The sequence below is a fragment of the Sesamum indicum genome, linkage group LG9 (genome assembly GCF_026168435.1).
Source record: "Sesamum indicum cultivar Baizhima isolate 11 linkage group LG9, ASM2616843v1, whole genome shotgun sequence".
Lineage (NCBI taxonomy): Eukaryota > Viridiplantae > Streptophyta > Magnoliopsida > Lamiales > Pedaliaceae > Sesamum > Sesamum indicum.
In genome coordinates, this window is record NC_142665.1 from 8,423,123 (window position 1) to 8,495,211 (window position 72,089).

Genomic DNA, 72,089 nt, shown 5'->3' on the forward strand with positions numbered 1-72,089 from the left:
TAATTATGACAAATTCACAAAATCACATGAAATATGACAAATACTGCCACATCAGACGGATTCTTGAAACCTCATCCTTAACTACTCCGTTCCATATCTTTTTTCCATCACATATTCTATTTCCTCTTTAATTTCTTCTATGTTCTTTTTTTTTGGTTTTCTATTTTCGTTATCGTCTAATTTCTCAAATGTGGTAATTTATGATTTATCATAATATAATACAAGAAAAATACATGAAATAACCGAATAAAATTACATTGCTTTTTCAAGAAAGCAAAATAAAATATAAAACCTAATATTGTATTAAAAGAAATTAAACACACACGCATCAAGTGTGCTCAGATCGCTACTTCCATATACACCTAGTTTACATAATGGCAAAAAAAGAGTAGACCTCAGAACACACTTCTCTATACAGCAACAAACCACTATTTCCAATCATCAGCACCTAGTTAACAACACTTCTCTACAAACACCCCAAAACCCTCCCACACTCTTGATGGCTTCAATATCTGCAGAAAGGTTAGCATTTCTTCCACTATATCCTCGCACTACTATTATCTAGGCTCAACAATGCTTAGGCCTTTCAGATTCTCTGTTCAGTAAGTTAAATGAAACTCATACAAGGTACAAACAGGTAATCACTAATCAGAGTAGAGAAGTGCAATTAGCTACTCTCTACCTACCTAATAACAATGGTTACAAAGAGTCTCACCGTACTGGTCGACCGTTGATCGCCCCACGCCCTTCAGCATTTGGAAAGAGAAATTGAGGAATGCAGAGATCTTCCACCACAAGAGCTTTATACCTTCACAAGAAACCTCACCAAATGCAATCTGCAGACCTCAGTTGAGAGACTGTCTGGATGAAGAACTTCACTGCCTTCGCAGGAAAAAGTACAGTTGCAGAGGAAATACATAAATTGAATAACATGTTTATTTTTTAAATGGACCTAGGTAGTTACTAATCATATATTTGAATTACTCATTATGCGGCTCATGATCCTTAGGATAAGTGGAAGCATACTACAAATCTACACCTACAAAGATTGCTCTAACATTTAAGTATACAAAATCTGCAACCAATTGCTGGGTCACTAAGCCGTCACGGGTGTAAGTAGTCGCAATACGCTCCCTTTTTGCAATGACCACTTTCAAAGAATTTACATACTCGTTGCCCTTTCAGGAGAGGCCTGGAATATCCACCACCATATGGTTGCCGACCCCATGGAGGCCTGCCCCTCCCAAATCCTGAGTCACTACCTTGATAACCCCGCTCTCTAGGGCTAGTAAACCTTTCACCACCGTATTTGCGTTGGCCATCCCATGGTAGACTCCCATTTATCGAGCTGCAATTTATGTTGGGGTTTACCCAGGCTGTCCCAGGGTTTGAGCCCCAACTGAGGTTTGCCATTCCCTGAGTAGGTCCTCCCAAGACAAGATTTACATTACCCTGAACCGTCACAAGATTAATGTTACCATGCACATTTCCCCAGCCAGGGTCCATAATATCTGACCCAATGGTGGGAGCCATTGTTGTCCCAACCATTTCTTGACTTGTGTTTGGTGCAGCAGGATGAATTTCTGAACCAGCATCCCCCGAATAAACAGGTGCATTAGTTTCTCCCTCACTACTTGCAGATGAATGTACACTTGACCTCCTAAAAGAATCAAAAGCATCAATTGGCAATGGCTCAACGGGTTTACACGGCACTGAGGACTGGGAAGTCAATCGCATCTCCCCAGTGGAGCTCAAGGCATCACTTTTTCGAATATCATGCGTGGCGCTGAAATCCTCAATTGTACTAAAGCAATCATCTTTACAATCCTCCATCAACTCCCTAGCAAACTTCATGGCCGAAGTAGGTGATGGCAAGGCCCCTCGCGATTCCATTGCATCAACTTCGGCCAACAAGTCTGATACTGATTCCTCGCCCAAAGCATCAAACTCAATTGGCTCATTTAAAATTGCCAGCCAATTTGGTATATTTGATGCAGGATGGCTTGGAGAAGCATGAGTAAGGTTGTGACTATCTGAAATTGAAGTAGCAGCGTTCCCAGTTGAAACTTCAGTAGGCTTGGATGAAGATGCAGAGACAAGACCAGAATCCCATTCCTGGACAGATGGTCTTACAGGTGTAGGGGAATATCCACACCATTCATCAGCTACTTCAGGAATTTGCACGCCACCCACCACTAGACTAGAAGCAGTGCTCCAGCTTGGTCCAGAATTTTGCATAGGAAAATTTGTTACCCCAGATTGCTTGGTCTCAGTTGCCTGACCTCCTTGGTCTTCATTGTTAGATCTTGGAGTAGGACTCAGCAGCTCCAGAAAACCAACAGAGTTTTGAACATCCAAAGAGACAGACTGCTGATTTTCAGCAGTACCTGGGGTAGGACTAGGAAGATCCAAGACATCTACTTTCACAGCTAGGTTACTTGAATCAAATGACTTTGATACAGGTGCAGGAACAGACCCAGATTCCATATCATTTGAGCTCAAATTAACATTTAATAATCTCAGTTTGTCTTCAGAAGATAGGCATACTGGGTCCTCATTGTTAGGTTGATTTGGAAGTTCAGGTTCACTGGTCATCCGGCTTGTAGTCAGCCCACTTGAACTCTTTTCTCCATCTTGTGAAGCATGGTTGACCTCCTCGCTCTCTTGGCCACGATCAGGCTGCGGAAGATGCGTATCTGAGCTTGATGAAGGGAGCAGATTACGTGCTTGGACATTGTCAGCACTAGAATTATTATCCTTAAGCAAATCCCAGCAGCGTGGCCTCGAGGAGCCAGACTCATCTGCCCTCACCAGTCCAGTATTATTGTCAGACCAGGCTGCCTCTGTTTGTTTACTATCTCTTTCTGTCCTGCTCGTACTCGCACTAGACCCATGTTCCTGTGATCCTGAAGAAGGTTTATATGACAAATCTGATGTTCTATGGAATAGCCCATTCAGAGCATCAATAAGAAGTAATGAGTCATATTGCTCATGATTTGTCCATATCCTCATATCAGGTGGAAAAAGTCCAGTCGTACTCCATTTCCGCAGCTGCATCATGGAAAATGGTCCTTGAATCTTACCATTAGGATCACGATAGTGCCACAATTTCTCAGTTTCAATATTATTAGACAGTAGTGAGTTTCCCACGCAGGCAGTTGCAGTTGCAGTTGCAGTTGCAGTCTCTAGTCCAGACCTTTGCATGACTTGATCATTCCTTCCACCAATTGCTAACTTAGTGCTGTTGGCTTGATTCATGTGCTTGTCAGAACTATTTGATCCACTAGCATCTGATTTCTCTATCAATCTACTGTGCATCTGGATATATTTCTCTTCTTTACCTGAGGAAAATAATAATACAAATATCGGTCATAAAAAATTGCCATGAAATCAATCTTCCACTGACCTATCTACTCTATTTGCTTTCCAGAATGTCACCTTTTTTATTAGGAGAGAGAGGCTTTCTTCCCTTCCTGGGAAATCCTGAGTAGCTTGGCCTCACATAATCTGCTGCATAATAAATGCAAATAATTAAAAAGCCTAACTAATGAAGGTCTTAGCAAATGTAGAAAGACATTTAGGGGACAGCAACGTCCCATGACAGAGGTACCTTTAGTACTGTTCTCACAACTTCTGGCATCTTCTTCTGATTCATAATCTGGACTCATTTTTGGATCAGCATGTACCTCTGGCACTTCAGAAAGTCTGCGCTGGCGCTCCTCAGGTGATTTTAGCAGCTGTAGTTTGTCTACATATTCTCTAAGCGTGAAAAGTGTCAAGGACATCCAAAAAATACATGTAAAGTCTAATCTCATACTATCACACCATGTGGGTTGGAGAGATGCATATTGTTTGAAAATATACGAGAGCCAGAGTAATAAAAAGCTAAAAATGACAAAGGTAGTGCCTATTGAATCATCCACGTTCAACTCAATATGTAACCCCATGGGGTTTTTTTTTCCCTTGACATTTTTCATACAAACTGTCAGACAACCTTCACCACATGTTGGAAACTACAATATAAAATAGTGAAGATAGAATGTCATGTAACGGTTCAAGAGGGCTCCAAAATGGACTTTGGCTCGTGGCACATTGTACAGATGAACATGGAAAATGAATAGTAACTTCCATTGGCACTCCTTGTTCAATTCGACTTCAACAGACCAAAATATCAATTACAACCTTCTCTTAAATTGATGAATAGGTAATCATGTCAGCAAGTCTTGAAGTCATAGGGAATATGTTCTATGTGGTGTACATTTTGAGAAAAATGAGGCTAATAAGCAAGTTCAACTTTGAATCCAGAAAATGAATGTTTAGGTACAGGAAATTGACTTTTTGTTCATCCAGGTAAAGGCAGTATGTTTCCTTTTGTAAACTCAGGGCATCAAATATTTCCATGTGTTCAACAAACGAGATAGTTACAACATAAAGGATATTCTTTCTTACGCCCCTTCTCGCTAGCTCGATCTCGAAGATGATTCAGCCGCAATATCTCTGCCTCCAGCCACTGTACTTAGAATAACAGACATCAAACTCAGAACTATAAAAGTCACATCTATGAGACTTCAGAGTTGAAAAATAATTTATCTTTTCTCTTGCTTCTGTAGGGGCCTGCAGAACTGCCATCTTGAAAAAAAATCCGAGGCCGGTGCCTAATACTAAATTTAATTCATGCACGAGACCTAACAACTTACATCATTGATCCTGACTGGTTGGAGTGCCATAGCTTTCTTTTGTACCTCGCCCTGTAACCAAGCGCAAACAAGTCATACAATGATATCTTAGTTCTCAAATTTGAAACAATGCACAAAAAGGACGTACAACAGTGAACTGTTTCACAAGTCCGCATCTAATGCTTTGACGTAACCGTCTGCATTCATCCTGAATTCAAAATAAACTATTAGACGACCACATGGAGTATTCAAAGAAATAGATAAAGATGTGCATCAGTTGTGCAATCAAATTGAGCTAGCATTGCATAGTGGATTTGTTTTCTAGTACATGTGTCCTCATGACCAATTCAATAAAAGACTGCATATTGGCATTTTATATCATAATATTATGATGGCAAACTCAATTTCACCTGTCATATATTCACACCTAATACCTATATAATATTAAGCAAATTATACAAAAAATTACTTGACTGTGAATTTTGAACACATGATCTTGATAATGCAATTACCTTTTGCAGCACAAGAATTACATTATTTCTCAAGCAAGATATTCATCTCAGTCTTAAGCTCAACAGCAAGGAAATATTGGTATAAGGCAACAAGTTGTGCTCAAAAAATGAAAAAGTTGTGCAATACTAAAGATCAAATAAATACATCCTTTGGTTGAGAGAACAGCACAAAATGTCATGCATTACAAATAATAATCAAAGGATAAAGGCAATAAGAATTTCTTTCAGAGTTTAGAAAAAGGAGAAGCAAGTTTCTACTACTACAACTACTACTTAGGGTTACATACTAGTTTTGCTTACATATTAAATAACATCACATGACAGTAAAGTTACTTTCTATTAAAGTCAACCAAAAGCCACACATATAAGTTAAGAATCTGATGAATTCTTGTCTCTAGTTACCTCAGTAAACTCTTGATTTGAAATGGCATCAATTGATACAACCTCTGTCTTGTCTAAATTTAAAACTTCAAGCATGACATCTGCTGTCCGGTCACCAATTTTATAGGGCTCAGCCACCTTACTAATCCCTGAATAACAGATACAAATATGAAGGGATTAAGGACATTAATGAACTAATGATCTGGCATCAGAGGTTAAAGCTACATATGAAGGAACAGAAGGAAGAAGCTAAAGCATGACATTTGACAAATGTATGCACTATACCTACAACTTGAACAAGCCGGTAAACATCTGGCTTCTGATCGATATTTGATATTCTAATTCTCACAATCGACCCAATGACCTTATCATTGAAGTTCTTATCCTCAACAAGATGCTCCATCAGGTTTCGTCGCAAATAGATCAAATTAATGTTATGGACATCAATTGCAGCATATTCATTTAAATCATTCTGGGGTGCTGCTTTCTCCTCACTCTTTTTACGCGCTTTTCGCTTTCTACTGTTACTTGGCATCGGTGAATCATAAATATTTCCATCAACATCCATGTCACTTGCAACAGAACCAACAAATCCAGCTGGAATAAAAGAATTATTCTGAGAATCCTCCTTTATGAGAAAGTGATACTCGAGAAGCTTTAACATTTCAATATGACCCACACGTGGTTTTCCAAATAAATTTTTCAGCCTTGGATCACATATGATTTGACTCTTCCTACGAGGATCCCGAAGGTTGTTTCTCTTTATATATTCAAGCAAAAGTGTTTGGACATCAAATTGAGATATAGCAGATGTATCACCATGCTTCATGTGTGCAACAAACTCCAAGAGGTCTTTAGATGCCCATTCAGTAATACAGTCAACTGATGGCTTGTCTGACTCTTCGCTATTTGTAGTTTTGCAGATGCATGGCTTCTCGCTATCTTTGACAATGTTGGAATAGTCTTGCTTTTTCTCAGTGCTTGGCTTGTAAGTGGCTTCCTTAATGCCTTGCTCATCAGTGGCTTTGTTAATACTTGACTCATCAGTGACTTCATCCATGTTCTGTTTTACTGTGTCTAGGCTATGACTTGGCCCATTTTCCACCTTGTCCCTATTTAGTTTTGCCCCATGGTTATCAATGCTTGATACTGCTGTTGCCAACCCATCACTCTGCGGCAAATTAATCTCTATATGTGGCTTATTCAACTCCAAATGTTCGGTACTCTTGTATGAAATAGAAACCTTTCCATCAACTGCAGTATGAAGCACGTCACTTAACTGGGGCTTGCAGGCTACAGCAGCCACTTCTTTCCAGGGCTTTTTAGCTTGAGTGAGCTCAGTCAGAGTCAATGATAACTTCTCTTTCAAGTATACCCAGTACACCTTGAAGAGATACTCCCAGCTACTTTTGTCATCAAAATCCACTTGGACCTGTATAAATAATCCCAGACTGTCGGCATAAATTACAATCTTTACATAATATCCAAAGGCAACAAAGTGAGATTTCAAGCCAGACTACAATTTCCATCCACATTCTAATTACAACAAGGAAGACTTACTGTGATTTAAAAATGATACCAAGGACTTCCAACTCAAAGGGTTTGATATTATTCATTTTAACAAGAGACCTGGTCCTAAAGGTCAGAACCTTCATGATAAATGTCTGTTTTCTTGTTCTCTGTTCACATCATTTGCAGGAATCAAACTATGCTTCAAATATGGGGAAATGCAAACCAACCGCAGCAACATAAAATATGGCTAGCCTACTGCATAGTAATGAGAAGAGAATTCCATTACTCTCAGAGAAGCTTCTCTCTGATGTTTGGATGAAGCCAGATGATACGAAGGCTAGGAAGAAAGAAGACAGATTTAGACAACAAATATTTGATAAGCATGCCCAAAAAAGACTGGGCAGTGAAAGACGTATGCTCCTTTCTCCTTTACATGTTTAGATGTTTACCAATAGAGTGGGTCCCATTATAATTTCCATGAGAAGAACTTAAAAAAAATAAATGGCATTTAATGCAAATCCAGCAAAATATTGAAGTCACAAACTCAATTTGAACCACATTCAACTGAGATATATATTCTTTTTTTTTATTTCTTTTCCATACAAATAGCATACTTTAACTACAAGACCAGATTTTCATTACCACTGCACAAGAATTTCCTACAAGCAAAGTCATCAGCTAAGGCCCCAGATTATATCAACAATCAAAATATATCCTTCAAGTGTGTCAATCAATGGTGATCTGATGCATCCATTTTAATTTTGCTAGAACTTTCAACATGATAGCTCGGTTCAAAAGGCTACAGAATTTACTCAACCAAGCCTCTTAATGTGCATGTCAAGACATATGCATCAAACTGTGGACAAGTCAAGGACAAATGGATCATTGTTATTGGTTTAAAGCAAAGACTCCTCACTAGCTTTTACTCTCACCACCAAAATTGTAAAAAAGAATTAGTAAGTTATTTGTTTATCTAGGATGAATGCAAATAATGACCAATTAGATGCCCACATCATCCAAAACTATAGTTGGAGATGATTTCGCTTCATATTCAACATTCAACTCTGGAAACAAACTACAACTTCACACTTAACCAACTTTGCTGGTTAATCCGCCATTTGATCCTAAACAGAAAAGTAAATTCAATATCCAAACTTTGAACGAGTTTAACTTTCTTGAAAGCTACTTATAGCTTTGGAGTAGTTAACATGCAAATGCCGAAACACAGAAAAGAAAAAACAATGGAAGTCTTCATAAATGCTAATTTCCTGATTGACCAGATCTTCAACTGCAAAACTTAATGCCATAGAAGAGTTGAATTCAAGAAACATCGCATATGAACAAAAACCAGTCGCTTCCTAATAAAGGATTAAAGAAAAATCTTTATAAGCACTATAAATGAATGGTTAAATGTTGCCTGACAGCAAGTTAAACACGACAACAGCCAGATAGTTTTAGAAAGCAATTGTTTCAATTCAGTAACATGTCAAGAAACAAATTTTCATACCGACTCGTTGTTTGCTTTGTCCTTATTTTCAATCAGCATGATAGTTTTCATGCACGTCGAGCAAAAACCTTTGTTTCCTCTAACGCACAAGTAATCTGCATCTTTTGTGCATCCCTTGCACAGTGAGTAGGTGCAAGTGTAGCACATATAATGAGAAGCTTTCCGACATACACTACATATGTGCCAACCTGAAATCAATAGCAGCAAGAAGTAACATAAATAGGCAGCATGCTAGCACAGCATCAGGTAACTGCTCAACATAAATGTACTACTTCAGTCTCTATGAGGGCAACATTTATGAAATGAAAAAACCGCATGCATGGCTACGAGGCTAAATGACAGAAGAGAATGAGCCGAAAATAGGGGGGGAGAGAATGCCATGTTGGCAAAGCAATCAAACAGAAAAGGTTATCACTGCAATAAATGCATATTTGGCAAGACATTAACAAAACTCAAAGCCTTATGCATGTGACATAAATTAATTAACATCTAAAACATCTCTACTAGATTTGTTCCACAAGAATAGTTCGCAAATCATGGAATAGCTCCAAATATCTGATACTCAATTCCCACCATAAACTAAGAAACAACCAGGAAGAGACTTATATTAAACCAAGAAAGGGAAATTACAAATTTTGATATCTTACAAATGGAAAGGGAAACTTACCGCAAGTCCACTTTGCTTTTGATTTGAAAAATGCTTCATCCCGCTTAATACACGCCGGATGGTAAGCCTTTGGACAGCCCCTAAGAATTTGTGAGAGAAATTCAATACACTACCAAAGAAACTACGAAGATAAATTCTAAAAAGACTTCCTTCAACACCATCATAGACGACACCGAAGTAAAAATATACGTAAAGAGAAGGAACAAAAAGAACTCGTAACAAATTAAATCCTGATCAAACTTGAAAATTGAAGCCGCCCACAAGAACCAAACTCACTTGCGATCGCAAAGTACAAGAGAACCCCCATCGAAGCAAATGAAGCAGACATCCTCCTCCTCATCCTCCTGTTTTTTCCGCTTCGGTGGCGGAGGCTTCGCCGCTATCTGCCCCTTTGGCGGCCGTCCTCTCTTCCGCCTCTCTCCGGCGCCGATCACATGGCCCACCGCCAGAAATGCCGGATTCTGAGCTGGAGGAGGCGTATCCACCACTGCAGACGGCCGAGCATCTCCAGAAACCTCTCCAGTCAGCTGTAACCCACTGATTTCTCCCCGAACCACCGGTGAAGACTCGGAACCCTCCAAACCTACCTCCGCTGCAGTAGAAGCAACAGGCTCATCATCATCAAAGCCTTGAGTCTGAGCTACAGCAGCCAACAACGTCTCAATATTCTCCATGAAAAACCTAAACAAACCCTAAATCCTTAATTCCTCCAGCAAAGAATCCGGCCCAGCTCAAACCCCACAATCACTGATCACGCACCATATTCCAGCAAATTCAGACACATAATTCCAAAAAAGTAACAATAATAAAATAAAAAGAAATGGTGAGATAGAAGAATATAGACGCTGGAGCGCGTAGGATTGGCTGAATGGGGTGAAGAGGTGGGTTTGGGAGGGTGAATTTAGTCTCTTTCTTCTAGCAGTAATGGTAAAATAAACCTTTTATTCTGATTATCTTTCGGCAAGAAGTGGAATTTGCATGTAACCCCACCATCCCCACCTCACCCCCTCACCAAGTGTTTGATGTTATTACATGTGGATCAGTAGCGGGAGTCAAAGACTGAAAGCGCGGCCGCAGGTCATGGAAATGGGGCCGGAAAGAATTGGAAAACACGTGAATGGGGTCAAATATTTGTGCATTACCCTCTTTTCTTTCCTTCACCTCATCTTGTCTTCATAACCTCTAGCGTTGAAAGTCCCAAATTTTGTTAACAACATAGCTTTATTTGGTTTCATTTTCAAAGTATTTTCTAATTTTTGGAACTGAGTTTTTAATATGTTTGGTTTTGCATATTCTATCATTATACGATGAATAAAAATAAATTGAATGAACACTGAGTTATGTTTTTACCACAAATTAGATAAATATTAAATAAATTGAGGAGGTTCTTTTAAATTGTACCATCAAGACCTAAAGTTCGATGTCGTTCAGATCAAATAAGTATCATACTCAGTTGAAAATCAACTATATCGTGAATCCATTCAAAATAGTACAAACCACCAATTATGAAAACTTGATGTCATTCAAATAATTAGGTGTCGATGTATTTTAATAAGTCGCTAAATCATACGTATCAATATCATTATAGCATTTAGATATTTTAGTTTGAGCATATATAAACTCTAGGGCTGCATCAAATTTTCATAAATTGCACCCCTTATTTCACAATATATGTCGTTCTTTTTAATTTTTTATATAAGTTCAATTGTTGATTTGAATAAAAGTCGTCAGAGTGTTTCGATCGTAAAATATTTTGATTATCACAACAACGTGTTATATTGTTGGTTAACACATCTCATTACTTGAGCAATATGCAGATAAATTAAATAAGGTTCACATTTAGACGTTCTCTAAAAGTACGAAATTAAACTTTCTTCCAAAAAAGTAACAAAAATTACCCTGACCCTCCTTCAAAAATTTACTGTTTATACGTGACATCCTCATTATAATTTGGACAAAAAATACTAATGTTAGCCAAAAATAGACTATGTAACTTTTAAAGTTTACTCTGCGTTTAACGTTCTCAGGTGATTCTGTACTTTAATAGTGTTAACATCACTCCATAATTATATATATTATGCATCTCTCTTTATAAGTACAAAAATATACATAGGAATGTTAAATAGGGGCAAAATTGTTAATTTATGTATTTATTTATTTTTTTGCTTATGTCAGATTTTGTGTCTAAACCCTGATGTAAAAGTATTTGGAGTAAATGGAGAATTTTCAGAAATGACATAAGTGTAATTTCAAAACCTTGCATTTCCAGAGAGGGTCTAAATGTAAAAATAAAATGAACTCTACTACAAGGGGAAAAGTATTATTTTAGTCCGCCAAATATGTCTAATTTTAATTTTAGTCCGATAATTATGTCCATTTTTGTTTAGGTCCAGTAATTTACGAAATTGCTTACTTTTAGTCCTTTGACAGTTTTTCAGACAATTTTACCCATATGAGTGTATATGGACTAAAACTGCCTTTCAAATATTACATAGGAGTAAAATTGTTCGAAAATCTACCAGAGGACTAAAAGTAAGCAATTTCGTAAGTTACTGGATCTAACAAAAATAGACATAGTTATCGGACTAAAATTAAAATTAGGCATATTTAGCGGACTAAAATAATACTTTTTTCCTACTACAAGTGAAAGAAATTCTTAAACACGATATTATAATAAAAGTATTCCATCATGACTTTAATTTTGAAGATAATGCTTTTTTGGACAAACAAATTCCACTTTAAATAAAAGAGTTTCAATTTCAAAGGTTAAGAAAATAAGGAGTGATGGATTCGGTATTAGGGTTTGGCCAATTAGTGTATATGAAAAGGACATGATGATGACTTAAGTCCTTATTACCTTTCACCATTTCTTATTTTGGATTTCTGGTTTTCTTTCATCTCTTTTTGAACTGTGAATTATATCATATATATATATATATTTGAGTATATATTTAAAAATATTTCATAAATAAAAAAATATTTTTAGTTTAGTGATGGGAAGGATAAGAAAATGTGGGTGCGCTGATGGAGTACATAGAGATACACGCACTGTGGGTGCGCAAATGGTTCGAAATGTGCAGTAGAGGATTCTTAGCGTAGAATTACCTACTGCTATTAGCACTTGTGCGCTTTATCGCTTATGGCAGATTTCTTGGCCTGTCGAGGAAACCGCTTAGATTAAGCAAGATGTATTATACTATTATATTTTTTTTACTTAATGAAATTTACCTTTACCGAAAAAAAAGATAAGAAAATGTGATGAATGGTCAAAACATAGATTATCAACATAAAATATTTTTTGCGCTTTAATAATTAAATAGAAAAAAATATTTGTTTATATCCCTAAACACACATTTTGTGTATATTTATAATTTATATAATAATAAATAATTGGAAGTGAATTAATGAATCGCAATTGTTGACTTGAATGTTGCCTAAATTTAATGCCATGTAGAAAGTGTGTCGGCCCCGAACATCACATCCATAACCATGAAAAATTATTGTACGCTTACCTAATGTCTTTAATTCAATAAATATTTGGGAAAAGTATTATTTTAGTTCGTTAAATATGTCTACTTTTAATTTTAATCCGATAACTATATCTATTTTTGTTTAGGTCCAGTAACTTACGAAATTGCTTACTTTTAGTCCTATGGCAGATTTTCGAACAATTTTACCTCTATGCAACTTTTGAAAGGCAGTTTTAGTTCATATGCACTCATAGGGGTAAAATTGTCCGAAAATTTGTCAGAGAACTAAAAGTAAGCAATTTTGTAAGTTACTGGACCTAAACAAAAATGGACATAATTATCGAATTAAAATTAGAATTAGGCATACTTAGCGGACTAAAATAATATTTTTTTTTTCCTAAATATTTTACTTAGTTATGTCACATACTAACAAATGATTTTCTTACATAAGTATATTCGAGTAAATCAAATCATCTGTCACAAAAATAAATTAAATTAAATTAAATATTGATACTGCCATTTAGAGTTTTATAGAAATATAAATTGTGGGCATAAGAGAAAAAAAAATTGAAAAACAGATTTTGGTTCGGAATGAAAAGAATAAAATTTGAATAAAGGAGAAGAAAAAATAGAAAGAAGAAGATTGAGAGGAAGAGAAATGCAAATAAAATAAATTATTATTATTATTTTTTAAATATCGAGTACTCAATGAGTAGTTCTGGTAGGGGTACTACTCGAAACCCGATCCGATTTTTACAAATTGGGTGTCAGATAATTTTTTTTTGAAAAATATACGATAAAAAGAAAAAAACGAAAGTTGAACCCAATCGGGTCGTGACCCGAATACCCTATCCAATCGCCCACCCCTATTGACATTTTCTCTAATACAATTTTATCAACTTAAACATCAGAGAACATAACCAGATATTTTCGTTGTGGTTTTTACTATTTGTTATTATTATTATTATTCATCAAAGCCCTTACCAATTATTATTAATTTATAAAATTTCCAAACTTACTTAAGTTTATAATTTTTTTTATTTGGATTAGACTTTTGTTTGTAGACTTCTGAAATTCGAACAGATATCACTACTACTACTCTTTTTGTATATAAGTTTTAAAAAATAAATAAATGAATGAATATATTTTTTTATGAAATTCAACTTATTACATATTTCTCTTGTAATTAGTGATATTAATAATTAATAGTGTAATTGAAATGTTGTAGCACCCCCTAACGCTACTAGGGCTATATCTTCCCTAAATATTTTACTTAAAGTAATCCCTGTGCTCATATATATAAATTTGCACATAATCAACTAATCAATTCGCATACGTAATCCCAACATGTCATACCAGGTATTATCAACCTACAACATTATATATGCATACATATCAAACACCACAAGGTGATTTATCACAAGTAATCCGTACGCTTATATACTCTCTGTACAAATAAAATGTGATTTGTACTCTAACTGACTAAGAGGAGAAAACTGCATACTGGCCCGACCTGCTTGAGTATAGCGCGCATACCTATTCTTCAACAGTCAGACACCTCAAAATCTACTCTTGAAATAAAACGTTAGCAGAGGGATGAGCCTGCCACTCAGAAAGTAAATAACTAGTTCTATCTATATATGCATATCAAACACAGCCCAAACAAGATAAACAAGCAACACGCATGGAATACAATCAATTTAATTCCAACATAATCAGTTTTATTACACCACATGACTATCTCATAATAAGACAATCAATCAAACTCCATTTTTCCTAGTTTGCTTACCAAAAGGTGATATTGTGTTTTTTCCCATCAACTCAATCTCACCGTTATATAAATTCAAGTGAATCCCCTTGATAGCTGGCTCATCAATCTCATTTCGCACATAGCTCTTTCATGTCGCACATAGCTCTTTCATATCGCATATAGCACTTTCATTTCGCACATAACTCTTTCATTTCACACATAACTCTTTTATTTCGCACATAACACTTTCATTTCGCACATAGCTCTTTCATTTCGCACATAGCTCTTTTCATATCATGTTTTCGCCTTATAGGCTTTTCAACATATCAAGGGGTATTCACACCACAATTATATTCAATTTCCACCGCTCCCTCATTTCCACATATCACCATTCTTATAAGCAACTAGTATCGTAAAACAATATATCGACATATTCTCATTCCAAACATCCACAATACATCAAACAACAAACATAATATTTCAACGCATTTTCTCATTCCACGTACACAATACCGTCAATCAAATCAAATCATCCATCACTCATTTACTTCAAATAAATCAATGTCAGCATGAACCACAAATTTATATAACAGTAAAATCATAAATAAAGGAGACATATATAGATAATACTAATTATTTACTTACCTCGACCTTACAACGCTTATCTATCCAATAGGTAGTGGTTCGATCTTTTTACTCTACACCCGTATCCTATAATGAGTTATACCACATACAGTTAATAAATCGAGAATATCGTAATTTTTTTTTAAATATAATATTGAATATCATTTGATTTCTAATAATTTTTTAATATTTCATTTCTATCGAAATACAAATATTCGTTTTTCCTCTTTATTAACATACCATTTATTAAATATAATTTTCAAAATATTTCTATGAATTTTCTATTAATTTCTCGCTATTATACTCTTTAATTGAACAATAATACATATAATTGCATATTTGGTTAACAATTATGATAGAATTGTATAAATTAGCTATAGTAATATTCGAATCTAATAAATTTAATAATCTAATTGACCAATAATATCATTTTTATATCCAATTCAATATTTAATTCGATACTATTTTAAATAATCAAACTCGTAAAATACTCCGATTAAATAGTACATCGCTTAGTATAAACAATATTTAATAAATGAACTAATTAAATAATATAATTATATAAATTAATAAAAATTAAAATTACAATTTTCGTACCTCGATTTCTTTTTCTTTTTCCGCCGAAGGATTGCAATTTCCCCTATTTTGTTTGTGTATGTGTTGTGTTGTGTAAATGCTGGTGGGCCAACCCTCACTTCTTTCTTTCTCTCTTATATATATATATGTATATAATATATATATGCCATTTACTAATATGTATATATATATATCATTTACATATATATTATTTACATTTATATATATATATATCATATTATTATTATTTTACTTATTTAATTAGACTTTTCTCAAAATACCCATCACGTCCCTTTTAAATTTTCTTAATTAATATAAGTTGTCCCCAAATATTATAACGAACTCCAATTTAATTCGTTCAAATTTTATTATATTCCAATTATGATCTATAATTTATTTACCAATTAACTAAGTTTCATAAAAAATTATCAATTAATCTCTCAATTAGATATTATAATATTTGGGGCGTCACAAATGTACCATTAAATTATATTTTTCATCACATTAAAGCGGAATTTATTCAGAGGTCACATAATTGAATATGAGATAATTAATTTAAAATAAAAGATAAGTCAAGATTCTCACATTAAGCTCGACTTGTCTATGGATTGGATAATAATTTATATGAGAATTGATTTTGAAATAACTAATTTAGAAAAAAAACTAATTATAAAATTTGAATTTACAAGTTTATAATTGATTATACAAATTGTATATAGGAGCTAAATTGCAAAAATAAACTTATTCTTTTGGATAATGAAAAAAATAAAAAAAAATACTTAATAGACAAAATGAGTAATTAAATAAAAAATAGGGATAATTACACTCCCCTCTCCTAAAATTTGGTGTGATTATGTATAAACTTCTTTACATTTAGCACCTCGAGGTTTGGTTCCGTCTAAAAAATAAGTCCCCCATTATTCAAAGTTCATTGAATTTGCTGAAATTAACAAAAAAACTGAATGAAAATTGATATTTACACTCAATCTTACACTCGATTGACTCATCACTGATTTATTGCAAGTCAAATAATTTTTTCGGGCTATATACCCTTATAACGGTGAAAATATCCTCTTCAAATACATTAATGCATAAAAGCGTATGAGGTAATCTGATCGTAAAAAAATTTATATGACCTGCAATAAGTCAATAATAAGTTAATTATGAGTTAATATAGGCTTTTTTTCTAATTTATTTATTAATCTCAGTAAATTCGGTAAATTTTGACTAATGAAGGGACTCATTTGTTAGACAAAAGCAAACCTCATGAGTGCTAGATGTTATTATCCAAACCACAAGGGGTCGTCTATGTATAATTACATCAAACTTTAGAAAAGGGGAGTATAATTATCCCTAAAAATAACTACAATGGGAACAACAAATTATAACTTTTTGTTGTAACATAGTTTTGACGATATCGACCGTTTAAAATGTATTTACCTCTTAACTATCTTTTTTACTATAATGATAAATAAAATTAGACAAAATCTCACTTTTGATCCCCACTAAATAGAGCTATTATCACTTTTGACCCTTAGCTTTATGGACTCAACACTTTTAGTCCCAAAACTTAAATTTTTAACAACCTTGGTCCTGTTTCGTTTTTGACGAAAATGACACGTGATTAGATTCGTGTCATTAGTCACAATCATAGTGTGGAAAAAGGCCCTTCAGCTGTTTATGCAGCTTCTTGGAGGAAAAAAATGGCTCCAACTTTCCTTCTAGCCTATTTGTACGTGTAAAAAACCCATAACATTCTTCTCCCTATTGATAACAAAATATTACATTCTTCTCCCTAATGGCTCCATCATATTTTTTAATCACTTTCTATAATGATCAGGTTTTTTTTTTGCTTTTGTTAGTGACTGTTATGCCCTTACTATATATTTTTTCTTATTTTAATGACCATTGAATTTTTTTTAAATGAATAGAAGCTCTAGATCTGAACAATTTATCATAGCCATTGATCTTAAAAAATTAAAGGGTTAGATTTAACAAATTTATAATTATAAAAATATTAAACTATTATTTTATTATAAATTAATAAAATATTAAACCCTAAGTTACCCCCAGCTGCCTACCCCCTTCCCACCCCTTTGTTGCCTACTGTGCCTCCTCCCCCCCCCCTCCCTCCCGCCACCACTAACGATGGTACTGTCGCCCAGACCAACGAATCAGGACGCGACATTCCCGTTGCGTAGAGCTGTTTTTTGAGACGGCGCCCTAAACTAGAGCTATTATGGGCCACAACGACTCTGCACCCAGATTGGAGGGCGATGATCGGGCGACGACAACGACCGTTTTTCCCAATTTTGAAAAAATAATTTTTTTAATTAAAATAATTAAAATTAAATTAAGAAAAATTAAGTTTTTGAAAAAGTTTTAAGAGTCTTTTTAATAAAAATAAGAAAATTGATTTAAAACTTAAAAGCATAAAATAAAATTGATTTAGGGTTTTGATTTGGGGAAACATGGAGGAAAACGGGGTCAAGTGATTTTTCTTTCTTTTTCTTTTTTTTTTTGGTCTGCAAATGAATTCAAAGAGCTAGTATAACCCTACCCCTTCATTTAGCTGTTGACTAACGCCACATATCTAATCACGTGTTGTTTCTGTCAAAAGTTAATGAAATAGGACCAAAACTGTTAAAAAAGTGTTAAATCCGTAAAGTTCGGGATCAAAAGTGATAATAACCCTATCCAGTGGGACCAAAAATAAGATTTTGCCATAAAATTACATAACTCATCTTGAATCACTGAGCAATATATCAATTAATTAAAGATAATTTACATAAATTATGTCAATATTTCTAATGAATATATAAGTAATTTTTAAAAAATAAAATTAATTTATATAAATAAATCATAGGCCACGAGAGACATTTAAATTTAATTATCGCTACATACTAAAATACGTTTCATGTGGTTGGCCCCACACTAAACAAACAAACCAAAAATATTAGACTTTTGGTTTAACGCTTAGGGTAGTAGTGGGGTTGATTCAGTTGAATTTGAAAAGAAGAATTTAACGAGTGTTGTCCTTTGATACTAAAAACATGCATAATGTTTGGATTCATTTTCGAAGTGTTTTTTTGTGTTTTGTGGAGATAGAGAGAGAAAAATAAAGATAAATAAGTATGTGTCAGAGATAATATGTATGTTTGGATTTGTTTTTGGAGATAATTTAAAATAAATATTGTATGTTTAATGTTGTGTTTTGGATGACAAAAATTACTGTTCATTGTCAAATCATATCTTTTTTATATATATTTATGTATATGTGTGTATATATATGTATGTATTTATACAAAAACAGTTAAAAACACCCAAATAAGGTGTTTTTGTATGATGACAAACATTGAATATGTTTTGACTTATCCCGAAAATAATTTGAAAATAAAAACAAACATAGTGATGTTTTTGCACCAGTTTATTTCAAATCATTCTTTTTCTTATTACCCAAATAAATTATTTAAAATTTCTATGTTTAGAACCTGGGTTTATAGGTTCGGCAAACGACAATTTATTTGAATTTGATTTGTTATATATGTAATTTTATAAATATTGTATTTTAAATATATAATATAATATTATCTTTATATTTCAAAAAATCAATATGACATGAAAACGAATCATATCATATCTTATGTATAGCTAAAGATATAGGCATGAATGAAGTCTACAGAAATGATTTGAAAAGTGTGTTTTTAATAAACCTGAACCGTAAATTTCCATTAAAAATGAATTTTTTGAATAAAATCCGACTGAACAAACAAGCTTTGTTGAGATTGTGTAAAATTAGAACTTAACTTTTCGAAATAAAACCAAACGGGAATTTTTAGATTTTCTTTTATTTTTGGTTTTTCTTTTTTAGGGGTTGGTTGTTATCAACTCATCTCATGAAATGACGTCATGAGATGCTAAAAACGTGTTTTACGACGGCTTATCTGTCTCACGCATGCGTTTTTGTGTTATCCAAATAAATTATTTAAAATTTCACGACATAGGGTTAGGATGAACTTTTGAATTTTCTCTTTTCTTTTGTGTTTTTTGATAGATTTGTGAAAGTTGCTTAGTGGGCCTAAGTTAAATGGGCCAACAAAATGAAATACTGAAAAGAAAGAATTATTCTTATTGGGCTTTATCGTTATGGGCTGCCCAACGGAAAGAAAAGTTTAAAAAGAAAGATTTTCCGTTGCCGGGACTCGAACCCGGGTCTCTCGGGTGAGAGCCGAGTATCCTAACCATCTAGACTACAACGGATTTGTTAATCGCTCTTGATTATATATCAAAATCGTGTTATCCCACATATATATATATATATATTTTTATCATTTCTACTGATTTTTAATTTCAGTTTAAATTATTTTATTAAATATTTTTTAAAAAAATAGTACAAATAATTAAAAAAATATATGGGATCATATTATTTGTCCATATAAACATTACTTTGATAATCTCTTTACCTTTTGATAACTACATAAACAGTCCCTACGGGCATTTCTTGAAAAATTATATTAAATTTAGACCAGGTCAAAAGAATATTTTTGAATTTTTGTCGATTTTTTTCATCAGAAAAAACAATTAGAGGTGATTTCTGTAATTTTTCAAAAAGTATGAGTTGTTTGTGTAAAAGAGCAATAGGGGAAGAAGTGTAAATGTAATCTTGGTAATCAGGTTTGATCTTATATTTAGTAAATTGCGATCAACCACAATAACAACAATAAAAATGAATTAGTATCGTTTATATCATTATATAATTGAAGGTCACCTTTTCAATGTTTTCAATATATATTTTTTTGAAACACACAAACTTAGTGAGTTGAGCAAATGTAAACTGTTTAGAACCCCATGCACTGTTCTTCTAATCCAATTTGTCAGTGAGAAGCTTTACAATCCGCCATAGATAACTTGGAGGCACTCAAAGGTAATCCCAAATATTTGATGAAGTTGCCCTTTAGGAAACCCTACAATTTCCTGTACAACAATAACAACAAGATGAGAAGCGTACTTGTACAATGTAAAGAATCAAGAACAGAGCACAAGAAAATCAATCTTCATTATTGTGTAAAATCCTGAGGAAGAAGAAGTACAATAGTCTTCTTTTATATTTAGGAGAAAAGCAGTTAACTCTACTTCAACTAAGCTAACGGCTAACACCTAACTAAACTAATTACAAGTTGATATTGACTAACAAAGTCGCATTACATAAAACGTGTAGCCAAAAATCGTGAGCACTGAGCACTAATAAAAACATTAGTGCATTTTCCTAAATAGCAACTCTCTTTTATATTTGTCCAGCTCTGTTCATCACCGTCTTCATTCTCTAGCTTTCTGTCTTCAATGTCTGTGCATGCAATCTGTCTTCAACCCCCTCTCAAGGTGGACTTAGGATGAAGTCAATCAAGCGCAGCTTACTAAGAAAGGAGTGAAAGAGAGGTCCTGTTAAGGATTTTGTAGAGATGTCAACCAATTGGTCCTTTGAATGGATATGAGAAGGTGCCAAGAAGCCTGACTTGTAATGATTACGAATACGGTGGCAATCAATTTCAAGGTGCTTGGTCTGTTCGTGGAAAACAAGGTTACTGATGATTGTAATGTAGCTCTATTATCGCAGAGGAATGGAATAGGCCTAGGGATGCTGACACCAGCTCACAAGTTGTGGATCCCATAGCCCTGTATTCTGCTTCAGCTGTGGAACGGGACAATGTATTTTGCTTCTTCATTTTCCATGAGATTAAAGCAGGCCCCAAGTAAATGCAGTATCCAGTCAAGGATCTCCTACTATCTGGGAAAGAAGCCCAGTCAGCATCACAATATGCTATGAGGCTGAATTGTGCATGGGAAGGAAGAAAAAGTCCTTATGTGAAGACCCCTTAAGATACTTTGCCAGGTGGACCGCTGTATCCCAATGTTCCTTACATGGTGTTTGAATGAACTGGCTCAACAGCTGTGTGGCATGGGATATATCTAGTCTTGTAAAGCTCAGATAAAGAAGCCTGCCCACTACTTCTGTAAGTGGCTAGATGAGGGAGGACATGTTCTGAAGATGCTGCAAGTTTAATTCTAGCTGGAAGTGGGGTGTTTGTGGTTTTCGCCTCAGTCAGCTTCAAGTCAGTGAGGATGTCTTGGATATACTTGCTTTGTGTAAGCAATGTACCTTCTGGAGCTCTGGCAACTTCCAAACCTAAGAAGTATTTGGCCAGCCCAAGGTTCTTGATGGTAAATAATTTGTCTAAGTAATGCTTAACCTCTGCAATTTGAGAAGCTGATGTACCTGCAATCAAAATGTCATCAACATATACCAATAAGGCAATGAAACCTATAGGGGAGGATTTGGTAAACAGGCAATAGTCATTCTTGGATTGTTGGAATCCAAAAGATTCCATCTTTGAGGTGAATTGACAATTCTACTGACGTGATGCTTGCTTAAGTCCATATAAGGACTTCTTAAGCTTGCAAACATGTACTCGAGGGACTGAATATCCATCTGGGAAGTCATGTAAATCTCCTCATCTAAGAAGCCGTTCAAGAAGGCATTTTTGACATCTAATTGATGCAATTCCCATCCTGCAGAAGCAACAACAACAAGAAGAGCTCTGACTGTGACTACTTTAGCAACAAGTGAAAAATTTTCAAAAAAATCTACCTCTTCTATTTGGTTGTAGCCTTTGGCAACCAATCTGGCTTTGTGCCTATCTAGTGTTCCATCTGGTTTATATTTGAGTTTGTATATCCATCTATATCCAATGGCTCGTTTATCATGAGGCAGGGGTGTTACATCCCAAGTTCGATTATTTTCTAAGGTTGTGATTTCAGATTGCATAGCCTGTATCCATTCTGACTGAGTTTCTGCTTGATGATAGGTTTGTGGTTCCTGCAAGGTGGAGATAGAGGCAACAAAAACAACATTTGCAGCAGATATAGTAGAGACAATAGGCAAAGTGTGAATGTCAGAGTACTTACATACAAAATCATTCATCCAAGAAGGTCTGGATGTATGTCTAGTAGACCTTCTAAGTGTTGGAGCCATAGGATCTGGAGTATCAAGATTTTCTTCCTCATTATTAGATGATAAGTATCTACAGGAAATTCATCATCTAGGGCGTTCAAGGGCAAAGGAACTGTACATGTAATAGGATCAGTTTGTTCACCTTTCTAAGAAAATATGTTCTCATGAAATATAACATCTCTACTTATCTATGTAGTTTTCTTTTCAATGTCAAATAATTTATAACTTTTTTGTCCATGCACATAGCCAAGAAAAATGCATTTTGATGTCCTTAGATCAAACTTAGATTTGAAAGGTAATGTATTAGTAGCAAAACAAAGACAACCAGGCACTTTCATGTGGTGATAATTAACAGGTTTATTATACAATTTTTTATAAGGAGTATTCCAATCAAGAGTTGTAGTGGGAAGTCTATTTATAATGTAAGTGAGTGTAAGGATAGCCTCAGTCCAAAACATCTTTAGAAGTGATGATTGGAACATAAGTGCTCTTGCAACTTGCAAGAGATGCTTATGTTTTCTCTCAACCACCCCATTTTGTTGGGGGGTATAACACATGTTTTATGGTCTATAATGACTTCATTTCTCAGAAAATCTTGGCATTCCTTAGTCAAGAACTCACCCCCATTATCAGTTCTTACAGTTTTAATTCTTCTACTAAACTGAGTATTGATCATTTTGTGAAATGATATAAGCAAAGTTATTGTATTAGTTTTCTGTTTCATGAGGAATTTCTAGGTGCACCTGCTATAATCATCCACTAGTGTCATCATATAAGTACAATGTGGTAATGATTGTTGATTGTAAGGTCCCCAAATGTCTATGTGCACAAGATCAAAAACTTCTTCAGAAACAGATTCACTCAATGCAAAGAGGAGCCTTTGTTGTTTAGCTAATGGACAAATATCACAATTACTCATCTTATTTTGATTCCCCTTTAATAAATGAATATGTGAAAGTACATTTTGAGATGTGTGGCCTAATCTTTTGTGCCACACATTCAAATAAAAAACAACAAAATGATAGAAATTGTGATCAAAGTGGCTCTCATAATGTTTCATTGTTTCTATCTTGAAGGATGCCTCATAAAAAATGTATAACATTCCTATCACTTTTCCTACAGCCAGAATTTCTTTAGTCTTGTGGTCCTACAATACACAACAAGAGTGAGAAAATAGAAAAGAAATAGAAGAGGTGGTACACAATCTATTAACAGATAATAAATTGTACTTAAGCTCAGGCACATGAAGCACATCTGTGAGTTTAATCTTATTAGGTAATATGATATTTTCAATCCTTTCTTAACAGGCTATCTTGAACCATCTGCTAAGTGGATGTAAGACTTTGTTATAGTTTTGGTAAGGGATTCAAAGAGATTGCTGTTTCTACACATATGTGCAGATGTACCACTGTCAACAATCCAAGAATTCACATCTAACTCATTGCATGGTTTATTTGGCAAGGATTTACCTGAGAATTGATCAAAGTTAGCTTGTGTATTGATTTGTTTATGACCATTCTCTGTCATCAATTTCTGTAACTCAGCTTCAATTAATTCTGATATCAACTTTTTGTTTATTGGATCTTCTACTCCAGCAGCCACATGATTCTCAACTTTTGCAGTGTTGAATGCTTAGATGCTGTTGGTTTGTCCCCTTTTATTTTCAATCAAAGTCTAGTACCATTCAGGATAGCCATGAATTTCAAAGCAAGTGTTCTTCAAATGTCCTATCTTTCCACACTCCTCATAGATCATACTTTGCTTTTTTGCCTGCGTTTTCTTTTTTTGTATAAATCTTGGAATAAAACCAGTGTTTCTTCTACTTTCCTTAGCTTGCATTTCTACATTTTGTACTGCACTGGAAATTTCAGAATTGATTTCTCTTTGATTTTCAACCTTTAAGGCCATGGAATACGCTTTATTAACACTCGGCAAAGGCTCCATTAACAAGATTTGATTCTTAACATGATCAAAACTGTCATGCAAACCCATCAAGCATTGCATGAGTTGATTTGAGAGATTTATTTTTGCAAAAAATCTAGGAAGCCTTACACTCATATTGTGGCATTGGCTTGAGACAAGTGAACTCGTCCCATAGTTTGTTCAGTTATGCATAATATGCAGAGACAAACAGATTACCTTGGGAAACAGAAGCAATCTCCCTTTGAATTTTGATAAATCATTGGCACATTACTCTCACCAAAATGTGCTTCTAATTCAATCCATAATTCTCTTGCTGAATTGATGTACATAAAACTTTCGACAATCTCTTTAGAGATGGAATTTAATTTCCAAGAATTAACCATAGAGTCATTTTTTACCCACTTTTCATACTCCTCTGAATCTTCTTGTGGTTTTGGGCTTTTCCATTGATGAAGTCAAGTTTCATCTTCGCTCCCAAGGCTATTCGTATAGATCTACTCCAAGAAAGATAATTCTTTCCATTTAGAAGTGAAGAAACTAAACACATTCCTGGATTTTATTATATTTGTAGCTTCATGATGTCTAGATCTTCAGCCATTCTTTTTTGTTTGTTCATCTTGCTTTCAGATTCAACCATAGTTCTGATTTTGTTGTTGGTACGTAAGGTTAAAGGAAAATCAAGAAAGCTAAAGAACCATTAGAAATAGCTCTGGTACCATGTAAAGAATCAAGAACAGAGCACAAGAAAGTCAATCTTCATTACTGTGTAAAATCCTGTGTAAAATCCTGTGCAATAGTTTTCTTTTATATTTGGGAGAAAAGCAGTTAACTCTAGTTCAACTATGCTAACGGCTAAAACCTAACTAAACTAATTACAAATTGCTATTGACTAATAAAGTCACATTATATAAAACGTGTAGCCAAAAATTGAGAGCACTAATTAAAACGTTAGTGCATTTTCCTAAATAGCAACTCTCTTTTATATTTGTCCAACTCTGTTCATCACCGTCTTCATTCTCTAGCTTTCTTTCTTCACTGTCTGTGCATCCAATCTTTCTTCATACACAAAAATGTTACTCTTAGCTTGATTAGCCTGCAACCCAAAATGGGACAAAAACACCTCAATGAAGCCTTACAGAAGAGCAAAAGATCATCAGTAAAACTCTACACGAATATCTCAACCTCCTTACACCTCTAATGGTACTGAAATTCTAGTGTTGGGAAGATGTGTTGTTTCGCTGTTGCATGCTAAATTTGCATACCTAGCATAAATAAGTAGAGGGAATAGGATCCTCTTGCTTAATCCTAGGGGTGTCAAGGTGGATTTTTTTTTAATTAAACCATCAGGAGGTGGGGGAACTTTACGGGGTCCCGTCCCTTCTTTATTAAAATTAAAAAGTGCCCAAAATTTACAACGGATAGTACTAAGTCCCTAGTATCATCTGAAAAGCCATAAATTAGGAGTATTACTCCCTTACAATGATATTCAACAAAATCATAAATAAGGAGTAATACTCAAAATCATAAATATGGGTTAAGATCATAGGATCAATCCAATATAACTAGTTTTGGATTGGGTTGGATTACTTATCTGTACTATTATAAAAGAAAACCTTTTGTTTACCAAATTTTGAATACCCAAATTTACCTTTAAACTCATTTCTTTACTTTATAATAAATTTGGTCAAAGTAGTAATTTTAAAGTTTTTTTTAATAATCTCATAGTTTTATAAAAAAAGAATTCCTCACCCACTACCCCCTGTTTTTCTCTCCCAACAAACTTCTCCATGTTTGTTTTTCATACAAACTTTTATATTTTAATAAACTTATAATTACAATATATTTTTTCTCTATCATCTCACCCCACATTTTCTTTTTCTCAGACTTTTTTTTTTCTTATTACAAATTTCTTTTTCTTCTCCATCTCACATCAAATTTTTTTTTGTATGCTCGCGGGGATTGCATGCAACAACGACTAGTACATCACAAAAAAATGGGGGTCTTGTAACGGCTTGTTTGGAACAACCAACAATTAGGATGTTATGCGTCATGTCAGGGTTGATAACAATTTAAATTATTTGTGACAGCCGAAACTGTTTAGGAAGCCGTTATAATATTAATGTATCCATAAAGCTTTTACAAGATGATGGTCGTTACAACGTGTAACGACTTTTGTAATTGTTTCTTAAGTTAGGGACGACCATCGTTTTGTATAATGCTAGCCGTTACTGATATTGTACAAAAATCGCTACAAATTTATAAACATGGAAAACATTACAAATTAAACCCGTTATATATATTTGTTTGTTACTTTTTCATTAGGTTTTTGTCATGGCCGGCAAAATTTGTAACGGCTCGTGGGAAAAATGTTAAGCGATTTCAAGGACTGTGTAAAAAATCGGGAGAAAGTGTATGTTAAAAATGTGTTACAAGCACCGTGTGAATATGGACGACTTCGTTTACCAGATAGTATTACAAAAGTTGTTCCAAATGCGGACATTATAACAACTATATTTTTCGTTCTAAAGAACATTACAATAACCAGTACAAAATAGCTTATATATGTGTGTTGTAAGTTGTTTTCATTTCATTTTATTTATTATAGAATTGCTTATTAACCATACATACTATCAAGATCTCTCTGATTTTTGTACATATACACTTGATTAGATAGATTATTGCTTAATTTTGAACCGACAACAGCTGATCTCTTAAGTTGGTTGACCAGGTAACTACGACTAATTTAACTCTTTTGTTAATTAAATTGTAGTTTACTTATTTAGTTTTATGATTTTTTGATCTTATATGTTATGTATTCTTAGTTAGTATAATGTAATACTTATAAATTTTTAGGTCGAATTATATAATTATATATATACATGTGAATATGCAGTGATATATCATTATCTTACGACAACTAAGGAGATTAATGTATGATAAGAACCTCTCGGGAAGGAGTGGTCTTACACCAGAGTTTGAAGATGGGGTTAAGACTTTCATAAAATGGGCCAAGTGTCAGCATGGACATATGGATGGAGACAAAATCAAGTGTCCCTTTCGGAAGTGCAAAAACACAAAGTTCAGAATACCCGATGATGTCAGTTATCACTTGTGTATGTGAGGGTTTATGCCGTAATATTATAATTGGACTTCACATGGCGATGAGAGAGTGCAGGAGTACTTTGATGCTGTGACTGCCCCTCTAGTGCAGGAGGAGCAAACCCCAGCTGCTCAAGAGGAGGGTAATTATTCATACTAAGGTGATGAACAACAGATTGATTGGGCGCAGAGGATGGTTTTTGATGCAGTCGGGCCGGGTTTATTTTTCTTCTTACTACATGGTGTGCCTGATGATGGTATGAGGTCCTGTCCTATTGACGCCGGTCCTAGTTTATATTATTACGGTGGTGACCCCTATGATTATGTCTCGGAGTTGGTAGACCAGCTTTACGATGTAGTGCATGCTGTCGACCAACCATTCTGGAATGGTTGCACCCAATCAATTGACATCTGTTGCTGAGTTGGTGAATATCAAGGCAGACAATCATATTTTTGAGCCATCATATGATCGAATATCCTAGTGGGATAGTAAAATATTGCCTCAATCACACCCTACCAAGAGATTACTACAGTACAGAAAAGTTGATAAAGGATTTGGGTTTACCCATTGAGAAGATTGATACGTGTAAGAATGATTGCATGCTATACTGGAAGGACGATGTTTATTTGGAATACTGCAAGTTTGTGGAGATGCTAGGTACAAGCCGATGCGGGAGCGAGACCCCGCTGCAAGAAGTTCCCGTATGTCGTTCTCAAGTACCTATCGCTTACTTTCCGTCCGCAGAGGTTGTATGCTACGGGAGCAATTGCGGAGCACATGATGTGGCATGCCACATATCAGATGGAAGAGGGCTCAATATGCCATCCTTTCGATGCAAAGGCTCGGAAGCATTTTGACCTAATGTATCCTGATTTTGCAGAAGAGCTGCGTAATGTTCGGCTGAGCCTTTGCACAGATGGTTTTGCCACATGGGCAATACGGTCATACTTATTCATGTTGGCCTGTTATCATCACACCGTACAATCTCCCTTCGTGCATGTGCATGAGTTCTGAAGCGTTTGATCGATATGTACTTGGAACCATTGATCGAAGAGTTGTTGCAATTGTGGCATGTGGGTGTTCGAACATACGACAATACCACGGACAAGGCATTCAATATACAGACGGCGTTGATGTGGACTGTGAATGATCTACCAGCCTATGGGATAGCATCTGGGTGGAGTACCACCGGTATTATAGGGTGTCCAGTTTGTATAGATGATACACGGGCATTCCATCTGCAGCACAGTAGGAAAGTATGCTACTTTCACTGTCACGGGCAATTTCTCTTTGAGGACCATCCTTATCAAAGGAACAAGAAAGCCTTCACAAAGAATCGTGTGGAATATAAGGTTGCACGTTCGAGGCTGACAGGAGAGCAGATCTGCGATTGGGTTGCATACATCAGTCCTATAGTTGAAATACCATTGACACTCCTTTTCGGCTATAGTAGCGACTACAAGTGAATGAAGAAAAGCATCTTCTCGGATCTGATCTGACAATATATTAGGCAACGTATCTGATCTGACACAACCTTGATGTCATGCACATCGAGAAAAATATGTTTGACAATATATTCAACACCGTGAGAACATGATGGAGGAGGATACGTGAATAGATTCTTAGTCATAAGTTTACCCATGGCTACGCGTCTAACATTAGTTGTTGCGTCAACATGATGGAGTTGAAGATGCACGGCGTGAAGAGTCATGACTGTCACGTATTCATGCAGAAATTGATTTCGGTTGCTTTTCGTGAGATACTTCCTGAGCATGTACGAAGCACATTAATGGAGGTGAGTCTTTTATCCAGAGCATTTGCTCGACCACGTTCAATGTCACCAAGCTACATGAGTTGGAACACAGTGTTGTCGTCATCATGTGCAACCTTGAAAAGATACTTCCTCCATCTATCTTCCACTCAACGGAGCACGTTATTGTTCACCTGCCATACAAAGCTCGCGTAGGGTGGCAGTGCAATACAGGTGGATGTACCCCTCTGAAAGGTTTCTGCTTGACTTAAAGAAAAAGGTGAAGAAAAAAACACATGTTGAGGCATATGTAGCATCCCTTACTCACTACATTCAATTATCACTATTTCACTCTTTTCTTAATTATAACTCATTCTATAAGCAATCTCTTTTCAACCCGTAAAATAAATTTTATTTTATTAAAATAGTATATAAATATCACAAGAGATAATAGGTATCGCCAAAAATTTATATTTATTCTCACTAGATGTCTTCATATACAAAACCTCAAAGGAAAACAACGTAACAACTAGCTGTACAAAATTTTAAACACAAACCCGGCAAAAGACTAGTATATTTAATAACCACATAGCCAAAAGTCCGGCTCACCCACCTAATCGAAATAATGACATGGCTCAAAGTCCAATATGGCTAGTCAATGTGACCCATCCCGTAAAAGTACGTGGCAAGGAATGAGCTGCCTACTCAGTAAGTATAGCTAACCATTCTATATATATACACACATAAGAAGCTAGTTACGTACAATGCAATCACATCAACTAACAAATATTCGTCATATAGCAACAACAAATGTAAGGAATAATACATACCCACAACTATAAATCAGCCACTACATAGTATTTGATGTTAGCGTTTATTTCTAAGGGCCTTACTTACTCTAATTGGAGTACATCAATTAATGATTCTGCCGCCCATCACCATCTCAATTAATGTCATATTATATACAATACAAGATACCCGTTGTATGTGATATCCCCATATTATCTATCCCGATTTGTAGTAATATCAACATAAGACATCACAACAAACATGGCATTCCCACACCATTCCATTGTGTAGCTAACACCATAAGATATTCCCCGCTACCCGGAATATCCCGGTATCCTACGCGCCATGGTACCTAGCTTAACTCATTTATTTTTCATATCACATCATCATCAATCACATATGTTTGTCTTTCTCTCTTTTTCAACTTTCTATTCTCTCTCTCCTCAACTTCAATTTATTTTGGCTTTAAAGCAATTTTGGTCCCGTAGCCTTAGGGATTTCTCGATTTGGTCCTTTAATTTTTTTTGATTTCCCATTTTGGTCTTGTATCTTTCAAACCTGTTCTGTTTTAGTCCTTCAGCCATATTAGTGACCATTTTGCCCTTCTGTAGAAAATTGAATATAGTCCATACACATGCCCTAGTTTGGCCCATCATGCTTTCGAAATAAAATTAAGTCCCCATAAATTCATACCTTGGTCTGACCGCCTTCTTCTGGGTATTTCAAGACCTCAATTTTACAGACTTCTTCCAACCACACAACCACAGCTGATGGTTCGCAGGTACTTGGCTCCTTCAATTTCGTTTCTTACCTTAGGGCATAGAAGGTATTTCAAAACGGAGACTAAATAATATTTTGGATGAACAAGTGACAGAAACATTTCTTTATTGAAGAAATATATAGAATATTGCATAGATATTATTCCTCCATTGGAGGAGACAACTGTATAGCCTCTCATATAATGGAGGACTTGACTTGTTGGGGAAACCCCCATAAACTAAGAAAATCGAAAATACAAAGACACAGAATTTGGAAGATTATGCTTTGAAGAGTTGGAGAAGTTTTTCTGATGTTCCCCATCTGCTTCATTGCACCCTTATTTATAGGCGTCCGCGGTCTTCAATTTGGACTCTAAACTTATTTTTGATGACGTCATTGCGTTCGTCATCGCCACGTCTTTTCCAGCTGTTGGTCATAATGGCTTGTCAGCCATGTGATTGGTACCTGGTCTTCCTACTTTGCTGTCTGTTGGCCTTTGTCTTTTTCTACCTATAGTTCTATCCTTGATTTTTTTACATTCTTTAATTTTTACTTCTTTTTTGTAAAAAATTTTTCTTTTTCCCTTGTCCTGGTTTAGTTCGGGTTTATTTTGTGTGACCCGAATTGTTGTCCCGAACAGGGATTTCTCTTGTTTTTCACAGCAAGGGCATAAATGGTTATGCCATTGCCCAACATGCAACATGTTGCACGTCTTCATCTTTGTGGCTTCGGCCGCTAGTAGCTTATTCTCCCATATTAGCATCTTTTTCTTCTCAAATAAGCTTTTCGCAAACTCAGTCCTTTTTTCCGTTATTGAATTTAATAGGAACGACATATTCACTTTGTTGGAGAAAATTTTGAATGGATAATTGACCTTGTCCATCTCAATAAGACAGACCCATAATCCCAAGCTCTTCTAGTAGAGATACTATCTTCACTGATGGCTGATACCAAGGGAGCTTCTCCTGAGGCAGCTTTGATTTTATCGAAAGCTACCGTGTCTGGCCTCTACAACTTCATAAAATGAAATGCTAGATGAGACCCCTTTCCTGCCATTTCTGGAGCAACTTGATATGAATTTTATCTCCAGAACATCGCCTATTTTTAGGTGGGGGTTGTTTTACCACGAATCAAAAACCGCCCCACTAATCCACTCTTGAAGTTTTGAAATTTCTAGAAAGCTCGGCGACATAGTATGAACTGAATCTAGAGCTCCAAAATCATACCATTTCTGATATCTTCTGGTTTAGACCCTTCTAACATCCAGACCCTGTTATATTTTTCGGATGTTTCGATAATGGTCTTACTTGGGTTCACTCATTTGTGGGAAATTAGTTTTTCCCACATGCGCTGATAGTCCTGTCAAGCTGAAGAAGATATCAATTGGTTAATATTAACCATAGAAGCGCCTCTCATTAGCCTAAGTCTAACCTTAGAAGGGTTGACTTGAACCTACAGGAGTTTGCACTTCCTGAGACTCAATTATTGCCGTTTCACCAGAGTCTGGTGATGGCCTTGTGCAATCAGTACTCGAATCCGACGCTACAGGTCTAGAACCCTATACTCTAAAAGCATGTTTAAGGTCATGCTCTCTCAACTCGTGAGTCATCCCTGAAGGTGATGGCTTCCGAATTGATTCTTGTAAGTTGTTCCATAGCGAGGTCGATGCTAATAAAAACTCCTTATTGCGACATGGACTGTGTCTAGATCAGCTTTTTGAATTTGTCCGGCAACTTGGGCATTCATTGCTAGCTGCCCGAACTTCCTATCAAGCTCCTCGAGTTTTCTCAGAGGTGCCTGAGTCTCAACATGATGGAGTTTACTTCAGATGTCTCCATCTCTCGTCAGGAAATCTGCAAGAACATTTTCATGAGATTTTATAAAGATAATATTTTAACAATAATTGGCATTCAACTTGCCATCTGATAATACGAGATTTCTCTATCTTTCATTCTAATTTATTTTTTAAGAAAGTCTTAACATTGGTATTATCAATCTTTAAAGTAAATTCTTTAGCAAGTAAAACTAAAGGCCATTCTTAAAAGCCTTCTAAACCGCAAAGAATTCTTTTTCGTTAATGTGCCAAACTTTGGCTTGTTGTTCTGATAAAAATCCTCCTGTATATCTACAAGGTTATTCCCCTGTAGCTGTCTTCTTCATGAGCACTGCTGTCCATTTATAGTCATTGGCGTCTGTGTAGACTACCAATTCATCCTCATCCTGTGGTATAGCAAGCTTTGGCAGGTTACTGCAAACCTGTTTCAGCTCACGAACTCTTTTTATGTGGATTTCTTTCCATTTCCCCTTTGAACTTTCTGTTTCTTTCGGAAGTGGTCAGAAATCCTTCCTATATCTTGCAAGATCCTTAATAAAGATACCTGCAAAATTAACAACTCCCAAGAAGCTCTGCAGATGCTTCTTGTCCTTGAGTATATCCGAAAAATTGCGAACTTTCTCCATAATATGGTCCTGTAACTCAATTCCTATTTCGTCAATAAGAATTCCTAGAAATTCAATTTTATTGACAGCAATAGTAGCTTTCTTTTCAAAAAGTACTAAACCTTCTTTATGGCATGCATCAGAAAATATTTCAAGATGTTTAATATATTTCTTCATATTTTTAGATACAATCAGTATGTCGTCAATATAGACAAACATGAATTTAAGATAATCTTTAGAAAGATTATCCATTTTTTTATAAATATCTGGGGTGCATTAGCTAAACCCATTGAACGCACATTCCAGATATATTGTCTCTGTGGCGTGGAGAATGCATCAATTTTTTTTATTCACTCTCCATCTTATCTGATAAAAATCGAATTTGCAATCGAATTTAGAAAACACTTTTGCTCCTTTTGTAATCAATTAAGTGTTCTCTACTAGGAATGTAATAACTCTTACACTCTAATATTTTATTTATACCTTGATAGTTAATTACCAACCTGGGTTTACTTCTCCTTATCTCACTATGGTTTCTAATCAGAAATCCAGGGTTGCTGTAGGTACAGATTTCAGGTTTGATGAGTCCAAGACTGATATGCTCTTTGATGATCATCTGCATATCTTTCTTATTAACCTCCATGTTCATCTGAATATGTTTGTATCGAACATACTCGTACTTGCATTCTTCCTTGACCTTCAGAGTAGCTTCGATCTTGTTCCTATCCCACCATGCTAGAGGGTTTTCATTGAAGTTCCTCTGGATGAGCCTTTTGACATTCTTAAGAGAAAACCTGTTTTTCTCGCTGATATCTAGCGATTTAATTTCCAGTAGTGCTTCCCTAAGGTTCTTAATTTCCTCCTCGAATTTCTTATAGAAACTATCGCTATCTATGATTCCTTGTTTCTTGAGAGACAAAAGAACCTTACCAAATTTCCTCTTATCGTGCATTTTTTAATGAGTTAATATGGCATCAAAATCACCACATTTGCTGCGAAAATTTATAGGTATTATCCTATTAAATGCCTTTTCTCTTTGCAACACCTATATCTCACTACCATAGTTCATAGTAAAGATTAATAGATTTCTTTAATTATCCTGCATATATCTTGCAAATGTTTGAATGAAATTGTTACCTAGCAAGATATCGGCACTTGTATCATGAAAGTAAATAGGAGGTGTTTTTACCCTAAACCAGGGTGATCCAAATGCTCCTCCAATCATGATTTTGGTTTCTCATATTCCCTTATTGAGTATTAGAATTTTCTGTGAAAAATCTCTTCCTGCAATAACGGGTAAGGTTTTCCTTGTTTCCTTAAGGAAAACTCCAGGTTTTGACGTGCAAATCCCTGATCCTGAATCAATATAAGCTGCAAGATATTCTGTCTTATATTGATCATACAACATACCAACAAATATGTATATAGAAAAGGGACTTGTCGTTCGATCCTTATGGTAACACCATCAAGACTGAATTCCATGCCTTTACCTTTTCTTCCCCATGGTTTATGATTTTTGAGGAAGCTTAACCCCAAAGTTTTTACTCCCATTTTCTCGTCTTGCAACACCTGCAACTAGAATTTCATGGTGCTAGTTCTAACATGCCTTCATATCTACCAACAATAGGTTGCTGCAAATGATATAAGTCATCATAAGGGAAAAAATTATGTATCTTAGTGATGTCAAATATAACCTGTATTTCTTTTCATCCTTCAGGGCATCTAAGTTTTACGTTATCTACCCTAATCTCTTGAGGAGTTAAAGTTTTTAATAACTCTTTCTCTTTTCCTTTGTAGCCTGTAATCCTATCTTCCGAAAAAGACATCCTGCTATTAAACTCAGTTTTAAAGCTAAGTGTTTTATCTAAAACTGGGTGATCTTTTAAGATGATATCAACACCACCTATTCTAGGTATCCTTATTGGATCTGGTGTCATTACTTTAGCAAATTTCTTGAAAATTCTATGAATCTCAATATACTCTTTCCTAAGAAATAAATCTGAATAATACGTATTGGAAAGGGCATATGCAATTCTATAAGTTATAGAATATGGTCTATTACCTTCTTTCATTAGTTCTTTTCTTTTAAAATCTTGATGAAGGGTTAAGACTCTACTAAAATCTTAGTCTTCTAGGTTGTATGCAATTCTAGGATGAATGTCGAACATTAATTTTCCTGCATACAAATTACCTATCATGGTTCCAAGACAACCATCTCTTAGGTTATTGATTCTTGTATCCATTATAGATAAATGTATTTCTGAATTAATTCATTCTTTACAAATTGCTTTTATTACCACTTCAATAGTTTCTATCCGGATCCATTTCATAGTAACAACTACTTCTTTTCTAAGCTTACTTAATTCTTCAAGAATTTCTTCTTTAGGAATTAGTTGCATTTCCATCACATTACTAGTAAGTTCCGTAGGTATAGCAAATTCACCTGAACTTACTTTGTAGATTATGTGTTGCTTCCTTTGGTTTAGTCCTATCTGGTTCAGGACCTTCCCAATTCCTCCAATCATAAATCCATCGTATAGGCTGAGGTTGGAATCTTGTTGCATGAATCTTTCCATGGTTTTGTTTGACACCGTCATCTTGGAAAATAATCCTGACAGGCTTTCGGAAGTTTGAAGCCTATCTCCCTCGTTATAATTATTCTGACTCGGTTGAAGATTCATTCGAATCAGTCTCTATTTCCTCCTCATAGACACTTTCGTCTGATGGAAGATCTTTGAATTGGTAGATGGGTACCAAATCGCCATAGTAGACTACATCTAGAATATCATCCTTGATTTCAAATTTTCTCAAATCACCACGTTCTATGGGCATTTGGGAGATATATGTCCTCTTGCTCCGCAGATCCAGCAATTGCAGTCTTTGAAACTTTCATCGGCTTGGGTATGGGCCCGTCTGAAAGTTCTTCTTGTAGGGGTTCTTTCGGTGCATCTTGCATCTATTCGTCTAGATTCTTGGGATGAAGCCCTTCTTCGTCCTGTTTTCTGCCCAGATCTGTATGATCTGACTTTTGATTTGGACCACCATGATCTTCATCGGGAAAAGGATCTTCTGGATCTCCTGGGATAGGAGTCACTATTTGCTTCCTCCTTTTTCTTGGCTCGCTTGATTATCCTATAATAGTTGAAAAATTATTGTTTGTCACAACAGAGAGGAGTTCGTTTAATTTACCTCTCAGTCTTTTCATGTTCTTCTGGATGGATGCTTGATAACACCAATCCTTCAGTTTGTCTTTAAGAAAAGACATTATCCTTGCAACTGAATCTAGCTATCCTTCAGGTACTTTGTATGCTTGGATCAACATTTTCCTTCATGGGCTGCATATTTTTGCAAAGAACATTGCAGTTGCTACTTCTGTTGCTACTCCACTCTAGAAGAAATACTTCCAAAACCAATAGATATATTCATCTACTGCACAAATACTTCTTAGCTCAAGGCTGAAGAGAGCTTATGTATATTCTTTACCCTTTTCTGCTCTACTTCCTTCGAAGTAACCATCTCCAATAAAGTGTATTTTGATAAGTCTTCCTAGCCGGTTTGCTATCTCTCCTTTCGAATCTCTGGCAAAAATGTTGGCTTTGGTATCTTTTGGGGTATTATCCTATCAGATCTTCATAGATCCCTCCAAGCTCAACTCAACAAGTTTTACGAAGTTTTCTTTGTCGAGCTTTGGGATCGTTGCTGTTTTATCTTGATGGCTGCAACCCATTTATATATCAACTTCTTGGTATTTCGAAAATCGATAACATCCAGATTAAGTATAGCGCCATATGGATGCAAGGGCTGGAGCATGGTCCTTGCCCATGAACATTGAAGTGGCATTAGTGTGGAAATCCGCACTTTCTCTCGTCGGATGATCCTGTGGAGGATCATTAGCACTTGTGCTACCCTCCGACGGTGGTAGTGCTAGAGTGATTTCATTGGTTTGGAATTGACTAAATCCACAATCCCGAGTTGGGAAAAGGATTTCGCCAATTCTTGTAGATTTGATAGATCTGCTCTCGTTACCTCCATTACTTTATAGATATGACTGATACGATAATCAGATCTTCTCTGGTCTTCTATTTTAGAACCTCCGTGGCCTTCCCCTTCTGATGTAGAAGAGGTACTGTCCCAAGGGCGTCATTGATTCGCTCTTGTCTGGATTTTGATGTCTCAGGTTCTCCCTTTGGTTTCTCTTTAGATCTGTAATTTCTAACTTCAGATCTGTAAGATCCTTATGTAGATTTGGAAAGATCTTAAGGATCTCATCCACCTTCTGACTCAAGGTTTCTATTTTTATAGGTATATGGATTAACCTATGTCCATAGTCTTAATTGTCTTTTGTATCTCCCTCAGATCTTGGGAGATCTTCGATGTGTCCGGCTTGAGTTCTTTCCAGTCAGTTCCTTTAATCAAAATTTTTAGAACTGTAATTATGCAGGAATTTACCCATTCCGCTTCTCTTGGCTGGGATTCTACCATGGACTTCAGTGGAGTGTAATTGCCTCACCGAATTTCCTGGTACTACTTGTCATACTTCAAAATTTCTCAGCCATTCACGTTCGTTTTCTGGCGTGAGAAGTCTTGGATCAATCCTCTTGGAACCGTTGTAACATGTGTCAAGAATTTCTATTAGAAATTCTCTTATCTATATTTCCAAAAATCTGGAAATATTCCCCGTTTTCATTGTGACTCGAACTTTCGTAGTTTTATTTTTTCTCAAAGACTCTCCTCCATTATTGGATAAATAATATTAAAATATAATATAAACTAATATTTTTTCAATAAACTTGGGCTCTGATACCATTCTAGGTGAGCATGGGTGAAAATATGAATAAAGATGCAAGAATAGTGAAATTGGACTAAAAAATTCGCATTTGAAAGTAGTAGAGGGGTAAAATGGTTCGAAATTTAGCCCAGATCTGGTCAGATTCTGTCGGAGGACCAAAATCGAGCATTTTTGGAGAGTTACAGGACTAAAATAAAATCGCATAAGTTAAAGGGCTAAAATAGAAAATAGCCAAAATTAGGGAACGAATTTTGCCTTTTAACCCATTTATCTTTTTGTTCTAACACTCTTTTTTTCAATAACTTATCTTTCTTCTTTTTTGTTATGTATTTTATTATCCAATTAATATATATTTTTAAAGTAATAATTAATTTTTAAAATTTAATATTAATTAAATATACACATTTAAGTGTGCCATCATATAACAATAATAATAATAATAATATTGCCATAGAACACAATAGGTGCGTCTATTAAATATAAAGTCAAACTCAATTGTAAAAATACAATTTTTTTTTTTTAAAATCAATCGAAAATAAATCCAACCCATCCTTAAGCCACTAATTGTTGTGCGGTGTGAGTTGGGGCGGGTCGACGGTTTCCTTAAACACCCCTCCTTATCACTTAAATTAATTTACAGTCCATATTTTGTTAATTAAGCTTGAGTTGGTGTCTCCTCTGCCAGAACTGACATCTGCCTTATGTTTCTCATGTTCATTTTTAGAACTCAAAATTACACCTAATGAATTTGTAATTTTCTAATTTTTTTAATATATATTAGCCGTTGTGGCATGTCTTTTCTGCGTGTATATAATAAATAATATTATATATTTTAAAATATATTACGAATAAATATATATATATATAAATTAACACATCATATTTCTAAAAAAGAAAACAACAAAGAAAAAAATAATCAACTTATGGGTATTATTGGCATAATAATAAAATTAATGCTACGATGTCATAACTCCCATTTGCGAGAGAAAAAAAAAAGCCTTTTCTTTTTATTTAGTATATATATTTTATTTGGGCCAAAATTATAATTTTGCAATGTTTTAGAGGAACTCAAAATCAAATATAAATAGTTTATTATGTGTCGGTGAAAGTTGCTTAGTGGGCCTAAGTTGAATGGGCCAACAAACTAAAATACTGAAAAACGAAATATTCTTATTGGGCTTTATTGTTATGGGCCGTCCAACGGAATGTATTGAAAGAAAAGCTTACAAAAATAGATCTTTCCGTTGCCGGGACTCGAACCCGGGTCTCTCGGGTGAGAGCCGAGTATCCTAACCATCTAGACTACAACGGATTTGTTAATCACTCTTGGTTATTATATTTAAAGCAATCAGTAAATTTTAAGCGCTCCGAAGAAACCAAAAGTTAGTTTAATACCTACACTGTCACAAGATTAAGATATTTATTGCTTAAGTTATATTTTCAGGAACTATAAAGCAAATATGTTGTTTTTAAATTTATTGGAATAAGAAATATTATAAATAAATATTTTAATATTTGGAAAGTAATTATTTGGATCCTCTATTTCTTTACTTTCAGAACGTGATCTTCGACTTATGACTTTAAAAGTGGACCTTGACGACTTGATCTTCTTCGATGTTAACTTGAGCTTTCAATAACGTTAATTTGGGACCTTTTGACTTGTTCTCGAATTAAATGCTATAAATTTAGAGAACTGGATGTGGACTTTGGGTAATTTTGATGGGATTGAAGCTTTGATCTTCCGATAAGGTGAATTTATATCTTGATAATATTAATTCGTAGGTCTTTCGCCTTATTTTCTTATCAAACATTGGATTGGATGACTTCTACAATGAACGCCGTGGATTTTGGGCTTCTCGAATGCTCTCCTTTTTGTGTCTTCACTTGAATCTTCAAATTACCTTCACTTATGTCTTCTTTTCTCTTAACCTGTCTTCACTTGCGTCTTGTGGTCTCTTGACTTATCTTTACTTGAGTCTTGAGTGGTCTCATGACTTGTCTTCACTGTCTTATGACTTATCTTCACTTATAGTTTATTTTGTGCCTTGAGTATATGGTTTAACTATTACAGAAACATCCATGTTTATAGTTGTAGGGTGGAACACTTTGCTATATTTACTTGATGAAGTGGCACGATTTGATTGGTCCTTCATGATTTGTTTGTTTAATCACAAAATCTGATCCAAAATTGCCTTAAATATTTTCATTCCATATATGACAATATTTGATTTTTATCCATCAATTAATACTTTATATTCTTTTATAGAAAAATAAAAATTGGTGGAAAAATATATTGCACATGTCAATATATAATTCTCAAAAAAATTTCCATGCCTATAGTAACAATCCTGAATTATGACTTAATTTTAATCTACTACACAGTTAAATTCATACCCATTAAATCTTATGTTAATTTTTTCATAATGAATTTTAAAAAATAAAAATTTCTCAAATTTTAAATTTACATATAAATTTAAGAACAGAAAGGAAAAAAGTAAGCATGAAAGAAAAAAAAGAGGTTTGGCACATTGTTTTTGTCCGTTTGAATTTACGTTCAACTTTCATTAAATAAAAGTTTGAAGATTTGAATCCAAACTATTTTTTTCTATTTTAAACATTAGTCGAACTTAACTAATTTAAGTTTTTTATTTTTTAAATTATGGCATTACGCGCAATTATATTTGGAGTTATTGTTAAAATTTGAAGTGTGGGGAACAAAGTATATTCATGGCAATAAATTATAGAAGGAAAAACTAGGCTTTATTCATAAAAAACTCAATTACTTTATTCATCTAAACTCTCTCGTTCTAAAGTTACAGAGATGTGAGACTATATATAAAGAATAGAGTCCTAGCTAAAGAAGAAAACTAGCTCATTTTAAACTCTAGTTGACAACAGACTAAATAAACATTAAATACTAGAATACTAATAAAAAATAAATTCTGAGAACAAAAGAATAAATACAAGCAGAACTTTCAACAGCCCCTCAAGATGGAGCCGAGGAAGCGAGGCCCAGCTTGCAAAGGAATCGTCTGAAGTCAACAGTATGTTGTATCAGGATGGCAGCATTGTTATCGCATTAGAAGAGAATGGGTAGCAGAACGGAGACATGGAACAGAATGAAGGCTCAGGAGTCTAAAAACCCAAGGCCTACTAAGACCAAAGGCCACAATCACTTTACGGTTGCACAAATCACTCAAAGCCACAAAGGCTTATAGAACCATGAAGGCTCTACCAATATTCAAAGTCACAAAGGCTTATGGAACCACAAAAGCTCCACCAATATTCAAAGCCACAAAGGCTCATAAAACCACAAAGGTCCTACTAATATTTAAAGCCACAAAAACTCATAGAACCACAAAGGCTCTACCAATATTCAAAGCCACAAAGACTCATAGAATCATTGTATTAACACAATAAAGCAATAGAAACTATATATTTACCATAATATCTTGTTGATAAATAAGCATTTTATCTCTATATTATCATCTCAAAAATATTTAGACATGTTTAAAAATTGTAATACCACTGCTCAATAAACATAAATCATTTTCTTAAAAATGATTTCTTACTAAAATATACCAAAGATCTATAGTCATTTTCAAGAATTATTGACATGCACATCCAGCCAAAAAAAAAAAAAAAAAAAAAATTAGAAATGTTATGATATAAATAATTGATGATTGACTTTCTACTATAATTCATGAAAAAATTCGTCATGGTTAAATAGATTTTGACCAACCGTGAATATATGAGTACTTTTCAGACCACATAAATTTTTATGTCCTGCATTTATGGAGTGTTTGCAAAAACTTTTACTTTTAGAAATGTGATTTTTGTAGACAAAAATTGAAATTTGTAACAGAATCAAAAGTAGGTAGTGCTTGTAAAAAAAGTGAAAAAAAGATAAAAATTAAATTTGAAAAAAAAACACTTCTAAAATAAGCTTAATTGATTAAATACCGTTTTGTCTCAATGTGTTGAAAAGATACTATTTTTGCTTAATATTTGCACTTTTTTTTCATTAATAATAAATTATTTTTTCTCAAAAATAATGCATTTTATTTTAATTAATATATCTCATATTTATTTTGTACATATTTTTCATATACTATTAAAATATTGAATACTAATAGAAAAATTGAACGTTTAATTTAATAATGCTCCAACTGAAGAATATAAGTGTTCAATCATACACAATAAATAAACTTGCATAATTGCCAAAAAATATATTTTTTATTAATTAATCATAGGAATTTAATTTATGTTTTATTATGACATATGAATAATATCAAATAATATAGAAAATAAAATATAAAAGTTCTAGAATATTAAATAAGTAAAAATATATATTTTATTAATGTTGAATTACTTAAATTCTTTTAAAATTTTAATATCAATTCTAGATGTGTAATTTTAAAAATAAATAAAAAAGAATAAATTTAAAATTAAACTATTATAATGAGGATAAAGTAGTCTAAAAGAAGTTGAATTTATTGCTTTTGGCTTTATTTATTTATTTGTGTGTGTATATATATATATATATAAACTTTTGGTTTAACAGTGTTGTTTCAGCAGTTTTAGAAATAAAAATTAAAAATCCAAATATTCCAAAAGTGTTTTTCTTGAGTGGGGAACTGAAAAGTGCATTTCAAAACCTCTAGGAAACACTGTCTTAACCTCATATATATTTTCTCGTGATTTTAGTGGCATTGATTATGAAAATACATATTGATGGTCTAATTTTCGCCTTCAGCTTTGGTGGGTGTTGGTTTGTTGGTCAAACTTCATATAAAACGTATGGATTTAATTCTAAACTGTACCAACTTTGAAAATTTTAGCAAAATTAATGAATTGGCCAATTCATTTAATTTAGAACTGAGACATTGGATCCAACCCAAGGTTCCAACGATTTTCCAAAAATAAAATAATTCTAAGGTTACTCTGATTTTATGGGTTGTATAAGTTCAGTTAACAGTTCAATCGATTAAATAGGAGAATCTGTGCTAGTTTTAAAAACATTCAATTTAACTGCCCAATTAATATATTCTATATATATATTTATTCGGAGGGCTAGTAATACTCCCCGTATCTGAGATTTGGCGCAAGTGTTGTGACTTGAAAAAACATAGATAGGCATTTAAGCCTGCATGGGGAGAACTTATCTCCTTATTAATGGAGCGAAAGCTATTCCGCTTTCTTTGAGAAGAGATAAATAGGAAGGAGGGAAGGAGGGAGGGAGGGAGGGAGGGCGGGAGACAGAGAGATGGATGGTGATGATCGTGCTAAGTCGGTACGACGTACCCCCACCACAGAGGTAGCAGCATCATTAATGTCATACCAAACACATACGGCCATGTAAGAATTTCCGGACAATTGATAACACAGGTTTACAATAGTATGTTCGTGGGGATAACGTTTACACCCTGATCGTAGGTTACAAGGGACATTGAAAAACATCACGCAGTAATTGTGTTATATAAACAACATAAGAACTTGTGCAGATGGTTTTTCCCCCCTGATACAAACTATACACCTGCTGATATTGTAGCAGAGTTCCAACCATCAGTCATAAACGGTATGCTATTTCATATCTTATCTCAACCAACTGATAATTCATTACATGGAGCTTCTACCTGGACTAGTGGGGCATTCAGACAGCCACCAGTCAATGGTCTGAACGATCTGTTGCCTTACTCTACGAACTGCGTCTGGGCTGCTACAGTTCTCGCTATCACCTGAAATTTCGAGAACAGATGGCAAAAGATTTAAACAACGTTAAAAATACATGCCGTGCGGTAGAAGCAAGAAGATGTAGCTGTAATAGGTGAAGACAGGTTTCTAAACTTGCAAGAACATAAGAGTATGGTTATAGTACCAAACCTTTCGGAGGATGGGAAGGAAAAGAAGATACGATTTTAACTGATTGAAAATGGAAACCTCAAAAACTCTTCCCAAAAAGGGAGAGGGAAAAAAAAAGAGAAAAGAGAATGGAAATCTAAAAATATACATACCTTCAGGAACCAAAGGAGATTGGGGACAGCCGCGGAAGTCAGTTCCATGGCCACAATTGTGGCATGTTATGATGAATGACGGCACTGACAATTTTAAGAAACACGGTTTTAGTAAAGAACGTTTGGTGATTATTCTGTAAATGTAATGTTTAGACTCACTCTCAGGTGAAGAAGTCTGTTTGGATGCATGTCGCCATGGATCCTGCGATCCATTAGTGAAGATAATTCTTGATCCTGCATATTATATGCATGTTTTAAGTCCGTGTTGAAAGCACCATAGAAACTAGACAACATGCAATGTCAGTACTCCTGAGAAGAGTTGCAATAAAATTAACTTTTTGTCAGAATATTATATCATTTTTAACCGAAGAAAGAGAGATAATCATTATAGGAAGGATTATAAGGTTACAAGGGAAATATATTAAACAAATAACTCTATTTTGATGGTTGAAAGGAGAATAGCTCTCTGCTGTCTTATTAACTAATTACATATTTAGTTTAGACAGTAAGTGTATAATACCATTTGGTCAGTCAAACTACCTGATTTATGAGTGGGATAAAATAAAAATTCACAAGTAGCTAGAGATTGAAACAGTTCAATGATTTACCAGCTATTCTTGTGCCTCCATAGTATAAATTTGTTGCAGTAACATCAGGATAGATACCTTCCCCAAAGACATTTTTGCAGAGATCCAAATGGTACCTATCATTAATGAGTATTCAAGTCAATTCATCAAATTTTACTTAGCGTAAGGAATTCAAGATAAAAGGAAATTAGAAAGGAACTTTTGGGGAAATAGAAGTAAAAACTTGTGCAGAAAAAAATTATATATAAGACTTGCCTAGAATCAACTCTCAGCGAGCGGATACTATCATTTGAAGGTGCAACCTGAAAATATGCTACTTCTGTACAGACTTGGAACCACCACAAGCGATCAGACGTGTCATCGGTTAATGTGGTTTTCTTCAAATGCTCTTGATTGTATGTTTGAACACTGGCCCCAAAACTCCCAACATAATAGTCTTTCACATATGTAGCATATGCTTCCTGGAAATTAGAATTTCAGCAGCACAAAGCAAAAAAGTGTATTACTGAAACAAGGAGGTAAATATTTGAATTTGCTCAAATAAACGTGGACATTGTATAACTTTTACTTCAATTTATAGAAGTTGCTTCCTCAGTTCATCAAGTACTTAGTATTGGAGAGAGAAAAGGTTGCCTCTCCTACATAAGCTATCTGTCACAAGGTCCATATGATTTGAAGACTTTAGGGGCTGCTTTCGCACCAGAACTACTTTTGCGGTTACATTTATGTTCAAAGTATGTGTATTAAGATATGTGAGAGCAAGGGTGTTTGAGCGTCCGTCAATACAAATATAAATAGGGATAATTACACTCTCCTCACCTAAGGTTTGGCGTAATTACACATAGACCCCTTGTGGTTTGAGAAATTACATCTAGCACCCCTCAAATTGTTTCCATCTAACAAATAAGTCCCTCGTTGGTAAAAAATAACTGAATTTGCTGATATTAACAAAAAAAAATAAGTAAAAATTGATATTTACCCTCAATTGACTTATTACTGGTCATTGCAGGTCAAATAATTTTTTGGGACCAAAATATCCATATAACGATAAAAATATACCGCGTGCATTGACATGTGAAGATGTATGACAATAATTTAGTAACAAAAAAAATTATTTGACCTGCAATAAGTCAGTAATAAGTCACTGAGGGTAAATATAGTGTTTTTTTTTTGTTAATATCAGCAAATTAGGTGAATTTTTAACTAATGGAGAGATTTATTTGTTAGATGAAAACAAACCTCAGATGTGCTAGATGTAATTCCCCAGACCATAGGGAGTCTACGTGTAATCATAGTAGTCAATGGCGCGGAATGGCGCGCGCCGTGGCGGATGGCGCAAAAGGCGCGCGCTTGGACGCCTTTTCGGCGCTGCCCAGGCGCGCCGCGGGTGCGCGATGAAAGAAAAGGGCCTAGGCGGCCCAGGCCCATGAATTAAAAAAAAATTAAGTTAATAAACCCTAATTTCCTAAATATAAAAGGAATTTCCTAAACATAAACCCTAAAAAAAAATTAACTTCATAAACCCTAAGTTAATAAACCCTAATTTTCTAAGTTAATTTTTGGCGTGTACAGCAGTACAAGCTCTAATTATGCCGATTGAATCTTTGAAATTGATGTGATTTTATTAATCTTTGAGTGCTTTAATTGTTCTGTTAGTGTTTTTTTTTTTTTTTGGATGATTTAATTATATGAAGTTTTGTTATGTTCAATTTGTTGTTTTATATGTCTTATTTAACTCCTTATACATTAATCTAATCAAAATTATACTAATTATATAAATATATATAGATTATTTCTTATATTTGCGCCATCCTTTGAGCGCCACTGACTACTATGCGTGTAATTACACCAAACTTCAAGGGAGGGGAGTGTAACTATCCCATATAAGTACTATCATATCCATGCGAGCATTCACTAAGTAATCTATCTGTGTGTGAAGTAGGCCTTTTTGAATCTGTTTCTGTGAATTAGTGTCTCCATAAAGTGAAGAGCGGGTACCAAAAGACACATGGTGATTGTAACTCTTTCCCAGCACATAATGAATCAATTATACTTTCTGACATTAAGTCAGATGTCTTTATAAATGTCACGTAATTTTTGTGTCCTAACTAATCCAAGAGACTTTCTATACTGATGAAATATAACTTTAATCTGAGTCTAGCATTATTAGCTGTCATATATGAACAACGCAGAAAACATTTACTGTAAAAAATAATTACCACTGCTAAATCAAAAAACAAAAGAAATAATTACCACCAAGTCTGCCCCAGCTTTCTTTGCTTCAATGAGAGGGATGCATAGTTTATCTGGATTTCCATATTGGATCTGGAAAGTGGCAAAGTATGTAATAATTGTTCGCAAAAACTGAAGCTTTATATTGAACAAAGCAAAACTGAAGTTTTATATTGAACAAAGCTGCATTTTCACATACCGCTACAACTGCAGCATCTGCCAGAAAATAGAGAAAATCACCATCATTTTTCAGCTGTAAGGAAGATAAGACATCATCAGATAAATTCCAGACATGATACCAGGTTCCACAATTTGTTCTTTTTTGGGCAAATTCCCGAAAAGATGCACACAAACAACTGATCAAATATAACAGGATATCTGAAAAATATATAATAATAATAACAAAGAACTCTTAGGACCCAGATATTGAAACTCAACATCAACCACGAAGTATGTTATTAGCCAATAATGTGAAGCCTTCACCACCTGTCAGTTATCTGTTTCTAGTCCGTTCAACTTTATATCCCCCATGAATTTGGTAGACATCTTTTAGAAAATTTAAAATAGCAGAAATAGAACATACAAATTGCTCTCTTTCTGAAGTTTGTTGCACGCAAAAATACTCTATGTAGCATGTGAAGAATGAAACTAGCAGGTATTTTCTTCCAGCTCCCATAAGGCAAAAGGGAATATGTTTATACCTCAGTTGCATTAAATAATGTCTTTACAGCTTCTGCATTTGATCCAAGCCTCTGATCAACAAGACGAGTAATTTCTTGCAAAACAGGTTTACATTCTGGACCTGCAGATTCACCAACCTGCAGAAGAATATCATGGGTAACATGTTGACTAACAGTACTCTCAGCAACAGAAAATCAGAAATTTCATCAGCATAGTCCTGATCTAAACCAAAGCAAAGAGGAGCACAATACAATTAGAATTTCACAGACAGGTGAAGAGAATAAATGGAAAGTTTTGTAAGAACTCAATGAATAGACAGAAGTTCTGTTCACCTGCTTATCGAATGCTGTAAAGTTGTGAATAGCTTGGACAACTGCGGAACTTGCAAGGCTCCCACAAGTAAGGTGAGGGAACTTCAGGCGGAACCATGCACTAAGGGCTCCAGCATATGAAACACCAAAAACAAACCATGAATTATCAATATTTGGTCTGTTGAACTTCGCATTTAAGGAGTCCTGTAATAAGGGAAAAAGAGCATAAATAGTAAGGGTCCGGTACAAGACCAAGACAATCATGATTTTTGAAAAGAGAAGAATCAGGAAAAGAAATAACAATAAGAAACCTACTTAAACTTAAGGTCTTAAGCTCAAGGCATAACTGCTTCATATCAAATTGAAATATGATCCTCCTCATTTATCTTTCAACTTCTACAATTCTTGCATTTGCATCTTCAAGTGTGACAGTTATATTTTTTTTCATTTTTCTCTTTTGACTGTTAAATGCATCAATTCATTGTCTTACATATTTTCTGGTAAATTTAGAGAGATGTCCCTAGGCTTAAGAGGCCTAAATACCTTAATGCTCTTTGATCCTTAAAAGTTTTAGACAGAGAGCCTCCACTAGCCACCCCCGTACCCTTAAGGTACCTGGATACCTTATCTCAATTGAATAGACCCAGACTCAGTATGAGGTATAATACGCATTGCCCCACATTAGGTGGCACATCAGCAACTCAGACAACCTTGAAAATTATATTTTGGAGTAACCTACAACTGCTTATTAACGGAATGGCAGATCAGATGTGTAAGTGCTCACAGACGGCATAACTAGAATACAGAAACAAAATGACTCTTTCCAAGATACTTTAGACTGTCACATGCAGAAGGATAACTTTGTTCTTTTCTAAATTACATTGCCAGCAGCATGACCTGATGATCAGTTTTTCTTCATTACCCTATAAGTTACACAATATATACGAGAACCAGAAATAATAAATAATTCAATACTACATATATTTTCCCCTTTAAAGTTGCAGAATAAGAATCCTTCCTATTGCATTCTTAATTTAGCAAGATCATCTGCAGTTCTGCACCTCAGAGTCGGAACTTTTTAGTCTGAAAGAGTGCAAAAATCAGACTGCTACTTGCCTGATAATACTGTCTGAAAGCAGCCAAATCAAACAGTGCCTGCTTCGAGGAAAGAAATCTCAGGTCTTTTGTGGTCAAAGATTTGAAAGGAGAACTCTTTCCATAGTAGCGATGCTCAAGTGAAACCACAGCCGCTCCAAACTTCTTTGCCAAAACCTGTTAAGACTTCCAAAGTTCAGAAACAATATCACGATTGACGAACTGATCAGTAGATAACACAAACGTCATATATATTCGAAAACTTAAGTCACTTTCAAGATTGCAAATCTCAAGTTTTTGCTTGCGTAGTTGTTTACCAGCATAAACACCAAGGTAAAATGTACATCAATTTAATATTTGCAAGAACATTATTGAAAAATCTGATGCACTTCAGCATTGAGTATGAACTGTATCTTCTCCTGAATGAGCTTCTTCAGTTAGCTCGCATTCTCCAGGGCAGAGATCACCTGAACAGGTGTCTGATACCACAACATGGAAAATGAATGAAATCATAACTCGACTAATTAAAGAGACAATTCAAAGATACCAGTGTCAAGAATCAAAGAATTGACAGTAAAAAATCTCACACCAGCTATTTGGCATTAAATAATAACGGCTCCATTTGATGGAAAAATTGAGGTCTCCCACCTCAATCAATCTTATGTTATTGTGCCATTTTAACTACTCACAAAACTAACTTCTCAACCTCAACTCCATGTCAACATCCTCATCTCATAGCAGTCATCTTGCGTGTATGTTGTTTCTTATATTACATTCAGCACAAAAGCACGGCAGCCCGGAGACACCCTTCCAATGTTATATGAATTTATCAATCAAGAAAGCCCAGACTCTCTATCTTATCCAGGTACTCAATGATCTCTAAGCTTTACTACCTCCATACAAGTACTTACTAATATCCAAGCTTCACTATACAGTTCATGTACTCAATCCTACACCAACTAATTTTATACTTTTGTTTTGAGATGCTCTCTACATATGTATTGCAAATGATTCATCTCCAGTGCACAGACCATGATACTATTCACTTAAGCATAAACCAAAAGACTTAATCCTGTATGTCCTTTGTCAGTCTTCGTAATATATACAGAAACTTCATCCTGTAGTAACTCATCACTCACTATACTATAGCACAAAAGTGCTTTTTGTAGTCATAGCCATACACTACATAATTTCAACAATAACATTTTCTGGTTCATCTGAATGCATTGCAGAGGTGATGCATCTAAATATTTCAATTTTTAGTGGTAAAGTTACTTCAAACACTTTCCTGTGTTCTTTAATAATTTCTTCTTCATGTCTTATTCACAGTTTCTCCACATGGATCAAAGAAGGATCCTACAACATCTATATCTGATGTTATATATAAATACATAGGCAGTTATTAACTCCAGAAGAGAGTGGAATCTTCTGAACTTTTCCGAAAGGAAAAAGAAACAAAGTCTGCCTCTAAAATTTTTCCTCTAGATATGAAATAGCATTGTTCCATGAGGTCCACTTGGAAAACTAAGGACAGAACATGTACCCAATTCTTTTCCTCTATCCTCATGTGTCTTACTGCATTGCATACTCTAGGTTGCAAAGAAATAATTGTACTTGCTCCCTCCTTGCATCTCACCCACCATGAGAGCAAAGACAGCACTATTTCAGATTGTTGCTGATTATCATGATGCAGATGGGAAAAAGAAAAGGACAAAACAAAAGAAAAAAGGACCAGAATGCCTTAAAAGTCTTTAAGTATTGCTGGATCATATCAATTTGAGTAACCTTATGTTGGTCCATTGATATTCTTGCAAAGTAGATATGGGAAACATGCAAGAGTATGTAGTTGGAAGACTCTTCTATACAAAAACAGATGATTCATAATATTTGGGATCACAGAGGGTCAGTTTGTAACATCCAATTATTCTACTTGAGTCAATTGCAGATGCAATTCCATGACTAATTTATAGCATACATGTATGAACTCTATACATTCAATCCCATCAAAATAATATATTTTGAGGCCCATACGAGCACATGAAGACTTCTCAAAATATCAAGGTCCTTACAAAGAAACGTCATATCACCTTTTCCTGTGCATGTAATGAGCATTTAGGTGGCAACAAGGACCTTTTTTTCCATCTCACTATTCTTAGTTGGCAATAAAGGGTCACAAATAGATGGAAAATGTTCCTAAGCCATTTTGTAGGGAAAGTCTAAAGGGTGTAAACTTACAGAGATATAGTCATTGGCAATCCCACTGCAAGCAGATTCTCCACATATTTTCAAAAATATTGGTCCGTCAGGGGCCCGAAAGTTATCAAGATATTCATAGTACCGTTGTCCAAAATGACGATGATCCTGCAATAAAATTTATGCTGAGAACAGGTACTGAATTTACAATAATGCTAATTCTTGATATTAATTGATTGTGCTTTAATTTTTTAATGTGACCATGAAAAATGTACTCACAGGAATACAAATCTACCCAAAAGGCCAAAACATAAAACAGGTCAAAATTGGACATCCCGACACATAAACTTTAGTGTAAAAAAGTTTCTTTGGCTCACGCAAAACACATGTAACAGCATATTTATATGAATAGGCTCCTACACTGTTGGAGTTCCAGAAAGAGCACATGAAGATATCCCTAGGAACAGTTATGCAACAGTTAATAATGCAATTTAATGCCAGTGTTCATATATTTGATGGGCAATGTACTCGAATATTCACTAACAAAATTGGCTCCTGTCATTAGGGGCATGCATAAACCTGCTCACTGAACCACTAAAACCACATCAAATCACCCGTAACCCATCAATTTGTTTGCAAAAGAAATAATGAAAATTTGTAAACTTAAAGCCCGCCACTTTCAGTCAGGTTTAATAATTATAACCCGTTAACTTGCAACAAGATGCTACATGCATGTGAATATGCACACAGTGAGACTTTGATCTTGTTTAATGATACACATTTTCTCACTCAAATTTATTTTTCTTATTATTTATCAAATTTAAACTAAAAGCAACCTTTTTTTTGTTTTTTAACTATCAGAATAAACTTGAATTACAACTAGAAAGGAGTTAGAAATACAAGAGAGTGCACTTAATTTACTAGTCTGTCAACTCGATCACTAAATACACCAAATGCTGTCAACCCCAATTGCTCAGTTTAAATAGATAGCGTCAATTCAGTTTTTCAAAGACTCACACTTGTTAGATCATATTAAAATTTTATTCTGAAGTTGACCCCATGAATTCAGCTCCCCTTTGGATTCCATCAATAAGTAACTCAAACAAAGGTTCAGCTTATAACCACAGTAATCCATGTTTCCCTGTTTATGTTAGGGATCAAATTTAGTCAAACCATGAAAGTGTGTAGAAAATATGAAATTAAAAAGAAAAATGCAAGACACAAGATTTACGTGGTTCCAAGAATTCCCTTACGTCCACGGTTGCTCAAGGTCCACTTCTACTAGGACAATCTCGTGGAAATTACAATAAAAGGTAATAGATCAACCACTTTTACTAGGCTTCCTGAAACCATTGTAAGATTTACAATTTTTACCCTTCGGTCTAGATGAAATATTGGGGCAAACTCCACAGACCGACATTTTATTTTGACTTTCCCTCAGCTCATTCCAACTCCAAAAAGATCCACATTTATATAAGCTTTTAATGATCCACCGCAGTCCTTAAACCACTTTTATAACAGCTGGTCACGTCTACCGAATGCCATAAATGCTTTCCCGCTTTACAATGGCTTATAAACAGACACCTACAATCATCTGGTCAAACCAGTTGCTCTTCCATTTAGCTAAGAAAACGAAAAAAAATTCACGGACCCATTTTATGTAACCTTATAAGACTCCAACCAAACCAAAAACAGATACAGACATACTTGAGCAAGTAATCAAGGAAACATTCCACCGTCCAAACGCAAAAGAATTACCTTTATGCCTCCCGTGCATACACATATACGCCAGACATCCACATAACTTGAACATGCAGGAGACTTCAGCGACATGAACATTAAATTAAAGCTATATCTTCAACTAAGTACTCAAATTCGGAACTTTTGAGAAATTAATCAAGCAAAAAAAATTGCCATTTCAACGGTTAAACACCACCAAAACCGAACCCCAATTGCCCATTCCCCAGGAACACGAACAGCAGCAGCAGTTCAATCAGCGAATCCAACAAACAAATCAGAGAAACAGACTTACGTAAGGAGAGAAGTGGTCGAGTGTTTGATTGAACCAGTGCTCTTGTTTCGTCAAATACTTTTTGCTAGTGGCACCCGGCAGCCGGAGAAGCCGCGAAGCTGACGCCCCACCTGACGCAACCACCAGAATTAAAAGGAAAAAAGCGAACGACATCGACGCCGGCGTAGTTGCGGTGAGCTTCGTCATTATATCACCGTTTCTCCAAATGCAAGGAAGAAAATTATTTTCTTCCAAAGTTCAGCTTTTCGACAAAGACTCCTCAGATCATTGGCCTTTCTTTTATAATTTGCCTTTTTCCTATTTCTAGTTAATGGAAAGTGAAACAATCTGTATGCTGTAGTTAATTATTTTTTTATTAATAAAAAATAAATAAATTATATTAATATAATTTATTTAAATATATTAGTATTAATATTATGAGTCGGGATTACAAATTAAAAAAAAAAAATTTAAAAAAAAATTGCCCAAAAATTGTGAAATCACGACTTGAGCAATTTTTTATTTTTTTAATTTCGTTTAATTAAATTTTTTATAAATTAATTATAGAAAATTAATAATAAATTAATTTTTAACAAACATATTAAGTCTAAAAAATCATAATATTAAAATTATATTAATTTAAAAAATTAGAATTAAGTACACAAATGTAATATTGTATATTTTTGTGTACGATTATAAAAAATTCAATGAACTATAAAATTATTCTTGACAACTAAGTACCGGCACATTTGATTGTGTAGAAGAATTTCTTTGTTGGGTTTGTATGTGTGTGTGTAATTTATAATTGTGTGCATGTGTAATAGTTTAGAATATATATATTTATTTATTTATCATGGAGGTGGGGCGGTGGATGATGGCCCACTCCTAAATTTCATTATTTTCTAGTTTTTCTTTTTTTAAAAAATTTAATTTAACTTTTTCTCAAAATATCCATTACATCCTTCCTAATTGTCTTAATTAATATAATTTGCTCTCAAACATTATAACAAGCTCCAATTTAATCCGTTCAATTTTAATATTTTTGAATTTCAACCTATAATTTATTTACTAATTAACTAAGTTTCATAAAGATTTATTAATTAATCCCACAATTATATACTATAATCTTTGGGCGCCACAAATAAAAAGTCTTATGCAAGCCAACTACTTCAAGGACTATGTGGATAGAGAAAAGATGCATGAGCATAAGGAAGAACGCTCTTGACATTGGAGCTCCTGTTGAATTAAGGAGATTGTTGTAGATCCTCTTAAGAGGGAGCACATAAGGGAGAAGGCTCCTGCTGAAGAGCACAGCCTAGAAAAACTCCTCCAAAGGTGTTATCCACATGATATTAGGATGACCTACTGATGGAGAGTCTAGGAGGGGTAGGGGCCCACATGCACTGCTAGGGCAGTTATGAAACTCGATTGCAAAATACCGACAAGGGATCCTATTTCCACTTCGGACTTGCTGACATACATGGAGTTGACTTACCTCATAATGATGCCCTTGTCATTTCAACTACTTTGGCTAATTCACTGTTTCAATTTATCTTTGTGGATTAGCGTTGTAGATATACTCTTCTATGAGGTCTACCAAGAGAAGAAGTCTAGTGATATCCCGCTCGAGCCAGTGGAAACATTGTTGTATGATTTGCAGGAGAGGTGGTACATCTCTAGGTTAGATCTTGCTTCTCCCATCCCCCAAGGCCAGTACCTAACAGGAAAACTAAGATAATTCGTTTCTTCATAGTATACATATTCCTAGGGTGATCTACTCTGAATGCCTTTCCGGCGATAATATCCACCTTCCACATGAAATTATAATTCCCTACTGGAACTGGAGTAGGAGAAGTAACATGCAATCAATACAAAACAAGAAATGCTACGTTGAATCTGTGAGATGAACCGATAAAAAAATATGGAAATAGACTTCCCCGAGCCTAGTTAGGAGAAGCGTAGAACACCTACCCAACATGAAGAACAAGGGAATGAGGCTCCTACTTGCGTATAGCCCACCGAAGAGCTGTTGAGTATCCAACTAACCTAGGAAAGCCAGACAAAACTACCAGGATGGGCTCTTAGCTCAACCTTGAGCTAGCCGGCAACTAACTATTTCTTGCAGGGAAACATGGACATTTTTGCATGGTCAACTCGTGATTTGGTGGAAATCGTATCCAGTGTTACGATTCATAGTTTGAACTTAGACCCATCCTTCCCTCATGTGATGCAGAAGAAGAGATATTTTTGGTCCACAAAAAGACAAAGTCATTTAGGAGGAGGTAGGTAAGCTTTTGACGATGGGGCACATTAAGGAAATCCAATTTCTAAAATGGTTGTCAATGTGGTATTTGTACCTAAGTCAAGTAACAAATGGCACATGTACGTTGATTTTGAGGATGTTAATAAAATATGCCCTAAGGATTTTTATTATTTACCTCGTATAGACTACTTGGTGGATTTCACCTCTAGTCATGAATTGTGAATCTAATGGATGCCTCGCAGGATACCACCAGATTATGCTAAACCCCAGTGACTAAAAGTGAGTTAGCTTCATCAGTTCAAAGGGTACCTATTGCTATTTTGTTATGCCTTTTTAGGTTAAAAAATACAGGCTCTACCTACCAACGGTTGGTTGATTGCATGTTGTGATAATAGCTAGACGTAACATATAGGTGTATTTTCATGACATGCTGGTGAAACGTCAGCAGCAGACCAGCACATCACTGGCCTAACTGAAATATTTGATATACTAAGGAAGTATCACATGAAATTGAACCCAGCCAAATGCGCGTTTGGAGTCAGAGCGGTAGATTCATTGGTTATATATCACAGATAAAGGCATAGAGGTCAACCCGGATAAAATACGAATAATACAAGAGAAGAGACCTCCTGCCAATATCAACAAAGTGCAGATATTAGTTGGTCGAATAGCAGCCCTCGACAGGCTTATATCTCACTCAACAGACTACAGCCTACCCTTCTTCAAAGCTTTGAGAAAGGCTAAGGATTTCACCTAAGGTATGCCAACAAGCTTTCTAGGACTTGCAAACGTACTTAGTCGAGCTACCCTTATTCACTAAGCCTGCACCAAGTGAGCTTGTAGCACCCCCTTCTCTACAAGGGCTGTATCTACCCTAAACGTCATACTTATAATAATCCCTGTGTTTATATGTATACGTTTGCACATAACCATCTAATCAATTTGCCTACGTAATCCCAACACGTCATAATAGGTATTATCAACCCACAACATTATATATAAATATACATATCACACACCACAAAGTGATTCGTCACAAGTAATCCGTACGTTTATATTCTCTCTGTACAGACAAAATGTGATTGTACTCTAACTGACAAAGAGGAGAAAACTGCATACTAGCCCGACCTGCCTGAGTATAGCGCGTAGACCTACTCTTCAACAGTCAGACACCTCAAAGTCTATTCCTGAATGAAAATGTCAGCAGAGGGATGAGTCTGCCACTCAGTAAGCAAATAACCAACCCTATCTATATATGTATACCACATATAACCTCAAACAAGATATATAGGCAAGATGCATAGAATATATAGTCAATTTTTTTCCACATAATCATCTTTATTACACCACATAGCTATCTCGTAATAAGATAATCAAATTAAACTTCCCTTTTCCTAGTTTGCTTACCAGAAGGTGATAATGTGTTTTTCCCTTCAACTCAATCTCACCGTTATATAAATTTAAGTGAATCCCCTTGACAGTTGGCTCATCAATCTCGTTTCGCATCATAGGTCTTTCATTTCACACATAGCTCTTTCATATCGCACATTTTTCTTCATATCGCAGCATCACTCTTTTTATATAATATTTCTTTCATATCGCAGCATCGCTCTTTTTATATCATATTTCTTTCATATCGCAACATCGCTCTTTTCATATTATTTCGCCTTATAGGCTTTTCAACACATCAGGGGTATTCACACCATAATTACATTCAATTTCCACCACTCCCTCATTTCCACATATCACCATTCTTGTAAGCAACTAGTAACATAAAATAATATATCAACATATTCTCATTTTCAGACATCCACAACATATCAAACAACAAACATAATATTTCAACGTATTTTCTCATTCCACGTACACAATATCGTCAATCAAATCAAATCATTCACCACTCTTATATTTTCAGATAAATCAATATCAGCATGAACCACAAAGTCATATAATAGTAATACCACAAATATAGAGAACATATATAAATAATACTAATTATTTACTTACCTCGACCTTACAACACTTTTATCTATCCAATAGGTAGTGATTTGGTCTTTTCACTTTACCCCCTTATTCTATAGTGAGTTATACCACACACAATTAATATATCGAGAATATCGTAATTTCTTTTAAATATAATATTGAATATCATTTGTATAATTTCTAATAATTTTTTAATCTTTCCTTTCTATCAAAATACAAATCTTCGTTTTTCCTCTTTATTAACATACCATTTGTTAAATATAATTTCCAGAATATTTCTATGAATTTTCTATCAATTTTCCGCTATTATACTCTTTAATTCAACAATAATTCATATAATTGTGTATTTGGTTAACAATTCTGATGGAATTGTATAAATTAGCTATAATAATATTCAAATCTAATAAATTTAATAATCTAATTGACCAATGATATCATTTTTATATCCGATTTGATATTTAATCCGACACTATTTTAAATAGTCAAACTCGTAAAATATTCCGGTTAAATGATACATCGCTCAATATAAACAACATTTAATAAATGGACTAATTAAATAATATTATTATATAAATTCATAAAAATTAAAATAAAAACTTTACCCCCGCCGCGAATTGTCGAAACAGAAATGGAAATTGTAATTTGGTAACATGTAGATTATTCAACTTACATATATACATATATATATATATTTATGTGGGGGTGGGGCGGTGGGTGAGGGCCCACCCCCAAACCCTTTAGTCTTTTCTTTTTCTTTTTTTTCTTTCTTTCATATATATATATATATATAATATTATTAAATAGTATATATTATATTTATAATATTATTATTATTTTATTTATTTGATTAAACTTTTCTCAAAATACCATTTACGTCCTTCCTAATTTTCTTAATTAATATAAATTGTCCCAAAATATTATAACGAACTCCAATTTAATTCGTTCAAGTTTTATTATATTCCAATTATGACCTATAATTTATTTACCAATTAACTAAGTTTCATAAAAATTTATCAATTAATCCCCCAATTAGATATTATAATCTTTGGGGCGTCACAGAGCCACTATACTTGTATCTTGCCGTAAGGCAGCACGCTGTGAGCTCCGTACTTATCAAGGAGGAAGATGGAAATCAGAAACCCACATACTATATCAATAAGATATTACATGGGGTTGAACAACATTACCCCAAAGGTAGAAAAGTTGGCTTTTACCTTGGTGATAACTACACTCAAATTACGACTATAATTTTTATTGCATTCTATTATTGTTCGTACTAACACCCCTCTACGAACAACGCTGGGGAAAGCTGAGACTCAGGTAGGACAATCAAATAAGTTGTAGAGCTCAACGAGTATGACATCTCCTACTAGCCTAGGACGGCCATCAAGGCCCAAGCACTTGTTAAATTCATGCTTGAAGCCATAGCAGCTGAGCAGGACAAAGGAATATAGTTCTTATATGTTGATGGTTCCTCCACCCGTCGGTAGCAGAAGTCGTTCTAACCAGCCCGAAAGGGGACGAACTAGAGTTTTCCTTAAGATTTGACTTTAAAGCCTCAAACAACAAAGCCGAACATGAAATCCTTATAGTAGGTATCAGGATGGCACTTGATGCAGCAACTAGGAATCTAATTGCTTATTCTAACTCCCAACTGGTAACCAACCAGGTGGAAGACACGTATGAGGTGGAGGAGGACAAAATGAAAGGAATACCTCCAAGAAATCAATAAACTTAAAAGTTTGTTCAAATGCTTGTGGCTTTACCAAATCCCGCGCATTGAGAACACCAAAGCAGACTATCTGGCTCGATTAGCTAGCTCTTTAGCTGATTGCAATATCTGTACCATCACTATTAGCACACTTACTAAAATTTCTCATGATACTAATGTGATGTCTTGCATATCGGTGCAGATTGGAAGAATCCCCTCTTAGATTACTTAAAACAAGGAACCCTTCCTGCTGATGACAATGAGGCAACCCGCCTAAAGAATAGGGTTGTCATTCACCTCACTGGGAGGAATATTTTACAAACACAACTTCTCTCAGCCTTCCCTCCAATGTCTATCAGAAGAGGAGGGTAAAATTGTTCTACAGGATATATATGAAGGGTCTTGCAGTTCTCATATAGGTGGGATGGAGCTTGCTGGAAAGATCTTAAGAGTTGGATATTTTTGGTCTACTCTCAAGAATAACGCAGAAAACTGGGTAACGAAGTGTGAGCAATACTAGAAGCACTTCCTACTCATCCATGTGTCATTTGAGCCTTCAAAGCATTTTCAGCACCGTGCGCATTTGCCATGTTGCTCAGGGACAATGTAAATTCCTGCTGGTAGTAGTTGACTACTTCAACAAGTCGGTAGAGGCTGAGCCTCTTACCAAGATCACTCAGAATGAAGTGCTAAAGTTCTTGTGGAAAAACATAATTCGGAGGTATGGCTTACCTCATGTATTAATTTTTAACAATGGTTGTCAGTTTGAAGGATGAAAAATCCAAAGATTTGTGTGTCGATCTAGGCATCCAATAACGCTTCGCTTCAATAGCCTACCCCCAAAGTTAATGGGCAGATAGAAATCACGAACCGCATCCTGGTGCAAGGCATTAAAATGAAGCTCAAGCAAGCAGGGGGATAGTGAATCCGTGCCTTGTCTGGTGTGTTGTGGTCTTACAAGACCACCCTATATCCACCATAGAAAAACTCCTTTCAACCTGGTGTATGGCTCAGAGACCATCATCCCTACTGAAGTAGGGCTGCAAACCTTCAGAGTTCAACACTATGAACATGAAGGTAACACCATCCTATTGCTTATTAACTTGGATTTAATAGATAAAGTTTGAGAAGATGGTCGAACTCGCATGCAAAGGTACAAAAAGTAATGGTTAACGCCTATAATAGAAGGGTGAGAAAGAGAGAATTCCAGGTAGGAAATCTTGTGCTATGGCGAGCAAGTTCTTTAAACCAATAGGAAAGCTAGCCTCCAACTGGTAGGATCCTTACAAGATCATCAGCATCATTAGGTTCATAGTGCATGAGCTAGAAGACACAGATGGCAGGAAGGTCTCTTGACCATGGAATGGTTGTAACTTCAAGAAGTTTTATTCCTGAAATCTTGTTATTGCTTATGATTTTATGGCTTTAATAACTAAATACTTTCTTGCTAGAGTAAGAATGCTTCTTGTTTCTCCCCACTATACTTTGTGATGTTAGGGCAATAATCCTTTCAATTTAATAAGTCGTCCGCAGCTGGCGCACTCATACTTATTGGCTTCGAGTCCTAATAAGTCGCCCTTAGCTGGCGCATTCACTCTCATTCCTTCCTTTTTATTGGTTGACGCTTTCTTGCTCATTTCATTGGCTATAACTCGTAATAATGTTGCATCTAGCAGGCATAATTACTTGGTTCACTATTTTATGGTTTGCCTACACTCACATGTCATATAATATACTCTTTTATCTCCTAGTATTCCAATATTTGCTTATTTCAGAGTGTAACAGGTCTATATTTACTAGACACGGATGATCATGCCTTGAGGAGGTACTGAAATGAGCTTAATCCACCTGGTTGCCAGCGAGAAGTTGGTGACCAGCCTGCCTAATCAGTAGAGAGGAGCATACCAAGATACTACCTTAACAAGCTATTTACTTAGGAGTATTATAGTTACCTAAGCATGCAAAACGGATATAATTTACACTTACTGGTATAGAGAGATTAAAGTTTTTTTTCTTTCTCTCGTTTCTATCACTAACCACCTACAAGGAAACAACCGTGCAAGTATCACTATAGCCTGGGATATATCAAATATTCTATCATCTGGACCTGCATGAAATTTTGTCACAGTCATGCATATCTCTAACAACTTACAGGAAAGGAAACTGGGCTATCTACAGCAACAGGGACCTAAATCACATATTCAACTGTTATCCCATAACTTTCTCTAATATCCTCCACATCATCCTCAATAAAAAAAAGAATGGTAAATCCCAAATGACTCTGGTCCCGAAGCTACCAGCCTATCCTCCACTATTTTTCTTTCTTCTTCCTCCCTATTACAGCCTTCCTCCTTACTCTCACCTCCGTGGCGAGAAGTGGAATCGGAGGTAGCAAGCTTATCCCCTTCCTCGCCTAAAGAACCTACCAGATCTATCATTACCTAATCTATGATGCTCTCATTTACACTATCAATAGACATAGCTCGTAGAAATGAAGAAGAGAAAGTAGAAGGGTTTATTTAAAACTGATAAAAGAAGGTAACAAGGTTTGTGCACAAGAAGACTCAAGAAATTTTTGGAGAAACTTGCAAAAAAATCACAAAAGAAAGGTTAGATCCTCACCCATCTTGCATGAAAAACGCAAGAAAAGAAGCTTACCTAGAAAGCAGAGGTATATGAATGGCAGGAGGAAGAAGTTGCCTTAAGTATGCCAGCAGGCCCGCAGTCCCATTCACATGGGGTTCGATCTTTCTCTCTCCTAGCTGTCACAAACTCGCCAATCAAGGGGTGCATTGTAGGAGTGTGACAAGGACTCCTAACAGGGACTCTCTCTCTCTTTCTTGAGATTTTTTTTTTGTTATTCAGCTAACTCATATAGCTACTCATTGGTACTAGATTCACCTAACAAATTTTCGAATTCTGCTCTATGAAGGTCTATAAATAGAGGTTCTATTCAATCATTTGGTAACATCTACTCTAACACTAAATTTCTCACTTGTATAGTCAATTCTCTCCCGATTTTATAGCTATTCTAAACTTATATTTTGCACTCCATATGAAATACATCACCTTATTACTATATTTCACCATTATCCTCACTTTGATTTAAGTTCTCTTGTTATTTTATCCAGTAAACCATTACTGACTTAAGTATCGGAGTGCTAACCTTTTTTTTGTAGGGCTAATCTTCCATTGATCCTAGGATTCATTTAAAAGATTTTTCGACCCGTATGGTGCAGTAAAAAATATGACACACATCAATTTCTATTTGAATTTATGTTTGAATGTAAAAAATATGAATTATAAAAAACATATTATTTGCTAAAATATCATTAAGATTTAAAATGCATTAATTGTAATCAATGTGATATATATTTTTTCTTTGCAATAGATAAAATATTATTGGAAGTATGTTTTAAGAAGAATCTCATAAACAAATATATTTTTTGTGGCAAGTATACATTTTAAATGAATAGTATTTTAAGTTTACATTTTTGCAAAATGCTACATGAAAAAATTAATTGGAAATAAATAAATAAAACTCATGAGATTTCACTATCTGAATTTTAAAAAGAGTAAATTACAACGAGACCCTGAGTTTTGGCATAATTACAAAAATCCACTTATTATTTGAGAAATTATCGATGCTTTTGGTTTTAACGGTCTTCCAACAACTAGCTCAATTTGCTAATTTTCCTTAGTTTTTCATTTATTTTTTTATAGTGAATCGACTAAAATCCCCTTATTGAGCATGAATTACAATTTTACTTATTTTTTTATGGACTAAGTGGACAATTTCTTTTACGATTTTTTCATCCACTTCGTTCGATTTTTTTTTTATATAATTGTTCAATTTTGATCACATAATTTTATCAAAAATCAGTAATATTAATAATTTCTAGAATAAATTCATAATTATGTCAAATTTTAAAAAATCTTGCTGTAATTTACCCTTTTACAAGAAATGAATTATATGAAAATACTATTTGGGCCTGAACACCAATAACATGCCTTCTTGAATGGGCCTGATTCTACAACTACCATTATTTAATTAGATCGTGAATGGACTTAAACTTAGTCGAAATAGTTCCGAAATAATATTTTAAGGACATTAAATCCCCCAAATGATAAATAAAAATAAGATATCGAAGTGGGATGGAAAAATCATCTATTAAATTATCAGAAATATTTTTATTTTCTGTTTGAATGAACAAAAAAAAAAAGAAAAGAAAAGAAAACCCGATCAGACTCTTGTTATTGGGCTTTCATGAAAATGTGAAGTATTGGCCTATTAACAGCCCAACAAAGCCATCTGAACTGAATGCCCAAACTAGCACAATGACATTTCTTTTACTTGATATAATAATTAAATATATATATATATATATCTCACAATTAAAGAAAAAGAAAAGGCAGAACCAATCACAACAATGTCTTGAAATATGGTTAAAAAAATAAAAAAATTTTACATGATTAAAATTAAATAATGTGCGAATACTTCTCATTTTCATGGTATATTATTAAAAATTAAATAATCATGGAATACATTATTACCTCAAATTTAAGTCGATCAAGAATAAGTAGCAAGTCAATGAACCTCAAATGCTAAGGCGGTGTTTGCAACGGTTTAAAATAAATGCTTATCAATTCACTATTGGAATTAAGTTTAAAAATAGTGCTTTTAATGTGTAGCTTATATTTTTTTAACTGTTTAAGCTAAATTATTTTAAGTCAAAAGTTATACAAAGCTCCCGACCAACTTCTGTAGCTTGTTTGTAAAATTATAAATATTCAGCCGTTTTTTCAAACAACCCAACTTCTACTTATTTTCACTTTTTATTTTTATTTTCAAATACTCTCAATGTTCACCACTACTTAATTTACAACCACTACAAGAAAATAAAAATTTAGCAACAAAAAAATAAAAATTGTAATTTTAATATTGTCACTGATTATAGAAAAAAGTATTATTTTAGTCCGTAAAGTATGCCTAATTTTAATTTTAGTCCAATAATTATGTCCATTTTTGTTTAGATCCAGTAACTTATGAAATTGCTTACTTTTAGTCCTCTGATAGATTTTCGAAAAATTTTACCCATATGAGTGCATATGGGCTAAAACTGCCTTTCAAAGTTGCATAGGGGTAAAATTGTCCGAAAATCTGGCAGAGGACTAAAAGTAAACAATTTCGTAAGTTACTGGATCTAAACAAAAATGGACATAGTTATCGAACTAAAATTAAAATTAGACATACTTAACGGACTAAAATAATACTTTTCCCCTGATTATACATATTAAGTAACAATAATTTTTCTTTTTACAATAATGAATTTGAAACTTCTAATAATGATAATTACTTGTAAAAATTGTGATTAGCAAAAATTAGTGTGAAAACAATTAGTGATACATATCAATAATTACTTATTGTTACTTAAATTGTTGCTATATATGTATCACTAATTGTCTATAATGTTGATAATTTTATACATAAATTTGTTATTAATAAATTATATAGCGACAAGATCAAAATTATTGCCATTTCATATATATATTTTTAATAATTTTAAAATTATCACTTAATACCTTATCATCAATATTATATATTTTTTATAATAAATTTTTAATAATTTATTTATAGAATAAAAATAGAAGCTATTGCAAAGAAAACCACAGATATTGCAACATGGGGGAAAGCCCCCTTCATCATTTAATTTGTAATGGTTAGGATTTTGTTTTCAAGTAGAAATCAAGGCATGGAAGTTTGATAATAACTCATGCCCAATTAAGCTTTCATTTTCAAATAATTAATAACATTATTGCATGGCAACAACTATAGCCACAAATTTGATTTACAGCGTTTTTGCTCTGATTTGGATAGATTTTATTGTGATGTTGATGGAAATTGGACTTTGTGGATATAATATTTTTAATTTTTTTTAAAATATTGAACTATATAATTTGGCCCAAACTTGACCCAAATAAGAGAGTATATAATTAGCTGAAATTAATGACTGTGAATTAATAAATATTTCCTGATGATAATTCATTGTAGAGGAATATTAGTTAGATGTGAATTAATTTTATAAGTATTTATAATTTTTTAAAAAATGAGAAAATATTTATAATTATGATAAATTTCAGGAGAAACCTTTGTAATTTACCTTGCAATTAATATAAAAAATTAAAAAAATTGTTAGAATTTTAAAAATAAGTTAAGAACTACTTCATTTTTTTTCCGAAGATCTTATTTATTAATCTTATAAGCTAATTCTTCCTAAAATTTCACCAAACTTTTTAATTTCGTATAAGTTTTTAAACATCTTATGACATATTTTATTAAATTTATAAGCTTTTTCGTCTTTACCAAATATCAATAGGTCTGCATAACTCCACCAAATATATGATATTGTAAGGTATGAGGTATAGAGAAATTGACAAAATAAAATAAAATCTTGACAAGCAAAAACTCCTAACTTGAATTTGTACCATTGAATTTATTTTAATTTATGTATATATGTCCATGCTAAAATCCTTATTTTAATAATTTAATAAAGAATAATTTATTATTATTAATAAAGAATGAAGAAAAACAAAAAATCTTTGAGTAAGGTTCTCCTTGCATGGATATGGGTAGGTTCTCTCATATGAGAGTTCTTCTTGGACTATACTTCTTCTTTCGTCTGTGTTCCAGCCACCCTGAGATGGCCGCTGTCTGCTGAGGCTTTTTCCGCTCTTTGGGGAGCAGCACGAGGGTCTACTGCTGGAAAGTGTTAGAATATCGTTTTTCCTGTTAGTTTTTCCTATAGATTTTATTTCTTGACAATTTGCATTAGCTTTCTTTTCCTGGGTGCATTTGCATTTGCATGATCTTCCGTTAAGCAAGATGACACTGTGATAGCTACGTGCATAGGTAATAAATTAGGCAAATATCGAAATACTGAAATAGACGAACATGGACGTTCCTAGAGCACATTGCTCCGTATTTGGGTTGCAGTGAACGTTAACCAACCACTAAAAAGGGTGTTTGTAATTATCTATGACCCAAAACCACAAACCAGGAGAAGCCTACTTGGAGGCCCATCTCTAAAATCCGCCAGCAAGGCCCATTGACCCAAAAATCCAACCCAGGTTTTTCTCTCCCCTTTTATTTTTGCTGCAACCCCAAAAACACTTCATCCTCTCTTCTTCACATCCATGGGCGCCGAATGACTCTCACCCCCTTTTTCTCTCTTTAGTTTCCATGTTTCATAAATCTCTGATTGCTGGTAAACATGGTGACCAAGGCATTCTCTTATACCATCCTTTCTTCTATGAAAGGGCTTGACCCCTTTCGGCAGAGTGACAAGAAAAACCGATTGAAATACTCCTCTTCCCTCTCTCTCTCGAAATCGTTCTTAGTGAACATATACATTCTTTGTAGGTCTCTGTGACTAAGGTTTATCGTGAGATTTGAGAAACTTGTGGTGTCGGGTTGGAGGTGGAGCAACTGAGGGTTGATCGATTCTGTGTGAACGGTGCTTTGTGTGTTCTTGAACGGAATCTGGATAATCCTGAGCCTACATCTGCAGATCTGTAAACTCTTTAAGATTTGTTCTTTCTTTGTTATTTATTATTCATTATTATTTTTGTAATATCAGTTTGTATATAAGAAGTTTCGTACTCCACTATTTTTGTAATAGTTGGTTAGGGTTCTCTGAAATACGAGGTTGTCACTATACAGTGGTATCAGAGCCTCGTCTCTGAAGTCCGATGATCCTGGTGGTGGTAACATTTCTAAACCCCTCCTATTTTATTTCCGCAATATTTTTATCGATATTACTGTTATTATCTAGCAGCGGTAAATCCCCCTAACCTTCCACTTGGCCGGTCTCCTGAGGACGTTGGGTATCTGGTCAGGACTTAGGCTGGAAGCCTCAGTCTTACCCTTTTACAAGAAATGAACTATATAATTTGGCCCAAACTTGACCCAAATAAGAGAGTATATATTTAGCTGAAATTAATGACTGTGAATTAATAAATATTTCCTGATGATAATTCATTGTAGAGGGATATTAGTTAGATGTGAATTAATTTTATAAGTATTTATAATTTTTTAAAAAACGAGAAAATATTTATAATTATGATAAATTTCAGGAGAAACCTTTGTAATTTACCCTTGCAATTAATATGAAAAATTAAAAAAAATTGTTAGAATTTTAAAAATAAGTTAAGAACTACTTCATTTTTTTTACCCACTTATAAAGGAGTATAAGCTCCTAAGATCTTATTTATTAATCTTATAAGCTAATTCTTTCTTATAATTTCACCAAACTTTTTAATTTCGTATAAGTTTTTAAACATCTTATGACCTATTTTATAAAATTTATAAGCTTTTTCGTCTTTACCTAATATCAATAGCTCTGCATAACTCCACCAAATATATTTTGCATGTGGTGATATTGTAAGGTATGAGGTGTAGAGAAATTGACAGAATAAAATAAAATAAAATCTTGACAAGCAAAAACTCCTAACTTGAATTTATACCATTGAATTTATTTTAATTTATGTATATATGTCCATGCTTAAATCCTTATTTTAATAATTTAATAAAGAATAATTTATTATTATTAATAAAGAATGAAGAAAAACAAAAAATCTTTGAGTAAGGTTCTCCTTGCATGGATATGGGTAGGTTCTCTCATATGAGAGTTCTTCTTGGACTATACTTCTTCTTTCGTCTGTGTTCCGGCCACCCTGAGATGGCCGCTGTCTGCTGAGGCTTTTTCCGCTCTTTGGGGAGCAGCACGAGGGTCTACTGCTGGAAAGTGTTAAAATATCGTTTTTCCTATTAGTTTTTCTTTAGATTTTATTTCTTGACAATTTGCATTAGCTTTCTTTTCCTGGGTGCTTGTTTATCTTACCAGGACTTGTGGCTTGGCGCGAAGCTTTATCGGTTCAACGGTCTGGGAGTGATAGTTATTCGATTTTTCATCAATTACACTACGCGTGCATGGGGCCATGGAATCTACACTGCGAAAGATGGGGTAGGTCGTGGAAACTTACAGAGGATGAGGAATCAGGGTTAGTGATGCCAGACGGGGTGTGGAATGTGGATGATGATAGTCATCAACTTTGTCTCATCGGCAGATTACTAGCGAATAGGCCGTACAACTTCGAAGGACTCTGCCGCTCAGTTAAAGGGATGATCAACCCAGTAGTCAAAGGGATGGAGATCGTAGAACCCCCTTAGGATAGGATACTGTTGCAGCTCTTCCATATTATTAATAAGAATTGGGCTCTTGAGGGATGTCCGTGGAGCTTTGACCGGAACATATTAATCCTTGATGGCATCTCGATGGAGGAAAATCCAATGCACGTGGATATGGACTGGTGCAAATTTTTGTGCATTTGCATGATCTTCCGTTAAGCAAGATGACACTGTGATAGCTACGTACATAGGTAATAAATTAGGCAAATATCGAAATACTGAAATAGACGAACATGGACGCTCCTAGAGCACATTGCTCCGTATTTGGGTTGCAGTGAACTTTAACCAACCACTAAAAAGGGTGCTTGTAATTATCTATGGCCCAAAACCACAAACCAGGAGAAGCCTACTTGGAGGCCCATCTCTAAAATCCGCCAGCAAGGCCCATTGACCCAAAAACCCGACCCAGGTTTTTCTCTCCCCTTTTATTCTTGCTGCAACCCCAAAAACACTTCATCCTCTCTTCTTCACATCTATGGGCGCCGAATGGCTCTCACCCCCTTTTTCTCTCTCTAGTTTCCATGTTCCATAAATCTCTGATTGCTGGTAAACATGTTCGGCAGAGTGACAAGAAAAACCGATTGAAACACTCCTCTTCCCTCTCTCTCTCTCGAAATCGTTCTTAGTGAACATATACATTCTTTGTAGGTCTCTGTGACTAAGGCTTATCGTGAGATTTGAGAAACTTGTGGTGTCGGGTTGGAGGTAGAGCAACTAAGGGTTGATCGATTCTGTGTGAACGGTGCTTTGTGTGTTCTTCAAAAGAATCTGGATAGTCCTGAGCCTACATCTGCAGATCTGTAAACTCTTTAAGATTTGTTCTTTCTTTGTTATTTATTATTCATTATTATTTTTGTAATATCAGTTTGTATATAAGAAGTTTCGTACTCCACTATTTTTGTAATAGTTGGTTAGGGTTCTCTGAAATACGAGGTTGCCACTCTACAGTGGTATCAGAGCCTCGTCTCTAAAGTTCGGTGATCCTGGTGGTGGTAACGTTTCTAAACCCCTCCTATTTTATTTCCGCAATTTTTTTATCGATATTACTATTATTATCTAGCCGCAGTAAATCCCCCTAACCTCCCACTTGGCCGGTCTCCTGAGGACGTTGGGTATCTGGTCGGGATTTAGGCTGGAAGCCTCGGTCTTATTGATTTTTTTTGTTATTATATCTTTGTGATATCTATTTCTGCGATTTGTTCGATTATTATATCTCTGTGATTATCTTCGTGATACTTATTTTTTGCGATTTGTTCGCCTCAAATCTGTGTGATTTATGCATATATCTGTCATTTGATCTCTGAAAGTTGTGATTGTTAACTGAGATTATTATTGTTATAATTGTGATTATTGTGGTTATTGAGATAACGGTGATTATTGTGATTATTAATATTACTGTGAATCATTCTTGATTTTGGGCCCATTCTCTGTGATAAACTCTTGAAGACATTACTAAGAAATCACTCGGATCTGGTCATTTGAAATTGTTTGACTCCATTTTGATATATAATTTCCGTGAAGTTTGTTACTTAGTAATTGTGCCAAAAATTCAGTGTGTTAAATTTTCTCTTTGAAAATTCACATTTTCAGTTAAAAAAAACCAACTGTTATCTTTAAAAAATGATTTCTAAAATCCTTTTTTTTAAATGGCTGGTTATAATCTTCAACCTTTCGATGGAAAAAGTGATTTTTTGATTTGGCAACAGAAAATGAAAGGGATTTTGATCCAACAAAAGGTTTTTAAGGCCATAGATGGCAAATATTCTGATAACATTTTTGAAGAAAAAATATTGAAAAATGATGAGTATGCATATTCTTTGATTATATTGAATTTGTCTGATTCTATGCTTAAAAAAATTGGAAAACAAAACTCTGCTAAAGAACTCTTGAAAAAATTAGAAGATTTATACACAGAAACCTCCTTGCCTAGTAAACTCTTTTTGCTTGAAAAGTTCTTTATGTATAAATGGACTTGTCTAAACAGAGAAGATAACCTAGATGATTTCACTAAACTGATACAAGATATTAAATTGACAGGAGATAAAAATATTGATGAATATTGTCTTATTGAATGCTATTTCTGATTTCTATTCTGATGTCAAGGCTGCTATAAAATATGTTAGGGATAGTGTTAATCTTGAAACGGTTGTTAATGGTCTAAAAAACAAGGAAATGGACTTAAAGACTAATAAACCAGCACAAAACCAACATGAGGTTAGCTTTGTAAGGGGTAGGTCTAAATTTAAAAATTCTGGATCTAAGTCTAATAACAGTAGCAAGAGCAAAAACAAGAGTTCTAGTAGGAATAAATCTAGACCTAGAGGTAATCACTATAGAGATGACAAGATTAGAGAAGAGGGTTTAGAGGGAAGATGGGGAAAGGGGCAAATGAAAATTATAAAAGGTTCCATGGTCGTTTTTAAGGCTGAAAAGAAGATAAACCTTTACTTATGTTCTGTGACGTATGATTCTCTTGCTGCGACTACGAATCAATGTGATAAGACATGCTTATGGCATAAGCGTTTTGGTCACATTAGTCAAAAAGGTCTTGGGTTTTTAAAAAGAGAAGGAATTCTACATGATAAACTTGATAATTTGAAATTCTGTGATGATTGTGTGTTAGGAAAACAACATCGTGTGCACTTTCCTGCTAGACCTTCCCCAAATCCCTCCAGGTCATCCTGCATTCTTGACTATGTGCATGCTGATGTTTGGGGTCCCTCTAAGGAACCCACCCATGGGGGTAATCGTTATTTCTTGTCTATTGTTGACAATTTTTCAACGAAAGTGTTTGTCTTCTTATTAAAACACAAATCCAAAGTTTTGAAAGATTTGAAAAATGAAAAATTTTGGTGGAAAGCCAAACTGGTAAAAAGCTCAAATCTATAGGACCCATAACGGTCTTGAATTTTGTAGTCAAAATTTTTCTGATTTGTGTGAAAATTTCGGCATAAAAAGACATAAAACCAACCCCTACACCCCACAGCAAACCGACTTGGCCGAACGGGTGAATCGTACTCTTCAAGAAAAGGTTAGGTGTCTTTTAGTAAGCTCTGATTTACAAAAATCTTTTTGGGGTGAAACCCTCTTGACTACTGCTCATGTGATTAATCTATCTCCATCTGTGCCTCTACTTGGTAAGTTTCCTGATATTGTGTGGTAGGTAAACAACCTGATATTTCTACCTTACGTGTTTTCGGATGTTCTGCTGTTGTGCACCAAAATTCAGATAAGTTAGAACCCCGATCTGTGAAATGTGTGTATATTGATTATCCCGAGGGTGTCAAAGGGTATAGGCTGTGGGTACGAAGCCAGCCAGGTTTTAAGGTGATAATAAGTAGAGATGTCATATTCAATGAAAATGAGATGTCTTGCCTTAAAACTTTAGACATAGCCCAAAATGACACCACTTTTGATAAGGTGGAGGATAGCATAGAGAATAACCAACGAGGGGGGGGGGGAGATAGAAGCACAAAATCCTGAACACCTAGAAGAACAAGAACAACACTTAGAACACCCGAAAAACAG

At 34.6% G+C, this 72,089-nt stretch overlaps 2 protein-coding genes and 2 non-coding genes across 8 annotated transcripts; all 4 read right to left on the reverse strand.

Moving 5' to 3' along the window:
• Window positions 1-279: 279 nt before the first annotated feature.
• LOC105171107 (zinc finger CCCH domain-containing protein 44) lies at window positions 280-10,340 on the reverse strand. Of its 3 annotated transcripts, none has more exons than XM_088885491.1 (11): window positions 9,532-10,340; window positions 9,256-9,335; window positions 8,589-8,776; window positions 5,855-7,001; window positions 5,591-5,718; window positions 4,825-4,884; window positions 4,698-4,748; window positions 4,440-4,510; window positions 3,611-3,765; window positions 3,439-3,510; window positions 280-3,341 (listed from the first exon to the last, which is right to left on the reverse strand). In XM_088885491.1, the coding sequence occupies exons 1-11, from the start codon at window positions 9,927-9,929 to the stop codon at window positions 1,105-1,107; spliced, it is 4,587 nt and encodes a 1,528-aa protein (XP_088741617.1). In that variant the 5' UTR covers window positions 9,930-10,340; the 3' UTR covers window positions 280-1,104. The 3 variants fall into 3 exon arrangements, with proteins under 3 accessions (XP_088741617.1, XP_088741618.1, XP_088741619.1); XM_088885492.1 differs by having other exon boundaries at window positions 3,439-3,507; window positions 9,532-10,339; XM_088885493.1 differs by lacking the exons at window positions 8,589-8,776; window positions 9,532-10,340 and having other exon boundaries at window positions 9,256-9,322.
• Window positions 10,341-19,862: 9,522 nt separating this feature from the next.
• Window positions 19,863-19,935, reverse strand: TRNAE-CUC (transfer RNA glutamic acid (anticodon CUC)). Its single transcript has one exon. It is a non-coding gene; the product is annotated as a tRNA-Glu (tRNA).
• Window positions 19,936-39,472: 19,537 nt separating this feature from the next.
• On the reverse strand, window positions 39,473-39,545 carry TRNAE-CUC (transfer RNA glutamic acid (anticodon CUC)). Its single transcript has one exon. It is a non-coding gene; the product is annotated as a tRNA-Glu (tRNA).
• Window positions 39,546-43,590: 4,045 nt separating this feature from the next.
• On the reverse strand, window positions 43,591-53,666 carry LOC105171111 (putative serine protease EDA2). Of its 3 annotated transcripts, none has more exons than XM_011092135.3 (13): window positions 53,379-53,666; window positions 51,389-51,514; window positions 49,175-49,330; window positions 48,080-48,262; window positions 47,768-47,884; window positions 47,266-47,319; window positions 47,088-47,159; window positions 45,090-45,295; window positions 44,856-44,950; window positions 44,407-44,481; window positions 44,248-44,331; window positions 43,870-43,971; window positions 43,591-43,769 (listed from the first exon to the last, which is right to left on the reverse strand). In XM_011092135.3, the coding sequence occupies exons 1-13, from the start codon at window positions 53,562-53,564 to the stop codon at window positions 43,762-43,764; spliced, it is 1,464 nt and encodes a 487-aa protein (XP_011090437.1). In that variant the 5' UTR covers window positions 53,565-53,666; the 3' UTR covers window positions 43,591-43,761. The 3 variants fall into 3 exon arrangements, with proteins under 3 accessions (XP_011090437.1, XP_020552546.1, XP_011090436.1); XM_020696887.2 differs by having other exon boundaries at window positions 43,591-43,772; XM_011092134.3 differs by having other exon boundaries at window positions 43,591-43,971; window positions 53,379-53,665.
• Between the last annotated feature and the right edge of the window lie 18,423 nt (window positions 53,667-72,089).

Excerpts from the sequence above, each read along its gene's own strand:
- LOC105171111 (XM_011092134.3), bottom strand. The coding sequence starts at position 53,564 with ATGACGAAGCTCACCGCAACTACGCCGGCGTCGATGTCGTTCGCTTTT. Across the intron at positions 49,331-51,388 it reads TTGCCAATGACTATATCTCT|GTTTTGGCAAAGAAGTTTGG; the intron begins GTAAGTTTACAC and ends AAGTCTTAACAG. Across the intron at positions 44,482-44,855 it reads TGGAGGCACAAGAATAGCTG|GATCAAGAATTATCTTCACT; the intron begins GTAAATCATTGA and ends TATAATATGCAG.
- LOC105171107 (XM_088885491.1), bottom strand. The coding sequence starts at position 9,929 with ATGGAGAATATTGAGACGTTGTTGGCTGCTGTAGCTCAGACTCAAGGC. Across the intron at positions 5,719-5,854 it reads CCGGCTTGTTCAAGTTGTAG|GGATTAGTAAGGTGGCTGAG; the intron begins GTATAGTGCATA and ends TCTGTTATTCAG. Across the intron at positions 3,511-3,610 it reads TTGTGAGAACAGTACTAAAG|CAGATTATGTGAGGCCAAGC; the intron begins GTACCTCTGTCA and ends TTTATTATGCAG.